Raw genomic sequence first — 50,686 nt, 5'->3', positions numbered from 1 at the left:
AAAAACCCATAGATTTGGGGAAAAAAAAATCTGTGAGGAGCTCTCTTGCCAACCGTGAGAGACGGGGGTGCTCGTGCTGTCTGGGCGTTTGCTGATGGAGTGGGTGGTAAAGAGGCCAGAGTAGGCCAGAGTGGAGAAGAGGCAGGAGGGTGACTGTCAGCTTCTTAAGATTAGCTAAGGAATCACAGGTTACCAGACCTACCCAAGCTGAAAGACATTTTAAAATTACTCCAGCCCTTTTTCAGCCTGGATGGTGGTCTGGCACAGAAAAGAATCTCACTTGTAGAATTTAGTGCTTGTTTAAATAAAAATTGAATCTGCCTAAATCAGATTGCAGAGCTGATAGTGAACTAAAGCATTTATTTAAAGTCCTGGACCTCTTTGCTTTCTCAAGCGTACTTCATGGAAGTAGAATGTGACATAATTTCCATCTACTGTCTTAAGTATTTGCATCATTCAGGAGCTATGCACCTGTAACTGCCATGACATTGTAATATGCCACACTGCCAGCATCAAGATATGGGATTTTGGGCTTGGTTTTTATTTGTCCTTAATTAAAACCTATATTTAATTAAGTATTCAGGCTATGCATTTGCAAGGAATTATACTATAGGCTTTCAAAATTCAATGCATTAGTACCAGCTGCCAAGCAGAGGGATTTTGTGTTTATGTTGCAGTTCTCTCTATATCCTGTACATTCCTGAGTTTATAGTTTTTCTATTTCATGTTTCTCTAAACAGTTGTCATATCTTGGAGGCATTAGGGGTAAAGCAGAGGGCATTTGAGTCAAAGTGGGGAGGACACATTGTATATCCCTGCTTCGGTTCAACTCTTCACCAGTAGGACTGGAATTAAAAAGAGAGCTCTTAAGCAGTGCTCTTACTACACTGGCTGGGCTGCTCTTACAAGTCAAAAGCCCACCTAAGCGTACCGTAGCAGGGCACATTTGAGCAGATAGTGGTGGTATTAAAGCAGCACAAGTATGCTGTAATGTACGGCACAGCTCCGTAAATCCTGATGAAGTGAGGCCTGCCAGGTTCGGAGGGGACAAGTGCTCTCCAGTGCCCCTTGTACTCACATTACTTGTACTACCCTGTACAGCTTGAGCAGAAACCTGTTGAGAAATCATACACAAGGCCAAATCAAGATGTGTATGCTCTGTGACACAATGTTAATTGTATCTAGAGCCCAGGGCATCCATGGCAGCGTTATTGCCTGCTCAGAGTCACCTGGTATCAGAAAACTCCATGTTGTCTACTGAGACCTGCCTTTTCCAGCAGTGCTTTCCACATGGTACCCAGCAGGAGGCAACTTAAAACAACTTCCATACACATGTCCTGAGTGGCTCTCTCCACCTCCCCATGTACCACACAGTTAGTATAAACACGTAAATTTAGAACACTCTGGGCTCCAGCTATGAGCTAAAGTGAACAAAGCCAATGCCATCCGTCCCTCTCAACACTATTAGTTCTTGCTGGCTGTTCCCCGAAATCTTGTATGTAAAACAAGTTTTGCAGACTTCAAGAACATTCAATTGAGTGCAAATCCCTTCTCCACTGCTGTAGTGCTTATCTTAAGAGAAGGAGCGTGATAACAGCAGTATTTTCTTCTTTTAGAGACTGACCTGCTGAATGTTGGGGAGGTGCCGCCCGTATCACTCAATCCTGGATAAATGTGTGTGTCAGGGGACTTAAGGGCTGCTGCTCTGGAAATTTTCTTAGGTGAGAAATATGCTAAAAATGTACAACAGAGTTCAGGACCAAGTGAGTTTCTCTTATCTTTTCTTAGACAATAAGTAGCCTGCAGAACAACATAAATGCTGATACAGCCCTAGGAGGCTGCTGGGAAATTTTTTAACCCCCCCCTTCCCCAAATGTCTTTTACATCATTAGAGGAGTCACCTATATGCTTTGTAATTATGATAATCCGATTTCTACTCACACTGTAGAAAATTAATCTCCCTGGCCCACTCTACAGCTGCTCATCTGTCTTAATCTGGGGCCTGAAAATTTTAGCTAGACTTTTCTCACACCAAGCAGACAACCAGACCCCGCTTCGTCCCTTAGGTCTCCTTACAAGAGGCATGAGAAGACTATGCAATCCTTCTTGCAAAAGAGGTGTAGATTTCCTACTTGGTTTAACCTATGCCATAGTATAATGGTCCAAGAGATTCCTAATTATGCTGTGTCATTGTCTGTATTTCTCATTTTTTTATGTGCCTTACCCAAAAAGTTGTGTTACCCAATGTAACATGACTGTGTTCATTATCTTTTAGAAAAATCCACAGAAATGCCTGTTGTGCCTGGCTATAGTCAGCAGTGCATTTGTTTGAGTTCATGGAAAGATAAGGTGTGCAGGACGCACACACACAAAAAAGCACAAACGAAAAAACATCCCCCTGGTTTCCTTAAGAAACAATAATCAATTTGGGATACTGTGACTTGGTTTTGACTGAACCATCTCCACTGGCTTTCAAAACTGTCTCCAGAAGTTACTCAATACTTTCTAATCCTTGCAGTGCATGTAAGTCTAATATATATATAGATAAGCACATATTTGCAGAAACAGTAACTGCAAAAAACCCATAGAAAGGATTTGAATTATACAGTACCAAAATTTTGCTGACTAAGGTTAGAAATTACTCTCTCTAGTGGCAAAGCTGACTTAAAGTCTTGTGAAAAGGCCTGGATTAAAATATGTACGTTCTAGATGCTTGATCAAGTATCTGTGTAGCTGAATTGCAGAACCTCTGTTTGAGAGGGAAGAAAGGGAAGAGGACAGGTAAATGGGGAAAAAGAGTGAAAGCCAAGAGCCACAAATAAGTGAAAGATGATAGAGAGGACAAGTCTCCCCAAGGGAAGAATTGAAGCACCCAAATTAGGTTAATGTTTTGAACTGGCCTCTAGAGTAACTTGTCTTTATAAATTGACTGGAGAAAGCCTAAACCTAACCTTAGCTTTTGCAGATAATGTGGTTTCATTTGGGCTGGTGAAGGTATTTGACTATTAACAGAAATTCTCCTTTTTTTTTTTTTTTAATACTGTTGTATATGTTATTGCAGTGTGATATATTTGCTGTATAATACTACCAAAATAGGTCTCTGATATTGTAAAAGATCTTTCCTCTACACACCAAAAGATGCATAAGGAAATTGATGTTTGTTTAAAACTTACTGTAAATAATTACTAAGTGACTTTGCTTCATTCATAAAAATATTCCTGGTACTGCAGCTTATGTCATCCTGCTAATCTTGATCTTTTGCAATCCCCTAAGGTTGTGCTAATAAATTAGCAGCTAACATATCTTCCTACTGCTCAGTTATTTTTATGAGGGGGAGATATGAAGAGTTTTGTGTTGCAGTAGGAACTCTGTAGTAGTAGCTATTTTTCAAAAAGGTTATCACAGAAAGCAGAGGTTGTTACCTCTTTGCCTGCATTCCTGTGGGATAGTATCGGGAGCAGGAGATGCCATCCCAAGCGCAGTACGGATCTCGAGCGAGGCAGCAGTCAGCACAGGCGGTGCCGTACATGTCACACTGGTGGAACTTCACTTGTGCTATGACCGCCTCGGATCCAATGTAGAGCTGTTGCTGGAAAAAAATACACCATGTACAATTAAATTCCTAGAACTTCCACGAAAACTTCTGTCACCGATGGAATTATTAAAAAATACTAGCTTTAGCATTGCTTGCCAGTTGTGCATCCAGCCTGTGCCCTGAGGGAGGCAGAGTTACTCTTTAGGAGAATATCTGACTACAGCCTAAACTCTCCTGCATGAGGACAGAGGAGAGAAAGAAGGTAAAATGAACAAGTTTACTTTGGTATTTCCTTGCTTCTGAAGTTTCAGCTTTATAAGCTTTGTGTTTGAATAGGCAGGGTTTTAAGTTTCCTTTTCTTCCTCAAGACAGTTTCCAATGCCTCCCTCTTTACATTTCTCTGCCACCTCACTGATCTGCAGAAAAAAACTTGTCAGGCAAGACTTTAAAAACAAAGAAGCTCTAATGTGCAAAAGTTATAAGCAACCTCAATCTTAAAATGAGAGTTATCATATAAATTTAGCTCTTGATGTGGTTACTTACAATATGGTCATATATACACATGCACAGTAATATTATAATTTGTATTATCCCTCAGTACACAAGAGAGATTTTTTTTTTTTTCTGGTCCTCTTCAGTCCTTCCTTGCAAATAACTGGTCACAATCTACTTTAATATTTATTTGTAGGGGGTTTTGGTTTTTTTTCAGCATTAGTGCTAAGACTGTTTGAACCTTCTGAGTTCACATAAATGTCTTTTTCAAACAAAGTGAAAGTTGATCAGTCTGATTAATGAGTTGCTGGCATAATAAATTCAGAAGATAATAGATTGAATTTACTGAGATTTGAGAAAAAATCTTGTTGCTGGTGAATTTAAATGGAGTGAACACAGAAAAATGCAGTGTGTACTGCAACAGGAACTGCTTATGCACGACTCACTTCCATGGTTTTATCAGTCAGAAAAAAGATTCCTAATGAACATTTTAAGCTGTGCTTATCGTAATGGACAAACTTAACCCATAATTCCCACTCTTAGTCCAAGCTTCCAAAATCTGATATTTTAAAATTCTTAAAGCTGGAAAATACAAGTAGCTCATATAGACTGGTTTGCCTATCACAAATCATGACATTTAAAACTAGGAGAGACTGGTAACAGGAATGCTGGAAGACTTTTTCAGCTGAGGTAAACCAGATGATAGTAGCAGGAACTCAATCTGCCAAATGAAGAAGAAACCTGGGACCCTTATTTGAGGGGAATTCTTTCTTGTCTGCAAAGGCTGCGCTGTGATTGTCCCAGAAGACATGAACAATATTCAATGAGACATACAAGATGGGATTTTCTCTTTCATCTTTCAGAAGGGCTAAAGACTACTTTAGGTCTTGGTTCATCAGAGGAAGGTAAAAAGCATCTGATATCTAGCCAACTGAACATCAAAGAAGAACATTCCTTCCCAGTCTTTGCAGATAACTAACTCATCCCTGAAACATGATATTTTTATTGTACCGCTGACTTAGTCAAGACTGGTTAGTGTTATAAGGATATTGAAACAAAACTAGCAAGGATGTCTCCACAGGCTCACAAACTCTAAGGTTGAAAGAGACAAGCCAAAATGTTCAAGCAGAAAGACTACATAACTTTTTTCACATAAACTCAACTAAGTTATACTTCTGCTTACAGATCTCATTTTAAAGACAAAATTACTTGGTGCCAACCCTGTACCTAACATGTATTGCAACATTTAATTGTCTTCAGTACCAGAAAACTGCAACCTCTTTCAATTTTAAGTTTATCTGCCTTCAAGCTGAACTTGGCTATATAATCTTGATATCGCTTTGCTATCAATGTTCAAGAATCCCTACGGACATACACTAGGAAGTCACTTCATTGGGTAAAATATTCTCTCTGGCTATCCTGTTCTCTCTCAGCCCTTTCTCTGATATCTTGAAAAAGTTAAGCTACTTTTACGTCTCACAAAGTTTGTTCTTCAACCACTAGATGGCTTTGGCAGCTTTTTTACAGTTCTCTCCAAGTTTGCCAGATACTTCTTGAATTAGTAGTGTTAGCAGTCCTCTTGGGAGCTGGATGTAATGGAGGATGACTAGTTCACTTTTATATCATATCTCCTTTTTACTCTTTCAACACAACACTTTTACCATGACATTTCACTGAGAGCTAAAGGTAATGCAAATACCTGGAATGACACCAAATTCTTTCTTCAAATAATCACTTAGGTGCAGTGTTAGACAATTCAGACCTGATTTTCACATGGGAAAAAAGTTAGATCAATCCAGGAAATAATTCAGAATACTTACACCTGAGATCTTTCTCTGAATCACCATCAGAGGATTTTGTCTTTCTACATTACCTACAGAAAGAATGCAAGTTGACAGGACACCAAGACTAAAATGATCATTTGGGGTACACTCACACCCCTTAGTAATGCAATTTTCTCCATTCTTTGTTACTTGTGTTTCACTATGCTTATGTGCACCTATATTGTGTCAGATCTCTAAGATTTATTAAGATATAACTATCCTGTGATGTTTATAAGGGCTCCATCCTGAGATGATACAATGATACGGTACGGGTATCTGTGATGTGGTACAGATGAGAATCTACCTACAAGAGTAATAAATTGGGTATTTATATTAGCAGAAGCTAACAGAAACTCGAAAGGGATTCACATCCAAACAGCCCTGCCTTTCCTGGGCAACTGAATATGTGGGAGAGCCAGCAAGGCTTTTTTTGCACTGATATCCTCAGGGGGCCGAATTCTGTCTGCATTTATCAGCGAGGATCTTTTCTGTGAGTTGCCATATCCACCAAGATAATCCCTACTGTGATTACTATGCCAGTAACTCATGAACCATATTAGGTTTTTACTTGCTTAGATACAAATGATAGTGTGAACAAAGGAGATTTAACATTAGAACTGAAAAACATAAATGCTTCATAAAGGAACAGAGCATATAACCTGAAATTTATCTTACACAAGGATTACATGTATCAGACCAGATCTCATTATAGATAATGTACATCCATCTGTCTGTCTATCTATGTGTCTGTCTATCTCTATACAATTTATAGCTTTGTTACATTTGAGTCACAATCTTCACATTTCAAACTTGTCAAATGCTTACCCTTTTTGAAGAGATTTCCATAGAAATAATAGGAACTGGCTCCTAGAAAATAGGAAATATTTCCTTGCTTAGAAAAAAAGAATATCTTTTTTGCTATGACAATAAATTAGGTAAGATAGTGTTGATATTTACTTAGTATATTCAGCTTTGCTAGATACTTTGACTTTCTGTAAGTTCTGATGCCACAGAAACAGATGAGGGAATTGTGACTTTCAGAAGTATTGCTTTAACAGAGTTTATTTAAAAACAACTGGCCAACACTTAATTCAGGATTTTCAGAACCACAGGAACACTACAATTTCCCTGTCAAACATGACATTAGCTCTTGCCACCACTGAATCTCTTTTGTCCTACTTGAGAGTAATAAGTGGAGTGTTCTTTATAACAAAACATTCATTGAAGATAAGATAAAAATAGCAGGAATTCCTTCTTTTACCATTGTCCTCTCTGCCCTCTGCTCAGATTTCCTGGAGCAGTGGCAAGACATAGCCCCTAATAGGTCTATTGAAAACCAGCTTTATCAAACGGGACAATTTCTGTGATTTTTCCCCAGGCAACAAGTCAATAGTTACACTGCCTAAATGCAGGTACCGTATTTAAATATCTAAGTCTGGATGTCAGATTTTCCTTAACTGATTTATTCTTTCTGAGGATTGGGCTTTTTTTATCCAGATTTCATTTAAGCTTCCAAGATTGTAGTAGGCACATTGTTATGCATGCAGTTATACTCTTTTAAAACTTAGTTGTATATGAGGGAAAATTAGATTAAATGTAATACATTTCTAATTAAAAGTCACACTACAAGCTCCAAGCATGTAAACAGAAAGTCAGTAGTCCTGGTTTGCTGCAATACGCTTCAGTACTTCAGTACTTGGGCTATAAATCCACCTCAGAAAAACTTCAGTTGAAAATGAAGATTCCCTGTCATAAAATAACTAGACCATTAGAAAATTTCTTGCATACAATTATTATATATTTTACTATCCTCAGATTTTTTAGACACTTTCATTCTGCAGAAAATTCAAGACTTGCATATATGTTTCATATACAGCACAGTTCACCTTGAGTACTTGCAGCTCTTCAAGAATCACTTCTTCCATTGATTCTGTCTCTTGATTGTAAATTGTAATGACTTTCAACACAATTCCATTATCTGTGAATAAATTTAAAAACAAAAACCAAAACAAAACGAAGGTTATAATTGTTGGAAATATTTGTATGGCCTTTAAATACATTAAATGACCTTTTCAACCTGACAATGGATAGAAATTTGTAAATATATACAGGTAGTTGCATGTTGCTGTTATTGCTCTTACTTTTAGAAAATAAACACATATGACAATTTGTCCCTGGTAAATAAAAGTCAACTGAGACATATCTGAGTTATACGATTAACTGACTTGTATTTTTTAAACTCTGGGTCATAACCCCTTGGTGAGCTGCAAAAGGATCAAAGAGGGTGACCATATTTCAGAAAAAGAAATGAGAATAGGCAGGACCTGTCTCCATCAAGGTAAGGGAGTGTAAAGTAGCTTCAATTATAGGATCTGAGTGTTTACACTAGTTAGGAAACTACTAACTACGCTTAATTGCTGTCAGCGGCTCCATTCCTCAAGGCAAGAGTACAAAAACCTTCAGGGATTCATTGTCTGAAGTTCTTGCTCTCCTCTAGGGAAACACTGAGCTGCTGTTGAGCTGAAGGTGTTAATCAAAGGAAGATGAACCCCAAAAAAGCTGCACATTCAAAAAGTCTAAGGCACATTGGAGTTTAGATTTATCAGCCTCTGTCACTACAACTCTTGCAGGAAATTAACACACGAATAGCATCTGGTCTTCCACCACTTCAGCTTTGGCTTGCTGACTATTATTAGAATACTCTTGCTTTCCTTAATCTGAAAATCTGTCATCAACAATGGCAAATATCACTTCTTTTCTGCTGTTACTTTCAGTCACCTTTGATTTAAAGGGGAAATATTAAGGAGACAAGCACTGGGAAAATGTTCAGCAGAAGATCAAAGGGGCATAAATAAAGAGGAACCATTAAACTGAGGTCATACACTACTTCTCAAAGAGAATACATAATCAAAGGCGTCCATTTGGTGATGGAACAGTAGGAAGAAATTACATTCTGAGCTCTGATTTTCATAAGTAAATTCCTGTTTGAATCCTGCTGATGGACGCATGAAAGTTAGTCCTGACATTCAGACTTTGCCTTTGATGAACCTTTGTAACCTGCACTGCTACCTTAAGGAAACTTCTGCTCGGCTCTAAGACCCTGTTTACTTACGTTACACAGCAGGTGTTGGACTTGGACAAAAAAAAAAAAAAAAAGATTAACCCTTTCTAACATTATATTGCCAAAAGAAGCGGTGAGTTTTTGATGGGAGCTTTGCCAGAGGAGGGACTGTAGGGTTTGTTTCAGAGTTTCTAAAGCCCAAATTCCTATGCCAGAATTTCTTGACATCTAAGATTAAACATCACGAGAAGACTAAGCAGCTGTTGGGTGCCAGTCCAGCACGGCTCTGAAGTGCACACTTAAGCTCCCTTGGATTCAACTTTGCTGAACTTGTGTACAAGAGTATTGGATACAATATCTCAATCACAAATGCAAGTGGAAAATATGAAAAATATAGGCACCATTATAATATCTGCTGTACAGAAATAAGTGACACATAGCGCGACGTTTTATAGACCAATATCAAGACCATACCGAGGCCATTTAAAGGCTTAGAAAACAGCACTAATATAAATAAGCCTTTGCTGTTCTACAAACATGCTTCTTTTGAATGTTCTCAACACTGAAATGTGCTTATCAGAGGAATTTCATTAGTAAAAAATAATTCACTGTAACTGCTTTCTTAGACAAAATGGTCAAAATGATTTGTGATACCACTCCTGTTGTTAAATAGATAAAATGTGAATGTATGCATCCTTGGATTTTTTCCAGACAGATTAAATGTGACTAAAATATTTTTTGCTTCCAGGCTTTTCTCTTATTTTCCTAAGTTTTCTTATTTTCCAAATACCCTTAGAATGTGTTTTTTTCTCCGGTTGCTTAGAGTTAGGGCAGGTCTATGATATATTTTGCCGTAATCTTATTTGTTTAGTAGATGTTTAATAATCCTCTTCAAACAAACTCTCTGTATGTTATGAAAATGACAGAAAAGAAAGACAAAAAAACTTAGCATAAAACTTCTAAGAGTTTCTTTTTAAGAAACTTGGGTATTTCCTCCTTCCTTCCTTGAGCTGTGTTGTAACCCAAATCTGGAAGCTGGCAGTTTCTTTATAATGATATCAGCTAGACTTGTAGTCTCCAGACTTGGCAAAAATAAACTGTGGAATAAAGTCAGTAACTTGAATTGGTATTTTTGAAAATCATGTCACATTTGTTTCTCTCAGGTCTCTAGGTCTCAGCTCAGAACTATGCTTAGATACATGATTGTGTTCTGAAGTTTTAAAAATACAGCCAGTTGTTCAGGAATTTAATTTAAGTTTCTTGTTTGGAAAGAAAAAAAAAGTAATCCTATAATTAAGTTTCTCTTCCCAGTCTTTAAATGTTTCATTGTCATTATTTTTCTATATAATTTTATCAGCGCAGTGAAGCACGTGTCTAGAATGACCAATCTCCTCTGTAAGGTGAAGACTAGCAGAGTCATGCAAAGAATGATTGTTAAAAAGAAATGTTGTATTGATTTCTTTTTTTTGGACTATACACAAATTAATTTCATTCATCCTGGAGATAAAAATCCCTATTAAATCAATTGTCTTCCTTGATTTCTTTAATTTACCTGTGCCAATAAACAAGACATCATATTGCCCATCTTCAGCTTCCACTCTGTCCACTGCTATTTGTTTAAGATTGTACTTTCCATCTGTTTTAACTAGTATTGGTCTCTTATGAACAGGCTTGATGGGCTGATACATCAGTGGATGAGTCCTGGCAAAATGGACAGCTTCATCAGGATAATCTTTAGTGGTAGTGTACAGGCCACCATTCACCTTGCTGGCACACTGCAGAAACATAAAACATAGGTTATCCTGAAGGTTTGCCAAATAAATTGTCAGAGACAGGCCTTGTTTTCAGGGGTAATGACAAACCTACAGAAAACCTGGCATAAAAACAGGCACAGAAGACCACGGTAGGAATTGGGACAGTGAACTCTATGCTTTATGTACATGTGGATTATTAACCATGAGGAGTGAAGAAAGGGAATACTGCACAGACTCTTGGCATTGTCATGTTTAGAAAGAGGGAGCTCCTTCCTCTCTGGCATACTAAGAGCAGAATAAATAGTGATACTTTCAGAACTTGACAGAAAACATAGCGCTTATGTCTTCCCCAAATTCTTATTGAAGATGTAATCAAAATGACCACTGACAGAGTTAGGAGAAAGGGGTTTCCTCTCCCAGTAGAGACACAGCCATGTAAAGTCAGCAGAATACTATTGCTTGAAATCAATCTCTAGTCTTATTATTTTTGATTGCAAAGTGTATTACCATAAGAAACTAAGCACACTTAAAAATGATGCCAGCAGCAACAGTAATTCTTGATCTCAGGCACTCTAGCGGTATTACATTTGATTTTAATTCTTAACTCACATTGACAATAGCGTATATAAGAGTTTAGCTTGAAATACCAATGTTTGCATTGATCAATCTACTATTCTGCAAAACAAATAGACTTTATGCCAATGATTGATTAGAAGAGGCTTATTCCTTCGGTCAAATGTGTAATTAGGGATAATTTAATGCGTTAAACAGAGAAGTTAATTTTAGGATGCTTTGTGAAGGATATAGTGTTCCTTAACTGCACATAGATTCTACATTTCCAATTTGCTTTGTGATGTCTTACTGAAACCATTTATGATCAAGCTGGAAATATCTCAGTAACCGTTTACTTTCTCCAAATATTCTTAGAACAGTGTGGTTTTAAGAAGCATTTCAAGCAAAGCCACAGTAGCAGCCTTTCCCTACTTAAATTAGATTTTTCAATCAATAAAATGAAATAAAATACTTTTTATGTTTACTGGAAACAGTAATTTTAAACTTGTGGTCAACTGTAATTGACAATAACAAACTCCTGCACTTCTCAAGTGGGGCAATGTTTGTTTCCACTCTTTGGACTTAGCTACAGGAAAGTGTTTGTTCAGTGTTGACTTTAAAGTAATTGTCTAATCAGCCTAGTGATGGAATTTCACTGGCTGTTTGCAATAAAGAGGCAGAGCTGGAGCATGAAGACAGGCTAAGCCTCTGCTTTCCATGCGCTGCGCAGCGTATCAAGTGAATAGGCATTGCCAGGTTCCCTTTGCAAAGTTCAAGCCCTGGAGAGATTTAATAAAAATAATCCTTCACAGGCCTTTCATTTTTAATTAAATAAAATCAAGTAGTCTAAAAATGAAACAGTAGATGCAGCCATCTCTGAAGTCTATCAACACCATTTTTGAGGCAATTAATGTCATTCCCAGAAGCATAACAGTCCAAGTGCACTAAAAGAATCAGCAAAACAGGAGCAGAGATTATGGCAGAAGCAGTGCTTCATGCAGATTTCAGAGACCAGAGGACTGCAGAGTCTGTCAGAACCTGTGTGACTCTTAACAGTGGTTTTCTGTTTATTTAGCTTTAAGCTCTACTCTTATTCCTTATAGACTCTGTCTTTGCCCATTCAATAGTTAAGATCAAAGAGTGCTGACTCTGAGAGATGCCTAATAGTAGGTTATTTTTGGCCTCTTGTCACTGTCACTCCTGTAATGGGAAAGGTGGTGGGATTCAGTTTACCAATATGCTGACCTTTGGTGTGTGAAACCTAACGCTGCAGGCTACAGCCCGAAACATGCTTTCTCTTCATGTTACTGGAAAAGCATTGAAAAGACCTCTAAACTGTGCCCTAAATGAGCAGACAAAAATGAATGAATTAGTAGCAGAGCCAGAGCTGGCAGAGCCAGCTACTTCAGCCTCTGATGTCCTCTGCAACATATAGAGACAAACTTGATTAAACCAACTAACACCCAGGAAAGACCTGGTTCCTCAACTAACTTGTTCCATGACATTGGGAAAATTACTTGCACTCTTTTGTGTCTCTTTCAGATCCTATGCCTTGCGTATTGGGATGGTGCAATCCAGTCTGACCCAAATGTGGCCATTCAGAGTCAAGGTAGAGAAACACTGAAAGAACTCAGGGCAGCCTTTCTATAAATCATTGTCAGATTTGCTGAAGTGTTGTTCAGTGTTCTCTGCTTCTCACCAAAAAACCACAATTCTGCCCCTCTACTCCACTCTGGTGAGACCCCACCAGGAGTCCTGCATCCAGCAATGGAGCCCTCAGCACAGGAAAGCCATGGACCTGTTGGAGCGGATCCAAAAATGATCCAAGGGATGGAACAGCTCTGCTGTGAGGACAGGCTGAGAGAGTTGGGGTTGGTCAGCCTGGAGAAGAGAAGGCTCCGGGGAGACTTTATTGCAGCTGGCCAGGACTTAAAGGGGCTTATGAGAAAGATGGGGACAGACTTTTTAGCAGGGTCTGTTGCAATAGGACAAGGGGTAACGGTTTTAAACTAAAAGAGGGTAGATTCAGACTACACATAAGGAAGAAATTTCTGATCATGAGAGTGGTGAAACCCTGGCCCAGGTTGCCCAGAGAGGTGGTAGATGCCTCATCCCTGGGAACATTCCAGGTCAGGTTGGGCAGGGCTCTGAGCAACCTGGTCTAGTTGCAGATGTCCCTGCTCATGGCAGGGGGCATTGGACTAGATTAATGGTCCCTTCCAACCCAAATTATTCTATGTTTTTATGTTTCTATGATTCTATGATTTAATCTTCAGTGCTAGGAGACATCAATTTAATCACTGTAGTCCTTAATACTGAATTTATGCCCATGTTTAATGCTAGTCCAAGTAACACATGTGAGATATTCTACTGCCTGGAAAGAAAAAAAGGATACCACTTAAAGAACTTGGACCATATCATCTTTGTAAAACATAGACCATTCTGCAATCATGCATGGTACAGTCTCATTATTTAGTAAAACTGCTAAAACTGTAATTTTGCTACACAAAATGTCAAATAGGAAACCAATAATTCCTTTGAATTCAACCATTTTTTTCAAAATGTGATAATTTACTTGTCTGTTTTTCTAACCTGACTCAATACCAATGACTTTGATCTTCATCAAAGAGTGAAAAAAAATTTGGTATTGGTGTCAGCACTGCCACAGTGATAGCTTATTGGCCAAGATGGTCAAATCATAGTCATAATGTTTGTATTTAAACAGATACTCTCTTTGTTGAAGCATCCAATTCTGCATTTTGACATATGTCTCTAACCCCAAGAGAAGGAGAGGAAAACATTAATTTAAACTGAGAGAGGACATGCATTCAAAATCATACTACAGGGAAAAAGGCTGTACTGGCATGGACTAGATAAGCTAATAGGCCTTTTCACCTCTGATTCCTGTGGTTCAGTGATAAATGAGTTGTATGCAATGTTTAATTCTGGAAGTGATTCCTTTTACTATTAAAGAGAATATTGATTTAGTTAGCAAAGGAAAAACAACATTGAAAGTAATGCTCCAGCAACTGTTTATACCAGCATTAAGCTCAAGGAACTGAACCCCTAGCCTGCGATAAAGAGGTGAAGTATGAAAACTGTGGGGGTTTTTAGTCAAACAGCTATTAGAAATGTCTTTGCAGCTCACAGAGTCAAAAATCTGCACAATGCTGACATGATAAGGGGTAGATCTTCAGTGAGTGTAAAGAAAAGCATCTTTGCAGCACATGACAATTGCCATGGGTGGGTGAGTAGTTGTAGTCCCAAAAAGTATGGGCGAAGAAGAAATCCTGGATGTGATGCTTCTCTGGGTTAGCCTGGCATTGCCTGCTGTGGGTGTCCTCCCGACTTGCAGCAGGAAGGGGAAGCTGAGGGAAGCCCTTGTTGTGCCTTTTCTGTGAGATGCTGATGGGCTCTTGCAATGCAAAGGGCACCCTCGAGCCGCGCTGACAGGGACCGCTCCCCTCACCCCCGAGCTGGGATGTGAGAGTCTGGGGCCAAGATACTACAGGGACAGAAACTTTGGAAACACCTAAAAAGAGAGTGAAACAGGAAAAGGGTTTCTGATGAAGATTGCTTGTGATGTCTTTGAGAAATCAACATAGAAATTAGGAATTCCTTGTAAAAATTAATTACCTCTCTCTAAGTAATAAGTTTGTGATTTCCTCCAGAATTTCTATTTACCAAATGAAAAATTTAAGTGTCAGGCAGGAAAAACTCTCTGCATGACAGCACCTGTATAGTGTCAGAGAATGCTACAATAGTTGCCAGTTTAATTGCATTTTTGAAATATGTCATTTCTTTTTTTCACTTAATGTCCAATGAAAAAAAAAGTGTAAAGAAACTTGTGTCTAAATGAGCAAAAAGCCAGAGTGATTTTGCTAAGTTTTGTTCTTTGCAACGTTGTTTTAATATTTCTATATTCTTTGTAAAGGGTACAGAACAAAAATGCTAATAAGCTCAGGAACCTGATTTGAGGGTAATAAAATCTCCTTCGCTGATGTCTGAAAGGAAACTAATGAATGAGGGTGCTAGACCATGCTGCTAGAAAGAACCTGTGTTGAGAGAAGGATCTCAGGTGATGGAGGATTTACTCCTTACCTACAAACTTGTTTATTCTGATTAGTTACTTTTGTTAAAATGTATGCCTCATTTCTAAATTATGAAAATATTAAAATTTGATCCTTTGTGAAAAAGAGATGAAAAAAAGGAACCAGAACCACCTGATCTTGATATTGTGGATCATCTTTTTTTTCTTTCTTCCTTTAACACTTGTTAAATGCCCTGGTTTCAGCAGGCAATAGAAGGAAAGTGAATTGCTTTGTGTAAGCTTGTTTTTTACAGTAATAATTATATTTACATTGGAAAATATTGCATGTATCTTCAATATATTTTTAAAAAATGTAAATATAGTTACATGTTTCTAGTTCATCTTGGCTTTATTTTCTCATCAATTTAGTAGGGACAATTTGTTGTCCAGAAAGTTCCATTAGAAAAAAACTTCACGGTTCACTCAATGCACTTATATGAATTTGATTTTTCATTTATTTCTTTGACAATTAGATTAAAGTTCACAGAGTCACAGAATCACAGAATGGTAGGGGTTGCAAAGGACCTCTGATGATCATCTGGTCCAACCCTCCTGCCAAGGCAGGATCACCTTGGGCAGATTGCACAGGAACGTGTCCCATCGGGTTTTGAAGCTGTCCAGAGAAGGAGGTCAATATAGGAGATCAAAAACTTCAAGAGAAGTTATCAAAATTCACATGCAAAAAATATGTCAGCAGCCAAATTTAGAAGAACAATTATTCCAGGCTCAACAGAAAGTGAGGTTCCTTCCCAGGTAATGCACTTACTGCTCTGAGCACACTTTCTAGAGGTGCCTCTTTCTACCCCTGTTGCCTGGGATCCCAACTTTTGGACCTTGGGACCTTAACGCAACGTTGCTAAATTCAGTTCCCAATAGAATTGTGAAAAACCTTATATACTTAATTCCACTATTTTCTGTTGGGAAATGTATGGGTTTAGTACTTGATTAAACTTATTGCTGAGCCATTCCACACTTTTCCAGAAATGCTAGAGTATGTATATATTCAAATAAATATATCCTGGACTGTGAAGTCAGGAAGATTTGTACATTAGCAGCAGTCTGTTTTTTCTTCCCAAATTCGTTTACATAGCAAAACAAAGGAAAAGAGATTATACTTACTGAACCAGGTCTAGGATAAGGTACTTTTCCTTCATATAGAGCCCAGTGGTATTCTGGTCCTTCTTTATGAGCATACGGTCCATTGAAAGCTGCTCGGACACTTGCCATGTGGTAAACACATATAGCATATCCTCTAAATATATTGCTATGATGTAAAATTTGAATACATTATTAAAGCAATATGTCACATTCTGTACATAATAATACTGGTATTATTGTGTCATTAAAAATAAGACACATTTTAACAGTATTCAGGGAGAAAAAATACTTATTGTATATGCTTTTCTTAAAACTGCTGTGTCCAATGTTCTTTACAAATTCTTTAATATATTTATATTTATAGCATTTCTCTGAGGCAGCTTTGTGTTGTTATCTCAAAATTTGAAGATGGTGAACACGGGCTCTAAATTACTTGTTTGTAAACACAGAGGAAGTACAGTGAACTGAACTCGGGTCTTATATGTCTTTGATTAATGACTTAAACAATTAACCATTTTTTTCCTCTAAGATTTTTGTTGTTGTTATTACTTTGGAACAATAGGAATCATCCAATGTTGGATGTGATCATCCTGAAATGAACAGACTCTTTTTATATTGAGTGGGATGTTGGTTGGTGTTATTAGTTAGACAATCAAGATCATTCTATGTAGATCAATCCACAAAAAAAGTATCATTTTGCTTTTAAATATCATTCATTTAGTTCCGGAGAAGCAATTAATTATTTTTTAAAGAAGCGCCAGTGCTTTCTAAAAAGAAATTATCTCTGAAGACTCCAGAAGGTGATTCAGATCATTTTCATTAGGTGCATACCTTTCTCTACTGGCATAGGGAACCAGTAGGAAATGCTAGGTGCCTGCATCCCTAAAGGACCAGATCTGCCTTGCTTTATTAAAAAAAAACAAACCACCAAAAAAAAAAAATCAGGAGAGTGAAACAGTGGCAAAAGCACAGCTACTCTTCTCTGCCAGTTACATTCTAAATTTACAGTTGGATCTCCAAGAAACAGGTACTGTGTGTTTGCACTTGAGCTAGACTGCAGTGGAAAAGGAGGCCACCAGCAACATAGGGACCAGTAGGAGTTTAAGCTGTTATCTACTTAAACTTGAATTACAGTGGAGCTCTGCAAGGAAGACAGGTGGCTCTGATAGACTGCTCCTCTAAGCGTGCAGGAGGGCATGTACTTTGACACTAGGAAATTTTCAAGCAGAGAAACATTTAATTAATTTATGATCCAGATAGACTGGATCACTGCATGAGACTGCAAGCCCCCGAGTGTCATAGAGCAGTTTTTACATTAACAAGGAAGCCCATTGTGAACAGAACAGGGATTAAACTGTTTACTAGGTATTTGCTAAGGGATATTTATCATGCAGCTTCTATCTCTTCAATAGGCTGTTCAAACATTCCTCTGCTTCTGCTACGATTTCTTCTAGTTGTTTACCTTGTGGTGTTGAAGAGGCCAAATATCACTGGATTTTTGTTATCACGGGTTTGCAGCAAAAACACATCCTCTGTAAAATGTAAATGCAATATTACTGTTAGCAAACTACTTTTCTCAGCCCCAAAAGAGAAAATTAATTGAAAAGTGTAATCCTATTTTACTTATGTTATTTAATTTTATGCAGATATTAAAAACAATCTTTAAAAACAATGTAATAAGTAAAGGCATAATTGACGATAGTCAGCTCCATACATATAGAACTTTGTATACATTGGAAACAAACTATAAACAACCATTCCCTGTTCATGACTACAAGTACAATATTTGACAGTAAGACGTGTTATGATGAAAGTATATACTTTGTATGATGGTTTTAAGTTTGTTGCAGTCTAGGTTATTTACCTAATTCATCAAAATGCGTATCAATTCCATTCCTCCCCGGCACAGAGCAAACTAGCCTGGTTTTGAGGAAAGTGCTCCATTTATTCACCAGCATTCGCTGGCCTCCCATATCATTCTGCATAGAAAGAAACAAATGCTGATGGTAATTTGAATGAGTAAGTCTAGAAGCACAAACATCTCTGCTGAATTAGCTGCTTATTGTATCTTTTAATGTCCAAAGCATGCATTTTCAAACCACATGTCTATCACTAGTATTATTTCTCTGGAGTCAGTTTTCAAGTAGGATTGCACTGATCAAGTCCAGGTCTCATTAAGAGCTGCGGGTTTATAAGAATTTTTTAATTCTGTACCACATCCATGGGTAGTTTTGATGACACAGCTGTTGTAAAGCTTTTTTGTTTCTGATTTTGTTAACTGGATGTGCTGGGTACATTAGCAAAGTTCAGCTTTGCTTTAGGAGCTCAGTGCAGGGTTAGACCAACACATTTGGAAACTGAAGCCCTGAATCCATCTATAGAGCTGGTACAGCTGGGGCAAGTCTGAGGCAATTGTCTACACAGTGTTCTAACAATTACTCAACAACGTTAAATAATTCCTGCTTTGCTATGGCTATCTCATCTTTTCCTTGCTGTTGTGGCTGTCGGACTGGCAATCAAAGGAGGCGTTTAGTACCCTTTAGTAATTGGACACAAACTTTTCGGTAGCCTCCTCAAAGTTATGGCCTTATATTCAGATAGACTGTGAATCTGACTGTTGAAGGCTCTGTATTAGGCTTGCAAATCTCCTCTCACAACTTCACTCTAAGCTACTGAAATTAATTTATTTCCTCAGCTTTGCATTGAGGTCTTACAAAAAGAGAGCCTCTGTGTTGCAAAAGTTGTCACAGCTCAGATGAAAATGTGAAAGCTGGAAAAAAAACCCAGTTCTTGAATCACCAGCTAGCTAGTTTTGGTATTCATTAAATCAAATTTGAATTATAGCATATGGATGTGAAGTTAATGTCCAGATGATAAAGCATTGGAGTTTTGGACAAGTGGAAGAGAAAGGTCTGTGTGATTTTGGTTTAACCTGTGACTAGAGATAAGACATTTAGGTGGATATATTTCAGACTAAAGGAACTATTAAAATAATCTATCCAGACATCTACCAGAACATGGGCCAAAAAATTCTACTTCAGATCTTGATGCAATCTTGAATTCAGAAAGGCAACAGGCTTTGCGAACATTAATGTCTTAGGCTGCAATTCGGTATTTTGCATAATTGAGATATTTTAATTTATATATGAATACTCATTAAGAACTTTTAATAGGTAATATGCTGGTGAGCATACGTGACATATGCTGTAAATTGAGGTGACAGGAGATTTTTAACTTGTATCTTGCTTTTTGCCCAATAGTTTCAGGAATATGTCCGCTACAGTTAGGAGGGAAGAATGCAATTTTTTTCAGAAACTAATGAAGATGCTAAAAAATAAACTCCTCATTCCTTCCTTTAATCAAGCAGATACAGTCCCAATGGGAATGGGAGAGCTCCTCTTATCAGCCTTACCGTAATTTATTTACTAGAAAGGGAATGCACCCAAATATCATCAGATGTTCAGAGAGGACTAATTATGGACAACTAAATCTGGGAGATCATATGTTAACAGTGATCTTCAGCAACTGCCTGAGATCTCCTTCCTGTGTGTGGGGCCAGGGAGCCAAAAAGAGATGGGATCAACATACCAGGAACATGCTCTGAGTGGGAAATGGGTAATCATGTAGGGTAGTGGGGGGAAGAAAGGTGTCTCCTCACGACTTTTCTGCTCCTTCTGGTAAACCTTATGCCTGGCTGCAATAATAATTTGCTGGGCAGTTCAATCTTTTATTTTCCTATCTGCACAATTTTCCTTGGTTGCTGTTAAGAAGAATGATAGATGAAATGAAAACAGTAGTTAGCTACTGTTTATAAAACACTCTATAGATGGTTGACATCGCGCCCCTCTTATCACTCATGCATCAGAAAGAGGTTTTAAACATCCACAGAATCACAGAATAGCTGAATTTAGCAAGGACTTCTGGAGATCATCTAGGCCAACTGCCCTGCTCAAAGTTTCTTTAAGCAAGTTGCTCAGACCTGTGTCCAATCAGGTTTTTAATATCTCCAAGAATGGAGATTCTGGGCAACCTGTGTTCAACCACCCTGGCAGTAAAAAATGTTTTCTTACATTCATATAAAATTTCATGTGTTTCAGTCTGTGTCCATTACCTCTTTTCCTGTCCAGCTGGTTGCAAAAGCCAGCTGGCTGATAGGATAGCCATCAATCCTCCACAAATGCAGGTGAGATAAGTCTCCTCCTCGCTGACAGAATAGGAAGGCAAGAGGGAACATCAGCGAGGACTGGTGTCTGGGCTGGTCCTGTCACCAGGAATGTGAGGGGACATAGCTGTCAGCTGCGAGAGCTGCAAGAGGCCCTGGGCCTACAGCCAACACTAAGGGCAATGGAACCTTGATATGAACTGAGAATATGGGTGGTAAGAGAGTCCTGGGGGCAACTGCTATTTCTGGTACTGCAAAACAGCACAAAGAGAGATGGAGTTGAGTAACAAGATTTCTGAACTTTGCCCTCCTCTCTCAGCAAAATTCAGCTTCAAGCCCAGATTGCAGACCGCTTTGGAATGCTTGAGGTTATTTAGATGTAGGGTTTTCCTTCAAATCTATAGCTTATTCTCACATATATGAATAGATGGCATAGTTGCCTGTAGAAGGACCAAAGAAAGGAGTTTTGTTTTTTTTTTCATTTAGCTGGGGAATCAGAAAAATGATCTTACCGCACATACACGTCCCACTCTGGTATATATGGCATGAGTGCTTGTCTCGGCCTCTAATGCTTTTTCAGTGAAGAAGAAATATACTTTGTTATCATCGTGGTCTTCATTGTCAGGAATCATGTATGAGCCAACAAATTTCGGTTCTTTAAAAGAAAACAAAAAAGAATTTTATTCAAGTTTATTAAAACATGCTCTTATTTATTAGATCCTTAAAATCAGCTGGTAGCAAAGAAAAAAATAAAATGAAAAAATCAGGGAGCTACTTAAGGGGAATAGGGTGATAGAAATAGGAAAAGAACTTATTTTTTCGTGGGTGGGTATCTACAGAACATGTGGAATACATTAATGTCAAACTATTTTTATAGGTCCAATTCACAAATGAATATTCCTTTGTATGTGTGCAAGAAAAAGACCTTTTTCCAGTCCCATTCTCTGGGGTTTATATATTTTAATTGGGATTAGGCTAAAACATGGCACTAATATTCACATAACAATCTCGGATCCCATACAAACCAGCTGTAGGAATGTCAGTTTTGGTCAATCTTTTAGATAATGAAAAAGCTCTGATAGTTCAGCTAATAGATGTTATATGAACACACATCTTCAAATATAGAAGATGTATTGTGTATCTTTGTCATGAAATAAAAACCTTCTAAATTTTTCCTGTTTTGACATTTTGCTGCAAAAGTGAAACCTAAGTTTAGACTTCAGTCCATACCTGTATACCTTTTAACCCCACACCAAGCAGAGCTGTGAATGATTTCATCTCACTGAATTGCAGGAAAGTTTTTACAAGTTCTTTAAATGAGAATGTAGTTCATACAATTACTATGATTTCTTAAGAAGCAGTGGGTAATGGAAATATTTTCTAAATTCTTGTTATTTGTGAAAACAGTCATTGCATTTTAAGACATTGACGCAGCACTTGCTAATTTTCTGAAATATTTTAAAGTACATTTTAAAATATTCTATTTCTGCGAATTTATATTTCACATATAGACAAAATAAAAAGCAAAGTTTGAGGCCATAGTTTAGAGAATTCTGTACTTAAAATAATGAAATCTTCCAGAGAGAAGAGGAGAGGAGAGGAGAGGAGAGGAGAGGAGAGGAGAGGAGAAAAATTTCACTTTCATATTGTGAACATCCGCCTGATTGTTGCTACCCATATATAGCCAGTCTAAACACTCAGTTTAGCAAATCTCTAAGTATTGGACTTAAGGTATATCTAAGCATGTTATAAACATATTTTAAAAAAAAAATTAAATCAAGTCTGAGGTCAGATTCATGTAGGGACTTATGCAACAGAACCCTTTTATTTCTTCTGTTTCTTGAGAAAACTGCCTTGAAATGTGAGAGAAAAAACTTCTATGTCCTTTCACTGAAAAGATGATGCTCACCATATGAATCACCATAAAAGGCAATTAGTGACTGTTCTTGCCAAACATTAGCAGTAATTATATCACTGTGATGATGAAATATTACAATACTTTTGGAGCAAAACAAATCAAGATTCTGACTCTTCATTTAACAGAAATTTCAACTCTCTGAAATTCATTTACATTTCACATTGAAGAATAGGAAACAATTTCTAAATTTCCCAGCATATGATTTTTCTCAATATCTTTCTTATGGAATATTTTAATTTTCTTCTTTAAGTTACCTGCTTTAACTTTCTATTTCGTGTAACTGTATGACCATTGTATGTTTGTTATTGTGCGTTATTGCATGACATCTTTTTACTACACAACTTTGCAAAGATTGAGTTGTTTTATTGCAACATAAAGACAAAATGATCTCATCTGGAAAAAAGGAAATTGTATTCTAATTAGAAGCTCCCATTAATTAAATAAAGAATTTAAAAATATTATTTTAATTATATCTGTTATATCATGAAATAGTATAGAATATTCAGATTATCGATTAAAAGCAAATTTTAAAGTGAAAAATGAAGAACTTAGAAGCTCTACTTGTTAAATCCAATATGTGATTAAAAGAAATGTTTGAATAGGTTCATCCTGGCAGGAGATTTATAAAAATTTTTGTGGAAAAAAGATAGTTTAAACAAATACATCTCCAAATGAATATACCTATGTATGAACAATATAATTTTAGTTTGTGGTTAAACAGAAATTTTCTAGTCATCCAAAACACTTCTGGTTCTATGTTCTTCCTTCTTCGCCTTCCCATACCTTTCAACAGGCGCTCACTATCAGGTTCAGTTCGGAGATGGGCCATGCGATTCATGGTGCGAAATAGAGCAGCATCTCTTCCCCAGTAGTCACTGTAGAGACCAGTAAAAAGTTCACCACCTGCAGACCACAGATTAAAAAAACAAAACCAAAACAAAACACATTGGTGATGCTCTACTTATTAATTTAATTACATATGACAGGAACTGCATTATGAACATGTCTTACTAGTATTTGCTCCAATTCAGGTAAGCACATGAGTCAGCAAGTTACATGTATCCTAAAGAGCATACGGGTATTTTTCCTGCCAGCACTGCAACATTTACAGTTGGAACAGCATGAGGACAAGAATTTTAAATTTCATTCATGGGCTTGGCTTCATTTTCAAAACTGACTTAATGACTTTGGGGTAGATTCACACATAAAACTTGAAGGAATTAAATTAACCTCTAACCCTATATGCCACAGTAACATCTGCCACATCAGGCACCTAAGTTCAAAGATCTCAAAGTCATTCAGTTAGTGCCTGGCCCTAGAGACACCTACCCTTTGTCGGCACCTAAATTTTCACCGGTCCAAAGACTCTGACCAGGGGATTGCTCTGAGCACTTCCAGATGTGCCCTGGTCTTGTTAATAAGCAGCAATATATTGCTTGCTCCCAGAACTGGAAAGGACCTGTTGGGTTTATGAAGAGCCAGAAACATCAGGAGCCAGAAAATGGGATGAAAATGCAGCAGCAGTGTTTCAGAGGAGGCAGAGTTAAGGAAAATACCAGTGATAGCTGCACCAAACCACTGGTTTGGGCTACGCTGCATGGATACAGCTCATACCTGAATCCACAGGGGAGTGTGGATTCGACCTCACAGGGGAGTGTTTCCTGAGCATAGTTATCAGATTTGGCTCTTTGCAAAACATGGTTGAAAAAAAGATGCGTTGGTGAAGCACATACTGAAAATACTGGAGGGCTGGGTGCAGTTATCTCCCCAGCTGGAGAGATAAGAAGCAGTACCTGCTACCTTAAAAGTGTTTTCTATAAACAAGCACATGTTTTATTAGGCTGAGGGCATTTTCCAGTCAGTCTACTGTTCCACCTTACCTGAAATAACTTCACTTTGGGTATAACTTGCTGGCTGAGGGGCTTAGGTGAGAAAAAGAGCCTATTTTATTCTGGTACAACAATAACTTGTTTTCATATCTTTAAAATATTCACCAGAGTAGGGACAGGACCTGAGATCTCATCCCTCTTGCACAACGGGCGATGAGTATTTTCTGAAAATTTTATGGGAACAGAAATTGGGTCCCATTTTCAAAGTGTTTAGGTAGCATTCAGAAATTAAAAAACACAAGAAAATATTAGAAATATGCTGACTGCAAATAACTGTTGAAAATCTGAATGTAATTGGGTACAACTGGATTATACATATGTTCAAAAATCCAGCCTATCTCTATGTGACGCATTTAAAATTGTGATATTGGATATATTTTACTTTAGTGAAACACCAGCAATAATTCTACCTTTTAGTTATGCATGGGGGCAATTCCCTTTTACTGACCCAGCATTAAGAATAATATATTTCATATCCTAGTGGACTTAGATTAGACATTTTTTAGGCCCAATTTAAGACGCAGTTATTGTCACTAGGTGGCATCCGTATGTTAGAAAATAACACAGAAGGAATTAAACTGCACAAGACGAAGGAAATAAATTATTTCAGGTTCGTCGTTAATCTGAGTGGAGGTTGCAGTGACACATCTTCCTAACCCCTAATCAAAATAAACATGACTGAACCATTCAAATAACATTTGCTGGCAGTTATTAAGGGTTACAGCAAAAGCAAGAATTGTGCTTGTTGGTCTCCCTCAAAGTGTGAATTTTGTTTCTCTCAAGAGATATAAATGAATTGAATGCTACCATATCTCTGAATAATGATGCTGAAAAGCTTGTAGTTTGGCAGCTGGGGCTGGTTCAGAGAACTCTGCTGATTCAGTGCTGAGTGCAGCTTTGCTTTAAGCTTCACCGTATATAGAATGGATATTGCCTTGTAAAATACATGGTGGCTACTTAGTGTAAAATAGTGGCGAGTGAAATAAAAAGTTAATATAAATTATAGCGTCAGTAGAAGTGAAGGTTACCAAAAACTAAGAGAGCTTTCTTTTTTAAACAACACAGAGCAGCTTAAACAACTTAATTTGCTAGTGTCTGAATAATGTTCCAAGCAATATTCACAATCCTAATTAATGAGTTACCTTAGTCATAAATCCCCCTTTAAGAATTCTGTTGGAAAAATATCTCAGACTGGGTGTTTTTTTAATAATTATCATTATGTGTAATACAAAACATGATGCTTTCATCCTTTCAACACTCTAGAGAATCTTGGAAAATGCATCAGTGCAGGGAAAATGATTGGTAGTGATCAGGATTAACATTTATAAGTCCAGATGTTCAAAAGTTTGGATATGAAGCCTATTCCTTCTGTTTGACATAGGTATAAAATGTCAGTATACGTAACTAACCTGCTGATATGGCATTCTACCATATACCAAGGAAGTTATAACTGATTTTATCTGTGAGATCCTGAGGACAAGAAAATGGAAGTTCCAGTCTTGGGTGGATGTTGTTGCATGAAAGATATTGTACAGATACAGAAATTAAATCTGATTTTTATCCTGACATGTTACTAAACTAAACATCAGACAAATATCAAGTGTGAGCAGACAGGTCACCTGGCCTACGGAAAATGATGAGACAATACTGATGAGTGTGACTGGCAAAGATCTCAGCACAAGAACATTCAACATAATTCTGAGATCTTTTGCACTTTTGACATTAAAAGGATCTTCTCTTTTCTTCTTCACACCCTTTTGCACATCCTTTAAATCCATGTTACAAATTCCGAACACTGCTAGGTTTTTACAGGCGCTGACTAATTCTAGATTTAGATACAACCTGAGATTGAGGTTTGAAAACTCATGGAAAGATTTCTACTCTTTTCTCCACTATTGAAAAGCTACTACTATGTATCAGCTCACTCCTGTCTTGGTTGCAAGGTTTTATACTGCGACATATCACACTGTTAAACCAGTATCTTCCAGTGAAAATCAACTGCAAATGGAGCAATTTCACTGACCTTCACCACTCCTCCCCTCTTCCAGTTTAAACTCAGTTTCACATGTATTTGGCAAATTAATTGCTGAAATTTATATTTTAATGTAGCCTGTTTAATCCTGCTAAAACAAGAATAGAAACTTTCTGTTTTCCTTATTTAAAAAAAAAAAAAATCCCATGGACCTCAAAAACCAGTTTTATCTCAAGTGGTACATGCATACTTTTTAGCTAGCACTCTTTTCAATCAAAGTTCAATTTGGACCACTTAAAAGATAACTTTAATTTTTGCCCTTCACTCAGAGCAAAATATTAGCAAACTCAAATATGAACTTTTCCTTCTAAAACCAAGAATTTCTAGATGACAAGCCTTAAAGTAAACCAGATTGAAACATGTAATTTAATTTAAAAACTTAATATATACAAGGGTTTTCTATAAATCATCTGCTTCCACCTTAGAAGTGGGTTTCTTTCATTTATTATTGGCATGCTTTGTGTACCTGCTTCAAATTGGAAGGTAATGCGAACATAAGCTATTATTCATCAGTAGCTCTTTTTGTGTAAAATCTCCATTATATCACTTTCTACAAAGTGGACTAGCTCTGTTATGAATAAAGGAGTAGAACATAATGAGTAGAATGAAAGCAGCACCTTTTGTGCATTTCTTTGACTGTCAGCCAGTTGTTACTCACGTGACAGCTGAAATCAGATTGCCAATTCACATTTTTAGCATGGGGTAATATTAACAGTAGGAAAAAAAAATTTAGAACAAATTAACTGCTTAACTGTTAAACTTTCTCCGTATATTTGTATTTGTTGTCTGTCACTCAAGTATTCTGTCTTCTGTTTTGAAAGAATAGGTATTTCTTTTAGTTCATTGTCTATGAATATTGTCTATATTTAGTTCATTGAAAATACAAAAATGCATGAAGCTTTTAAAACTGTAAAATCAGAAAGTATTATAGGAATGGATTCCCTGGATAGAAAAACATATTCAAATGTAGTTTAGATTTTATACTGTTTGATCGTGATATATTGCAAGTAACAAAGCATAGACATAAACTAATTTCTCAGGTTTCAAGAGCTAGTGTGGTCTAGTGTTAATCAGTGTGCATGATCTGATATCAAAAATAGTTTTTGCTATTGAAAGCAGATGGGAGAGTTCATTAGAAATCAAAGTCCAAAAGTTTTATATGCAGCTTATCTAAACACATACATTTTATTCAGCCTGTCTGCCATCCAGCATCTATTCTGTTTCCTGATGCTGACAATAAATTGCTAAAAGATAATTGTTCATAAATTGAACTTTTATGTTCAATAAAAGCTACTTTATCACTGGGGCAGATAACCTGTAATTAAACTTATGACAGCATGGATATTTAGTTTTAAAGCCAAGTCACGAACTATTGTTTTCTTGAAGTGGGTATTTTAACTGATGTGTTGAAAAACATGAAGAGATACAGAACAAGGGATTCTTTTCCTTCCTAAATTAATCTAGCTAATCTGGTTCTAATTAGTGATGGTACAAATCGTCTTTCCAGATCACATTTTTAAAAGCTTTTATACTTTTGTCAGAGGTATGAAAAGTTTCCTTGTTAGTCTAATTCTCACTAATTCAGTCAATAGCCACACTTTTGTAGGCTGCTGTGTTAATGTGAGTGGCAGAGGTGAAAGTAGATTTTGAATTGTTTAGTTAGGAGGAAGAGGAGGCTGGGATGTGAAAGCCTTTGTTAACAGGTTTGCATAAAACCTTTTCAAGGACATGCACATTGGCTGAACCTACATGGGACAGTGGAAGCAACTCTGGGGTACAGCCCCCAAGACCTTGCTGGCTCCATACCCGGAGCGGATTTCACTTTCTAAGAAAACTGGAGTGCGTGAAGAATAGGGGAAGCTCCAAGCATTGGAGAAAAGACTGGAAGACCAGTCCTGGATGGTGCATGGTGTAGCTGTTATCTCCTGTCGTGTGGTCATGGCCACCATGAGCTGGAATCAGCTTGGCTGAATGAAGGAGCATCCTTTCCTTCAGAATGCACTTGGCATTGAAGGTCTCAGTCTCATTTTTAAATGTCAATTAAAAAATCCTATAACATTATCTGTGATTGCATCTATGACTCCTACCCTTTTCAAATGGACACCTATAGAGATAAAGGATATACATTCTGGAGTCTAAGGAGCAGCATTAATTCTGTTTATTCTGTAAGGTGTGTCTCTGGTTAGTAGAAGCTAGTAGAATACAGTAGAATAGAGGGAATGCAAACTTCTTCACGGCATTTTTCCTAAGTGTTGGAAGTGTTTAATTTCAATAGTATAAAAAGTCTCAAAGCATAAATAAAATAACAAGCTTTTTGAAGAATGTTATTATGCTTTTAAAGTATCATTCTATGATCGCTTGAATGTATAGAATTCCCAATGGAGGCCTAGAAAAACAGCCTCTAAATACCTTTCAGAGGTCACACTAGTTTTGAGGAAGGTGTGAATTTGGTGTTGTATCAGTGATCTGATAAAAATGTATTATTTTCTCCTGTTAATCTTGCCACATTACAGAATTGTCAGCTTTATGAGATTAATTTTATAAGTCTTTGTGAGTGGATATCCAAGACTCTGACCAATATTTATCATGGAAGGGTTCATTTAATGGATTTCTCTTGCAGATAGAACTGTGAGGATCCATAGGACTTCCCATGATCAAGGCAAGCTAATGAATAGGCCAGAAACACAAGGACTAGCCATTAGTCTTGAAGTGCTCAGTGGGACAATCTGGCTTCCATTTAAGAAAATAAAATTCACATTGATCTCACAGTAGGAACATGATCAGGTTAATTTATTTACTTAGTTCTGTCTGAGGAAAGGTTGAGAAGGACTTCAAAATTAGACCATGAGGTTTCAGGACTACAGCAAATTCCATGGGACGAGTCTTTGTTCCCAGGCTGAGCTAAGGCTGGAATCTGTTAAAAATTGTAAAAACAATTTAGAAATAAGGGCGGAAGAAAAGCGTAACAATCTGTGCTTCATGGATTTTGGAAGGTCAGTCAAGATACAGCAGTTTTTTCTGATTCTTTCATGACTTCTTAACACACTAACTGTTCAGATTTTGAGCTGTGTTTTTTTAATGGGAATGAATGGGAATATTTTGATGAATTGTTACAATTTGAAAGATTTGGCATTACTGGTAAAGATTCTTCTTGTAAGTAATTTCTTAATGTAAATTAACAAATAAAACTACCACGTAAAAGTACATCTGTCGCTCATGACCAATACTGCCTTACCACCACGGGTGAGCTATATCATTGTAGTTAATAATCAGAGATTTTAGCTGTCTGATTTTAAGATATGAAGTCAAATGTAAATAGCAAAGTATACTAAAATCCTCTAACTTTTTTATCCCTGAAAAGTTGAAAATTTATTTGATCTATAGCCTTTTTTTTCCACCTTTCTTTCAATAACTATTCCTTTCGAATGCTATTTTTGCCAAAACCAGACATCACTCTCTTACTCCCTAAGTGTGTCTAGCTTTTACCCTTTACCTGCTGTTCCAGTTTATTTTTAGTCAACGTACTATAATATTGCCAAGACTGTGCTTGTTTGATCTCACGAAATGTTTTCAGGTAAACATTACGATGGAAAAAACATATGTTTTGCTAATCTACAACTTCAAAGGTCCCAGCCCTACAGTGATACACTTACCAGCAAGGCACAGAGGAGCACTGTCAGCACAGCTTTCTGGCACTGCAGGACTTAGATGGAATTTTATATTTATAACTCTTGAGTATAAGATGAACTCTTCTAACTGAGAATCACCAGTCTTGGATAGATTTTTTAGAAGGCAGCATTGGAAAAAAACTATTTTGATCTCAAAAGATGTAATTTATATCAACAATAAATGCTTGATATCATAACAGTTAAATTAAGATTTTTAACTTTAATTTTTAAGATGCTTGTTACTCAGATTACGTCTCAGTAGATGAAAAATAGTAAATTTTGTGTATTTATCTCAGGTGGTGTAAAACACTAATATAAACATATTGCTTTGCTTTGAAGGAAAGCAGGAAATTATTGTTTCCCAAAATACACAACAATCAATTACCTCTTCAGGATGGCACGTGTCATATAACATCTCCTCACGTCAGTGAGACACCCCTGCTGAAGTTAACGCTGCCTGGGAAGTAATATTAATGTGGGCAGCACCATGAGGATTAAGTCTGACATGTGGAAGGTTGCAATGGAAGACTGACAACACCTCAGTGTGCTGAAGAAAGAGACTCAGAATGACAGGTTGACAGGATCGTGAAGCTTGCGACATAAAGATCATTACCAATTAAGATGGAGGTGAAGGAAGAACTGGGGTCAAAAGGGCACCTGCCTCGTCCTCTCTCAAATTTGTGCGATTCCAGTTGAAACAGATGATCCTTAAAAAAAAAAAAATCACAGAAAACAGCATAAACCCTAAAGGCAAAGAAAGATGTCCTTAGAGAAGAGCTTTAATTTTGTTATACCTTTGTAATGGATTGACTTCATTAAGCAAAAACACAATTACTGTCGCTCACTGATGTACTAGCAAAAATTCACTGGGTTTCTACAAATAATCTTTGTGTGTGCACTGCCCGAAAAGAATCAGTAAAATGTGCACTAAAATTACACTTGTTTCATTTCTATAGGAGTAGGGAGTGAAGATTCCTCTATCTTTTCTCCAAATTCTCTAAACATTAAATAGATTTCTAGCCATGGAATGTATTTTCCCCCTTTAAACTTTTTTTTCCAGTAGTTGTTAAATATATCATGCTGTGTTGTCTTCTCTTGGTAGCTTTGAGATGTTTGTACCTCTTCTTCATAGAAGTATGTTTAGGAATGAATCTCTAATTATGGTTTTCAGATAGATGTGATTTCTGCAGTAGATTTAACAGAATATCGGTATAAAAAGAATATTGGCAACTTAGTTTACTTTGTCTGGATAAAGCTCGAAAGGCTGAGAAAGAATTTACAATTTAAATTTTAATTTGCAATGTTATATTTGTCCCAGCTTTCTCAAAAAAGCCCATTAATGTTTCATTAAAATATCAAGCACAATATTTTTTTAATTTATATATTAACAAAAAAGCATACCACAAAACATGGGGATGGGGGACAATAAACGGGTAAATAGAGAGAAAGCTATGAAAGCTTCATAAAAATATGCCACCCAGCCATCAAGTGTTTGACTAGTAAATATTTCAATAGTCTTGCAGTTCCAGTTCTGTGTAAGTTTCACTCAAAAATCTACTGAAATACAGATTATTTCAACATATGGGATAAATGTAACCTAGCTGTTCAGTAAACTAATCTGAGATTCACATTGCTAATATACTAAAGCAAATGTTTTGTGAGTCATAAAATTACATGTGACAGGACCCCAAACACCCCAGAATTTTAAGGAGGATCTGCCTGGATCTTTCCCCTACAGCAAATGTTCTCAGAGGTCCAAAAGCATTTCTAACCATAAAAATCATGTTTTGTTAGACCCGACTTTTCAGGTATGTATTACAATAAGTCCGTATTCACACAGAAAAAAGCTTGATATATCTAGACTGGACAAAATAGTGTCCTGGTAGCCCTTATTCAAGTATATGTAGTTCTTTCAGCCCTTATGTCTTTATAGCAGGTTCTTTTTTCTGCCGTTGGTGACATTCATTGTTGTAGCATACGCAGCTCGGTCTCTAGAAAATTTTGCTTTTGAGAGATACAGAAACCAGATTGTGCGTCTGCTCTCTGCAATGCTGTATTCCCCACTCTCCTTCAGATCTCTCACCTATGTCCATTCATCCCACCCTACAACCTACAGATCTCTCTCTTCCCAAGCAAGTGCAATTGCCCCCAAAAGCAATACTAATGTTCTCTTCAGGTAGGTCCACTCATGACAGTCATGCTCTCCTGAAAAAAACATAAAAAGACAAGAAGCAAAGAAGCAGAAGAGATACTGACCATTGCATGGGGTAAGATAATAATGAAAAAATATTTTTTTAAAAGGACAGAATGTGGGAAAGTTGTAGAGCTCTTAGTTCCAACTCATTGATGAATAATGGAATAGTTCTATGCTTTTCATTTGAAACAGTTAATCTTGAATTTGTCACGAAGCAGAAGAGATACTGACCATTGCATGGGGCGGAAAATGGGTAAGATAGTAATGAAAAAATATTTTTTTAAAAGGACAGAATGTGGGAAAGTTGTAGAGCTCTTAGTTCCAACTCATTGATGAATAATGGAATAGTTCTATGCTTTTCATTTGAAACAGTTAATCTTGAATTTGTCACAAACCCCTGCCCTTCAAAGCATTATTCACTCCTTAATCCCCAGACCAGCCAAGCTGAGGTACCTATTTTCCATTCCCATCTGTCTAAATAATACATGCCATTTTGCTGTAACTTCTGATAAAAAAGTAAGATGCCCGTTAGTTAGAGAGCTTCCATAAAAATGGCATGTAACACAGAATGCAGTTCTGGAAAAAAAACCCATCTGTTCCCCATGTAACACAGAATGCAGTTCTGGAAAAAAACCCCATCTGTTTCATGTCTATTTTAAGTGAAAAAGACACCCCAAAATAAAAATAGCAAACAAAAACCACACAAAATTTAAGTAATGATCCTAAACCCAGAAGGTAACAAGGCATTCAGAATTTGACCTTGCCAGAAGCTCCTATGTTGGCCTAATGCTGGCACGTTGGTGCCTGATGTTAAAGCTGATGCAGCAGAAAATAATCATCCTGGGTAGGGACGGGTAGTGCAGGAATATTATTTTCTGCTGTATCAGCTTCAGTTGTACATCAGTAGTAACTACTCCCCCTCTGTTGCGTAAATGTCAAACAACAAAGAAATATTTCTCTGTGTATGGAAATCTCAGCCCCATTCCATACTTTTCAAACATCACATACGAGGTATTTTTCAAAACTAAATACCATAACAATTTGGGTCAAAACTAGGAAAAAAAAAAAAAGAGTAAGGAGAACTCAGGAAGAGAAAGAAAAACCTTGTGAAACTGCATAAAAGGACTAGGAAGTCATCATCATAAATATGATGTAAAGGAAATATTTCTAAAAACAACCTGACTGTCAAATGTTATTTATTCGGGTATTAAAAATAAACTTACTCATGGAAAAGTTTCTCTTCTGGGATATCAACTAAACGTTGTCAATGCATCAGTTAAATAAAGAAGAAAACTCCTATTTTTAGAGAGAAAGGTGTAGAAGGAAGTGGAGAGATAAACTGAGAGTTAAAATTTAATAGATTTTTCTGGTCTTAATGTTTTCTGTTCCCTTTTCCCCACAGTAAAATAAAACTGGATTTGTGAATTAAAAGAGAAATAACAAATTTAAAACTGATTACAGAAAAAACGTACTCTGGTAAAGTGATCAGGTGTGGAAACAAAATTATTTTGAAATAATACTTGAAGAAGTTGTGTTAACCATACTTTGTGGTTTGTGGCGTATGGCTCATATTTCATCTCACGTAGGGAACAGAAAGTGAAATTTTTGTGTTGTAGAATAAGACCTGATCCCGCCAGGGCATCACAAACCACACTTCGTATTTAGGTCTTCCCCTGGTAAAATGCCACTGATACTCCGACCAGGAAGGCTTGGCTGGTACAGGAGTCTTCCAGATGATGTGGAAGGATTTTGTGTTACTGTACACCAAATTATAATATCACAATGAAAAAGCTACTAACGTAGCTAAATGTTCCCCTGAGAATCGGAATTAAATCAATGGTAAAGATAAACCCATCCCTTTTAACATTCATGACATGAATGTGTTTAAAGCAGCTAACTGCATGACCATGGCAGGAAAATGCCAGGCAGTACGCACAGCATCTTTGCATTACCTTCATTTTAACAGCTGGTATTGCTGAATAAGGATACTAGCTTAAATATATAATCTAATGCTAATACTGAAGGTAGACAAAAATTTGGATTTCAGTGCAACTTGCAGAAGTTTCTAAGTGGATCTCACCAGTTTTGATATAAAGCAGGATGTGTATCTCATAAATGCTTGCAGATGCATGCAACTGTCTGAAAAGTCACGGAAAATGCAGGCAATGCCTCCTCCAAGAGAGATTTTCCACCTTCACCTTTTAGGACAACATACCAAATATTCCATGGTTGCAATAAGTTATTCCCATCACGGGGGCAAGTAACTGAAGATCATGTGTTAGATGTGTCAGCCTCCATGGGATGCCATTTTAAATGAAATAAGCGTTACACATTAATAATCAGTTTGAAGGCTAATACCATTATTCTAACCCTCCTTGCTGTTTGTGACATTGGAATCTCTTGAGAAATGTCAGAAAAAAACTGACAGTTTCCTCACAGATTATCCAACGCAGCAATTCAACATTGCAATTTATTTTATGGACACTTTTCAGTGGTTAGAGTAAAAATTATGCAAAAACACATATAGAGGGCTGGGAGTGGAATTACAAATTTCTACATGTAGTTTGGGAAAAGAAATGGGGCTCTGGGTTTGATTTATGATACCTATGACTCAGGAAATATAATACACTTTCAACTATTATTAAAAAAATAACTTTTTTTTTAACATAGAAGATATTTCCAAGGGCATCAAGCATTTTTCCATTAACCAGATATGAATTGATAATTTTAGACAATGAAGAATAATGTAGGCTATCATGAAAGAAAAGGTCAATCAGAGCCACTAAAATTTAAAGACTGAATTTAACTTTTGTTGCAGAAAATTGCTTTCTCTAATGCCAAATGCTGCTTTGCTCTGGTTCAAGACAGCATTTATGCATGTGACTAATTTAAAACATATGCTTACTTCCATTCCTATTCAGCAAAGTACCTAAGCCTATTCTCAGTGTTAATAAAATGGCTCTATCTTTTAACTCAATCAGGGATTTAAAAAAACAGAGGCTTTGGTTGCATTTTTCTATGATATTGTTTTCATGAGAAAAAATATTTTTATTTTCTGTGAAGGGATTTTTTTAAACTTCTATTATTTTCCACGTAACAAAAAGAGAAAACATAGCATACTGCCATTTTTTAAAAGGAAATTTAAACCATTTCAGAACCTTTAATTACACACCTATCTGTGTATGTATATGCTCCAACAGTATAGCCAAGGTCTGCTGTCCAGGAGACCTGTGCCTTTTTGTGGCTGGTAGTTTTTTTGGTTGTTTTCCAGTTTTTTTTTGTTGTTTGGTTGTTTGTTTTGTTTTAAGAAGTCCACGTTACTTACATTATGGGATGATAAATCATATTTAGAGTGCAGATTTTTGTGAATATAGTTTTTAACACTGGCTATACTACTCACTGTAGCATACTTACTGTATAATACTTATTTACTTACTGTAAATCACTGGACAAAATTCATTCTTAACATTAATGGTCTCATAGTTATTCAACCTTAGAGTAAGAATGACATTACATGTAAGAGCTGTTTGTTGCATTTCATTTACTAGGGATCATATATTTGAGACTTTTTAAATGAGAACTATGAATAAGAAAGCTCATATGCAGAGTGCTTCAAATGGGAAAGCATACATTAGAGATACATTGCTTGTGTGAAACTATGACAAATGTTATTTAAATGTCTTAATAAAGCCCTGTGGTTCTAGTGTTGTATGATGCATTCTTTTTTCTGTTCAAATAATTCCTAAAGCATCAAAAAAGGGAGGGTAGACATCAAAGATTCACTTTATTCAATCATAGGGCCCTGTTTGATGAAGATAGCTGTTGGGAATGGATGGGACACATTGGGACACGCTGATTCCACAGGGAAAGGACATCCTAATGGACCGTCTGGCTGACCGAGTAACCTGCTAAAATGGGTTTTCAATGAGGGTCATCAGAGTTGGAGACTGAAGCCCAGAGAATGAGGGAGAGCTGCAAATGGAGAGGAAATGGGAGGGATAGGGCTGCCAAAGGGATGTTCACATCCCTACTCTGAAGGCAGCATGTTCAGAAGCTTTCCTTGAACCTCTGAACAAAAGCCGTGAGGTTAATTTTCGCTTGTAACGTTACATCTTCTCACAGAGCTTTTCCTTTGATGCCCATTGCAGTTTTGGCCTTGTTCTTTATGAGAATGACACTGAGACATTTGTCCCAAAATAGGAGATATTGTTCTTGGAGTCACTGGTTCCATGTAGTCCATTTTTTTTCCTAATACTATCTAAAAATCAAAGTAACAAAACGATAGAGTAACACATGGTAAAAACTGTGATTTAAACACTTCACCCATTCAGGTACACAGTGAGACACAGTTGCAACTTTATTGGCATGGTCTTTAACACCGTGGAAATGAATGTAATTTATGAAATCTCCAAGAGATTAACAGACTTTATTTTGTAGAAAATGAAATTTGTAAATATTTAACATAGCAGGTGTGCTATTTCTAAGCAAAGAAAACATCTGTTGCCAGTTTCTACTTTCCCATTTATTCATATATTTTTTAAGTCTGGTTTAAACTTAACATTACACCTTTAAAGTCTGGCATTTTGCACATCCATATGTACCCATGCATACCCACACAGCCTAACATGAGGAACCAAAGAACTTATTTCAAAATTAATCAAATATAAGCTTTGCAGAGCATTTCACTGGTGTAGAAGGATATTTTTTGTCATGTGAGAAACTGAATATGGAGTGAATCCAGAGAAATTTTATGACCACAATAGAAAGTGAAGTGCAATGCACAGGATAAACCTCATCTTGATTTCCATTCTCTTTTGACTATAACAGTTTTAGTATAAATTCACATGACACTTCTTTGCAAATATTCTTTTGTTCTGTATATTCTCAAAACACTTTTTTCACTTCTTTTTTCTTGTGTAGTTTCTTATCCCTACATTTTTATTTTGACATAGAAAGACACACAGAATACACTATGCAGAAGCTTCTTTTAGGAAGGATGAACCTTGACTTCCCCATTTAAAAAAAATATGAAAAAGCACAGAACATGTCTGTAAATCAGCAGAAAATATAATTCAAATATAAGTCTCCAAAATGAACTTTCAGCTCCATGACCTGTCTTAAATTGTACACTTGCCTCATCAAGAAGACATGTGGTAAAAGAGAGATACAGTCGAATACTTTGTCTTTGCATAACAACAGAAGATAACACACTGGGTCAGGCCTGTAAAAAATTCTTATATCATACAGCCCTTTGTGTTTAAGCAGACTAGTTTTTGGTGCTAAGAAATATTTGTATTAGCAGTATCTGATAACTATAGTCCCAAATATTAGGTAGGTGCCTAATTGATATAAATCCAACTAACTTATTCAAGAAATTAAAAATCTAAAACTAGTAGAAAATACCATGGAGTTTATGTAAAAGATGCTGTCTTCTGTAATAAGTCCCTATTGCAACCTACTGTCTTATTTAAGTCATCAAGAACACAGGCATGCAGATATATGGGTCAGTAAAATTAAGATGCTCCAACAGTGAAAGAACTTTTCATTTCATGATGTAATATTGTCTTAAAAATATCCAAATACTAATTTTCAAAAGGATTTAAGCACCGGCAAAAAATTGCTCCGCTTGTTGTCAGAGGATTACTAACTGTGAAAATTACACCTTCCGTATTCACTCAACTTTAATTTCTGAGGCAAATGGGAATACAATATTAGGAATAGAGTACTCAAAAACTGGCTGAAATAGTCAGTTCTTTGCTATTTGACATAATTAAGATTATTCAGGAGGTAGTATTTCCTCTCAGGATCTGTTTTCAATCCTCTTTGTTATTCAGTGACATACTGAAAAGATCAATCGTCCTGTGGGATGAGAGTGCATAAAATATTATGGACATTAAATCCTCCCTAAAAATTCAGATGTATTTTTCAAGTCTATGCATTTTATTCCACAGTTAAATGATTAAGACACATTGGGCTCCAATGTGGAAACATGTTTAAAATCTGGAGTTATGTCAGACTGCTGTCTGGGTTTTCTAAAGGATTAGCTATTTGTGACTTTGTCAAAATATCTGGCCTAAAGTGACAGAAATAATATATTTCCCTGATTTAATGCATGTGAAATACTCTGGCAATATGAGAAAACACACAAGCCTGCATATAGAAATCAAGGTACTTATCCTTAGCAGTTCAGAGCATTTAAGCAGAAGTGATTGACTTGGTCAAAATTTTAGGAGACACACCTTTGCATCACCTTAGCTGGACACATAAACTCATTAGGGTCCTATGGCATAGACTAGGACCTTTTGGATAATAATAAAAAAAAAATAATGATGATTATATTGCGTTAGTGTGATAGCTAGTATGGGTGAGAGTTCCAGGGACCACATAAGGGGTCTCTAGAATTAAAGGGTTTGGATACCTGTATGTGGAGATATAGTCTTATGACCAGATGAAAGAGGAGCTAAAGGTAGTACAAAATTGCTATACAGAAGTAAAGGGACTTCTGCGGGGAAGTGAACAGTCTTTACACGCAGCCTCGCTAGCCAAGACTTTCCCTTTTCCTTGACTTTGATGATAAAACTTGTGTTAAGACTGTGAGGGTCACATCAGAGCAAATACCAAATAAAAGTTCTCTCATCTAATGATTGCTATCATAACAACTGGGGACGAAGATCATGAACAAAAAACGGGATACAGCTCTCTGGTTTGAGCTTACAATCTAGATTTTGGTGATGGATGGAGCAGTAGATGCATTGGGCATGGAGAGCCCATGTATGTCTCTGTAGTGTGGAGCCTTAGATAGCCAACAGTCCTTTTGCAGAGCTTCAACAGGGCATGCCAAAGTGGACTGTTCTGGAAGAAAGGGCAGAGGTTTGGATCCACTGCATCTTGATGACACATATGAACTGCAAGTCATACTTCTTTTCAGTTCACTTTTTGATTTGGAATAATTTTCCTGGATAGATCTCAGTGAAATAAGAATAATTATTAGTCATAAATTATTGAAGAATTATAGAGTATTAATATATCTAGTTTTTATATATATATATAAAAATGTATTTTATAAACCTGCAAAAATATTAACTAAACCCTGTCATTGTTCATTTTTTGCTGGATTTAATTATGATGACTAACATCTTATTGAGCAGTACCTCCACTCCTGAAACAATGCCATAGACTTCACCACGTGCCCTCACTTAGGAAAATACTTTCTCTCACAAATAAAGGTGGCAGAATCTAAAAATAATTATGATGAGAGGTGGAATACTTTACCTAACCCCATCAAATTACCACACAGGTGGAGTATTTCTCTCTCTTTGGGATAATAGTATTATTTCTCCGTACTGATTCGTTCTCTCTTGACCATCTGTCTTTAATCTCGCAAAGGGCAGGTTTAATACGATGGAAAATTCATTTCATATGGCTGATCAATTCACATTCTCTACTGATCTGCCAAATTGAACCTAAACTTAATGTATGGCTGTATTTAGACAGTATTCAGAAGTAATGAATGTAATTCACCTCATTTTATGGATGGAGTGTCCTGTCAGACAAACCTGTTGTCTGTTACAATGTGTAAGACTGACTGATTAGAACAACTGTGTTGATACAAAATACTTGTTTTTTCTCCAGGGCATTTCACATAGTACTATTTGATGAAACAATATGCACTACACAGTTACTAAGAAATATAAACTGCTGATATATATCCAATATAGTTGTTATTGGGTACGCATTGGTGAATCCTTCTTTGCTGAAGGTTTTACTAAATTTTTGTTTTGATAGAAAAAAGATTTTTCAATTTAGCAGTGATTTAGTCATATGATTCTTTTCCTAGTAAAGTTTACTAAAGACTTGGGGGGGGGGGGCATAAATTATGGAGAGAAAAAGTTAGAGAGCTCTGGATGAGTTCAGGTTATGGAATGCTCTCCATACTGAGTTAAAAGTCAGAAGTAAACACAGCAGATTTTAATAAAACCGTATCCAAAGTGCTCTATCTGGAAATAGGGAGCACGGTTTGTGTCTGAAGTACATCATGTCTTAGAAGGTGGAGGTTCAGCTCCTTGTTCAGGCCACGTTCATGTATTAGACTGAGGCGCCTCATTTAGGATCTTTGACATACCGGGTACCTCATACAGCTGATGATCACAGGCATCTCTAGAAACCTCTTCACTGACCTTGTCATATGAGATTGCTACTTAGGTGCCCCAATTAAGTATGTAAACTGGGGTAACTTTGGGATCCACAGAAGAACTTTGGGTCAAGTGCAAAATGCTAAAAAGAGATTCTCATTGTGACTCTGTGCCAAGAACTCAGCACTTGAATCTATGAAAAGAGGAATCTCAAACAAAGGTAGGTTAGTGACCTTGACTGTATACACACCATCGAATAGCATGTCTGGTTCTAGTGTCTGCACTTCCAGAACATGTGAAAATAGTGCAGACAGGTCACAGGAAGGACACAAATATGATTGAGGAATCCTTGTGACAGGAGGTTTAAGGAGCTATATTTATTCAGCTTATCAAAAAAAGTGAAGAAGTGGCTTGATCTTTGTGCATAGGTACTTACATCTGGAAAAGATGTGGAAAGATAATGGGAGACTTTTCAACTTTGCTATCAAAGGCATATCAAGGTTAAACGACAGGAAGTTAAAGTTAGATAAAATTAATCTTAAGTAAGTGGCTATTTCCTAACATTGAAAGTAACTAAATATTAGGACAGCTTACCAGAGAAATAGTGGAGTTACCATTATCTGGATTCTTTGCAATGACAATACATATTTTCCTGAAAGTGTTTTAATTTAATGGCTGGAAGAAATTGTCCATGCAATGTGTGACTGACTATATAAAATGTTTTAATGGTTCCTTCTGGCCTTTGTTTCTATTTATGCAGCATCCATTATCCCTTTCCTAGTAAAGCATGGGAAGAACAGAATTGCCCTTTCTTCATTATCCTTACTGAGCTTTACCTATACAGCTGTTCTTTAAGGTAATTTTTATAGCCAAAACTCATTAACTTTGATTTCTCACATAACCATATGCATTTGTTCAGAAGGAACTTTTTCTCTCTGATTCACAAGAGGGTATTTGTCTTTTTTTTTTTTTTGGTAAGATTCAGAGATTGACCAGTTGCGTTGTGTTGTTATTGGAGCTGGTGCAGAAAATCTTTTTCATGCTTGACTATTACTTTCTCATTTTCTTCAGAGTACATAGATAAGCCATTAGTTCAGTAAGAAATACTTCATCAGGTTACGGTTGATGTGGGTCTTCAGCTTTTTGTTTTTCCCTCTTGCAGAACAACACCTTTGTTGTATGCTGTGAGCATGGGGGTAATGTTCACCTAATTAATTTCCTGCTTATTATGAGTCTAGGTATCATTTCAATATCTCTTGAAATGTATGCATATTTAAGTTCCAAAATCTGAAATGCTTTAATCTAATGGAACTTTGGGTCTTTTGGTTGTTTTGGTGCAATTTGACAGCCTGTGATGTGGGCATTCAGACTATATGATGTAATGAACCCCTCTGCTAAAAAATTCTATGACACTGTGTTGCTTACTTGGCAGCACTTCATATATATGAACACTTGATATTGGTTTAAACATCACACAGCTTAATGACTAGTTTCACATGGACTATAGATACAGAGGACTGCAATAAATAAGCAATTTTGTAATATTTAGGATTGCAGATTCAATTCTGTAAGTAGAGTGAGTTGAAAAATCTGCTAAAATTTAGTGGATGGCATTCTAAGTGGTGGGCTTTTATCCATGCAGAGGGACACTGAGTCTCTCAGCAAATATTTTCAGGGCATGAATTCATCACACATTCTATCTAATGAAGGACTGACCAACACCCACTTCTGTTTGGTCAGTGAAACCAAATGTTCCTCCTCCTTAATCCTCTGTGAACTGAGAGCAGAGATGAGGTAATAGGAAAAAGCATGGAGAGGGACTAACTGGGCAGAGTGTTGTTTGTTTTGATTATACAAATACATCAGAAACAATATCCTAAAATAATAAATATAAATACATATACAATTTTGTTTCTTAACAAAGCTGAAAGAATGATGACATTTCTGAATGCTGGTCAAGAGCAGAAAAATGGTGTCATGTAAAAATTACACTGAGATATGACTGAAACATTGTCTCTTAACTTCCATGTTAATTCACTTCAATTTGGTAAACAAGAGCTGAGGAGCTCATGTTGCCTACATTTGTTTGGGGTGGGAAGGCAAATGAAAAGCTTATTACACAGTTGAACCTTACCCTGTTTTTGCTTGGAATCACAGAATACGTAGAAAAAGAAGTGCCCCTTCCCACATCCAGTGAACAAGAAAGAAGAAATTCCAACCTGACAGAACTGTTCTCCAAGCAAACAAATACACCAGCTGCTTCACTACAGGCAATTCCTTTCTAACAAGCCTTAAAGACTTAGACTTTAGAGCTGTTATTCCCTGATAAGCAGAATCTCACCTGGCTAATTGAAGAGGAAATAGCATAATAAGGAATACATCAGATTAGGAACACCTAGAAGAGACTCCCAGGAAACAGTGCATTTTGTGGAAAGGTTGACAGTCCATCAGCCTTCTGAGGTGGAGAAATACAAGTGTAGGCAGTTAACTGAGTTAGATGAGGCATTGAAAATGGTACTCTGACAGCTCAATGTACATACTAAAAATTTACAGCATGTTCTGGAAGAAAAATTCTTCCCATGACTTTCATTCCCTCATCAGGTTTTGTCATGCAGAGATGCCTTCCTCTCCAGGAATCAGCTCTATCTTGTCACCATATAGTTTGCATAGGAAGGATGCATATGCAGTTCATCATGTGAAATTTGTAGTGCAGGGTGCCTTACTGTTGTTTTCCTCAGAAAAAAATGTTGATTTTAATGAAATGAGATCTCTTTCATTTCTGGATGGTAGAAAAAAAGAAACTGGAGGAACCTAGCCTTTTCTGACCTGCATAGATTTGTGACATTTGGAAGCATTTCATGAAGTTACAGAATCACAGAATCATTAGGATTGGAAAAGACCTTCAAGATCATCAAGTCCAACCACCAACCCAACACCACCATGCCCACTAAACCGTGTCCTGAAGTACCACGTCTACTAGTTCTCCAAACACTTCCAGAGATGGTGACTCCACCACCTCCCTGGGCAGCCTGTTCCAATGTTTGATCAATCTCTCGATAAAGAAATTTTTCCTAATCTCCAATCTAAACCTCCCCTGGCGCAACTTGAGGCCATTTCCTCTCGTTCTATCACTAGTTACCTGGGAGAAGAGACCCACACCCACCTCACCACAACCTCCTTTCAGGTAGTTGTAGAGAGTGATGACGTCTCCCCTCAGTCAGTGAAAGAATTCACTTACTGGCTTGCAATTAACTTGTTTATGGTTTTTTTGGACAAGATTTTGTAATATAGAATCATAGAATCATAGAATAGTTTGGATTGGAAGGGACCTTTAAAAATCATCAAGTACAACCCCCATGCAATGAGCAGGCACATCTGCAACTAGACCAGGTTGCTCAGAGCCCCGTCCAAACTGACCTGGAATGTTTCCAGGGATGGGGCGTCTACCACCTCTTTGGGCAACCTGGGCCAGGGTTTTACAACTCTCATTATGAAAAATTTCTTCCTTCTATCTAGTCTAAATCTGCCCTCCTTTAGTTTAAAACCATTACCCCTTGTCCGCTGCAACAGGCCCTGCTAAAAAGTCTGTCCCCATCTTTCTCATAAGCCCCTTTAAGCCCTGGCAGGCTGCAATAAGGTCTCCCCTTCTCCTCTCCAGGCTGAACAACCCCAACTCTCTCAGCCTGTCCCCATAGGAGAGCTGTTCCATCTCACTGAGGTTTTTCTGCCCTCCTCTTTGCTCTGTTGAAAACAGCAATAGTTGTTCTGTCTGCAAAGTCAGCATTCCTATTTTTCCAAATTTGTAATTTATTTCTAAATGGCAGCAAAACATTGGGTAATTTGCTGAAATGTTTAAATTTGTGAAAGCTACATTAATCATAATCAAAGTAATTAGAAAGACAGAAAAAGATAAAAAGCTACATGTTGCTGTCCGTGACTATAACTCTGTATTTTTAGAAAGGTAATATCTGGCAACAGCTTTACTAAAGTGAAAAGCCTGGAATTCCAAAGCAATATTAATTAAACCAATATTACAATAGAATGACTGCGTTAAACCATTACATATTCAATTTTTTAAATGCATATAAAGTGTGTGATAGAATAGATAATTAAGTTGATTTAGAAAAATATATGTGGTTAGACTTTCATGGTACAACACAAATTTGAGGTAGAACTCAATAAATCCAATGTTTATTGCTTGTTGTTTTATATTATCAACATATTAAAATATAATTATTTTTATTAAAACAAAATAAATAGTATCATGAAATTTCTATAAACTGTGAAAAGCATGAAATAAGCATTTCTATAATGCTAATGTATCATAATACAATTTGATTGTGAAGTATTTTAGAGCACATTTCAGCTACTACATAGTAAGTTAGATTAATATTTTCTAGAGAGACTGATTAGGAGAATGGACATTTTTATTGGTTTTTTTTGAGAAACTTAGTGGTTCTGATTTTCCATAAATTCCAATGAGTAATGGTCTGCCAGTGAGGCAATACATTCTGCCTAAATTTTGAGACAAAAATCTCCTTTTGGGTTCACTATTTGTTGACAAGAACTCAGTGTTCTGCAAGACACAGCTCAAATCTGTTTTTAATAAGAAAATATGAGTTTTCTCAAAAACAAGAATATGAGTTTGTAGTTGCATAAGAATGTAAGACTTTATGCAGAAGGCAGAATGCTAGATGGGGGTGCCATACGGTATGATTATGATCATGATCATGGCTTTCAGATATTCTCACTGTTCAAAGGAAGAACTGCAATGCTTAGTTTTCTTACCAAATGGGTATTCAGAAATGGATTACTTTATGTAAACATCCATTGCAAGCCAACAACGAAATACATTTTCCTGCAACATGGGACTAGTGTACAGCAAGAACAAGAGCCTCAGATGGATATTTTGTTCCACCAGACTGTTCCTCTTTTGCCTGCTCAGTAAATTGCAAGAGGAAAAGTTATAGAAAATATAGTCCTGCTATTCTATCATGTTCTTAATTGCCTTCATCTCTAATTTGTATTTATATACAGTTTGTCATTTAAGAACCCTGCGTTTTTTACTGAGGGTCACATCTTCCTTTTGCTATCAACTCAGGAAGCACTACTGAAAATTATGGCTAAAGTCCCTGACCCCAGAGCAAATATTTCCTCTATGTTGATACTGCTGATTCATAGTTCTGTATGGAAGAGTGAATCTAACTTCATATGCTGTGTTTAGCTAGGTATCTAGATACATAGAATCTTCTATAAGGGCTCCCTTTTTACCTGCCGCCCTTTAGATCTCAACATGCCTGCCAAAGCGTCATTGTTCAAATGTATAAAAAGCCCAATATACAGCTTGTGTTACTTACTTAGATTTTACTTATATTGAAGTTCAATATATTTAATAAAAAATGCCAACAATATCTAAAAAATGTTCCTTTCAGCTAGCTGCATGTTATGAACTGCATTTAACATCATATCACTGCATATTTAAACCAGCGTTTATCCTTCAAATAAAAAGTCTGAATTTTACTAGTTTTTGAAGAAAGATGCGTTGGTTCCTGTTTCAGAACGAAATAGTATCATTATAGTTTTAAGACTGCTTCATTTGTTACTCTCCTTTTCATCGTAGTCAGACAGTGAGAAAGAGGCAAGAGAGCTGAGGTGGAAGAAATGGGGAGACAATCGGAAGTCATTGGACTGGGATGCTCTGACCAGACAGAGAGACCAGCAGAGACTGAACTGCAATTTTCAGAGGAAGGATCTTGTCCCTTCACTTCTCGCAGTTACACGATGTCCTTATCAGTCAAAGAAAGTGAGATTACAATTTGCCCACTCAATCACATACCATGTGTTATTTTTAACCTACCGCACACATAGCACCTGTCTTTTTTAATCCCGAGAGTCAGGTTTTCAGATAATAGAAACTAATATAGCTACTTATTAGTGTAGCAAATATATTTCCTGTTGGGCTACACAAACAGAAAAATGGTAATTTTCCCATGACTTCAGTGTGGGTAAAATTTTATAACCTCAGCTTAACAAGGGAGGATAATAAACAAAAGGAAGGGAAGGAAGGACAGTGATACATAAGGGGAGCATCATGGGCCACACATTCTTATATAGGAGTCTTGTTTCTCATTTTTTGTTTGTTTGGTTTCTATTTTTATTAGCCTGTTGCTTATGCTTTCTTAAATAGTGTTCCTAAATATACAGAGATTGCTTCCTTTAAACTGTACTAGGAAGCCTGACAGGAGGTTCATGAGAGGAGCAAAGAGGACATGCAAAGTTGCCTTATTTTAAAATTGTTTATTATTTAGTTCCGTCCTCAGTTTTAGAAGGCAGTGTGTTTCTGCAATTCAGATAACTTCAGATGTAAGTGCTGTGCGGGGGTCTTAACTTTTGAGATGCTTCTGATTTTAACAGCAGTTGGAGGTGCACAACATGGATTGGATCCTTGGAGATTGTTTCTCGGAAAAGTTTATTAGCTTATTTGAATTTTTTTTACTGATGTAAATAATTTATATATAAGTACACTTTAAAAACTGTATATCTGCAACTAATATTTATTCAAGTCAAGTGTTTATTTTAAATCAGCTCTAGAAGCTGTCCTCTGTTTTCCTGCTGTTCTGACCAATAGACCAATAAACAATACTGTAGGTATGGGACAAGTCTGGATTGTAACTGTCAGTGAAATGTGCAGTACAACAATTAAAGTGACTTAAGAGACAGAATAAAACCAGATTGGTTTGGAGACCTTAAGCTGAAATTTGTGAGAGAAAGAATTAGGGAAAACATATTATTTATAAATTGATAAACTGAATAATTCTCATGTGGAATAACTGAGAAAAAAATCAAACATAATTCAAAATTTAGCTTTAGTTTTCTAGTATATAGGAGAATTTTTCTAATTTATCGAAGTTCAGCTGCATAAAACATGAAACACAACTCTTTCATATTTTCTTTTCTATATATATACACACACACAAGCTTAAAGTTTTTGGCAAATGTTCTGAAATATCTGGAAATGGAAAGGAAAGCAAATGTCACTTTATCTATTTTGAAGTTTTACTTTTCCTCATGGTCATCAGTAAGGTTGGTCTTTATGGTTCATTCTGTATTATTTTATAAATAATATCCACAAATTTTAACCTGCCTCCAATGCAGAATCATATAATTGCAATCAGCTTGAAAATCCCACTCCTGGACATAGGTGGAAGCAAGAAGTCTCTTGGATGGTGCTTTAACATCAGCTCCATAACAAGTGCTCAGCTTTACCAGGAGACATCACTAAACATGAACCAACTAAGCAAGATCATTGTCTCTTCCTGACATTTGCCAGTAAAAAACAATCTTACCTTTGGGCTACACATGATCTCCATCTATTAAGTCCCACCTCACAAAGTGCATGATCAAGAATCCCTGGTCAGATTCCTAAAGTGGTCATTATATGTGCCCCTCTAGCTGCCTAGTGAAATCCTCCTCTGGCTGCACGGCAGCTCAGTGGGGTCCCTTACCAGCTTTTTTACCATATAATTGAATAAATTATTTCTTCAGCATTACAAAGTATATGATAAGGAATAACTTTGAGTGTCAAATTTTTACTAAGTCTAGACTTCCAAGGTCCAAACCTGGTAATGTAAATTATAACTTGTCCACAGATTCAATCTGGTAACAGCTGTAGAAATTCATCCCTTCTGGAAGGCTTTTTTATGTCAAGAATTTCAAAATATATTAATAAACTCCATATATTTTTTAGACTGGCAATGGGAGTGTGATGAAACAAAGATGCAAGGAAGCAGAATATAAGCAGGATCAACCAGTCTGCATTCTCCATGTAGCAACACATACGTTGCATATAATCAGGATTTTATTGAATGCCTAAGGAGGCTTAAATACGAACTTAAAATGAGAGCTTGGTAACTTAGCTGATTCTTTAACTCTGATCTAATATGAATGAGACAGAAGGGATACAAATTTCTGAAAAATCCAGGCAATTTCTCTTTTTGCATAAGAAATACATTGACAAAATCAATTATATACTGCATTTAATGACTGTCTCTGAAGTAGTTTCACTCAGCTACGTTGTGTAATTAAGGAGCTAACACACACTTGCTGGATATGATCAACACTAAGAAGCTGAATTTAACAAAAAATTATTACAGTATTCTGTCTCCCGTCAAAGTAATATGTTCTTTTATATGGTGTATAATTTCATTAAAAAACCCAGATTTAGCTAAAAACCCCAAAATATTTAATAAATTTGGTAAGAATTGCTGTATCAGCTTATCTAGTTAAAAAAATCTAAGATGAAAATGACTTTGAGTTCTTTGCATAATTCTCCAAAATGTAGTTTCAATAGTTAGTGAGTTCCTCTAGTCATGAACTAGACCAGCATTTTACATTTCATGAATTTTAGACCAGCATTACATTTCATCAACGGAAATATCTCTTGTATAGTTTGTGTGAGAACGCCGAGAACTTGATTTGAAATATTTATTTTTAACCATAGAGGCTTTGCTGGAATCCAGACCAGAAGAGTCACTACTGTAAAACAAATTTCTTACCTCTGATGGATGTCCAGCTCTAATAAAAGTACAGAGTGGATCAAAAGCTCCTGTTCCACAAGCTAGAAGATGTGTTCTGTTGTATCGGTGAAGGACACGGATGTAATTTGCACATTCATCCTAGTTTACATAGAAAATAAACATAGGAAAATATTAACTTTTTTTAAAAGACTTTTTTTTAATATCTCAAGTGCCCTTAGGTGATATTCTGCATATTGAAACTCTTTATTATGTTAAATATAAAATCTTAGTTCTCCCACTTCATGCTAGTACCCCAGTGCCACCAAATTAGTGGATGGACAATTTTGACATGAAAACAAGTTTAGAGCACTGATTTATCACAACTCATCTTAGGTGCTTAACCAGTTAGAGTTACTAAGTTATAAAACACAGTTCTATGTTCCTTTAATCTCAGAGATATTCTGTAAATCTGATTTTTTTTTTTTTACTGAGTATTATTAGATGGACTAGACATTAGATTCGGAGCATGAGATGTGAATAGTCAGCAAATGGCTTCTCTCTCAAGTTAAATAAAATTTATCTCAAGAAAAATAACACTTTTTTCTTACATTTTTTCTGTAAGACCACTGCACCATTAATTCCTTGTGTAATTAATTGCTAATCAATTTTTTTTATTATTTTATAGCCTCATAATTTATCTGTTCCCACTGTTAAAACCCTCCTTTCAGTAAGAAATTATTTATTTCCCCCAGGACAATACTCTGGGACTCATTATTGTATTTGCAGATTCATAAATATTACAATTAAAATTTTTTCAAACATCCCTTTGAGATGTGGGGTCATTATCCTTTCTGTGCTATATTAGAAATGGAGATACAGAGATAAAAGTATCCACTGATTTTGGGACTCCTGGGACTTGGTTTTACAGAGTATTTAACATTTTAAAATAAATTCTATGTTTGGAGCAAAATTTCTGTTCTTTTCCACTCATTGCTCAACATTTCTGCAACTCAGACCCTGGGTTTTAAGACACTGACACCAAGTTTAAGGAAACAGTTATAATGGGATTAATCTTAGCTAACTTTCGCTATTCTAAGGTTTAGACATGTAGTTTATGTTATTCTCTCAGGCTTTTTCAATAGTCAACAAAGAAGGCCAGACATCTCCAAAAGGCAATTAATTCTATACCAAAATGAATATGTAAAAAAAAGTGGAGGAATTTCAGATGTTCAAAAGAACATTTGCTGTCCTTCACTGATGATTACTTTAGGCTTCAGACTGCTATATTTATATGAGAACAATCCTGTGTCTTACTGACCATCTGCAAGAACTTAATGTCACAGAGGATGAGTGTCTGCAGCAGGGCCGTGGGCAGAGTTCAGCTCCTGCAAATGCACATTGGGTTCAAAACTAAGAAACAATCTTTCTTTTTTCTTCAAACCCTTGTGCCATGCAGTGTAAGCCTTCCAACTCCTCCAACAAATAAATAAGGATATTAAAGAACACTCTCCTTTGCTACATGATTCGCCTTACCCGTTCACCTTGAAGGTACGTGGAGGACAGGGAGGTGATTTGAAACAGGCAGCATAACTTCACCAAGGGCAAGTCCTGCCTGACCAGCCTAGTGGCCATCTATGATTGGAGTGACCACATCAGTGGACAAGGGAAGAGCTACCAATATGTCATCTATCTGGATTTGTGTAAGGCCTTTGACACGGTCCTCCAGAATGTCCTTCTCCCTAAATTGGAGAGATATGGATCTGATGGGTG

General features: G+C 36.6%; 1 protein-coding gene across 1 annotated transcript; it reads right to left on the bottom strand.

The window, feature by feature from the left end:
• Positions 1 to 3,422: 3,422 nt before the first annotated feature.
• Positions 3,423 to 49,075, bottom strand: SEMA3E (sema domain, immunoglobulin domain (Ig), short basic domain, secreted, (semaphorin) 3E; the record flags this gene model as incomplete). Its single annotated transcript, XM_010296670.1, has 11 exons — positions 3,423 to 3,589; positions 6,676 to 6,717; positions 7,737 to 7,828; positions 10,464 to 10,686; positions 16,427 to 16,571; positions 17,868 to 17,937; positions 18,270 to 18,384; positions 21,080 to 21,222; positions 23,269 to 23,388; positions 30,688 to 30,781; positions 48,956 to 49,075. Coding segments are annotated over 11 exons (1,331 nt in total), but the record flags the coding sequence as incomplete, so codon positions are not given.
• Between the last annotated feature and the right edge of the window lie 1,611 nt (positions 49,076 to 50,686).

Source organism: Phaethon lepturus, unplaced genomic scaffold (assembly GCF_000687285.1).
Source record: "Phaethon lepturus isolate BGI_N335 unplaced genomic scaffold, ASM68728v1 scaffold4001, whole genome shotgun sequence".
Lineage (NCBI taxonomy): Eukaryota > Metazoa > Chordata > Aves > Phaethontiformes > Phaethontidae > Phaethon > Phaethon lepturus.
Note: the sequence above shows the minus strand (reverse complement) of the source record. Positions and strands in the feature narration are given on the sequence as shown.